This window comes from Pyrus communis, chromosome 12 (genome assembly GCF_963583255.1).
Source record: "Pyrus communis chromosome 12, drPyrComm1.1, whole genome shotgun sequence".
Taxonomy (NCBI): domain Eukaryota; kingdom Viridiplantae; phylum Streptophyta; class Magnoliopsida; order Rosales; family Rosaceae; genus Pyrus; species Pyrus communis.
This window is the reverse complement of record NC_084814.1, coordinates 1,575,512-1,646,908: the sequence shown is the minus strand read 5'-3', so window position 1 is coordinate 1,646,908 and position 71,397 is coordinate 1,575,512. Positions and strand designations below refer to the sequence as shown.

Below are 71,397 nucleotides of genomic sequence, written 5' to 3'. Positions count from 1 at the left end.
TACTCGAGACGTTGGTTTATGCTTTGAGAGAGATGACTCTGGTATTGGTCATTTTGCAGTTGGTTATGTTGATTCAGATTATGCAGGTGATCTAGATGGAAGGAAGTCTACTACAGGCTATGTGTTTACTATGGCTAAAGGGCCAGTTTGTTGGAGGTCCATTTTGCAGTCGTCTGTTGCTTTGTCTACTACAGAGGCTGAATATATGGCAGTTGCTGAAGCTATAAAGGAGGCCATTTGGATACATGGGCTGATTAGAGATTTGGGGGTTGATCAGAAGCAGGTGAAGGTGCATTGTGATAGTCAGAGTGCCATTTATTTGGCTAAGTATCAGGTTCATCATGCGAGGACCAAGCACATAGATGTGCGTTATCACTTTGTTCGTGAAGTTGTTGGTGAAGGAGAAATCATTCTCCAGAAGATTCCAACTAAAGACAACCCCGCTGATATGTTAACTAAGGTTGTTGGTGTAGCCAAGTTTGTTCATTGCTTGAACTTGGCTCACATTTTGCCTATATAAAGAAGGCGTTGAGCAGTAGTAGTTTTTGGAGCATTTGGCTCGGCATGAGTTGTTCTCTTGCTAGTGATTGGGAGTGATGTTGTGTGTTAATTGTGTTGTTTGGCTTATCATGGCGTTTTTTGGAACTTGGCCAAGGTGGAGATTGTTGAATAATTGGCCAAGTGGCCAAGTGGACAAATGTCCAAGAAAACTTTAGGTGATTAAACAATCCAAAGGTGGAAACACATTCCTTGTTTTGGGGAGGAAAATAAGGGAAAAGACCATTGCTTTTGAAAAAAAAAATAGATATAAGAGAGCTTAGTGTTCGGTTGTGAAAAAAAGAGAGAGAGGAATTCGGTTTTGGCAAAAACAAGCAGAAAAGAGAGTTTTTCTGATTTGCAAAGGCAGAGAGCAGAAGAGGGTGCTGCATCCCCCATTTGAAAAAGAGCTCCTCTCTTTGGTTAGTAATCATCCATCAAAGTAGTTGTTGTAATAGCTTTGAGCTAGATGTATAGAGAAGAAATTATTCTATATATTTCTTTCTCTATTTGTTTCTTTGGTGTGTGAGAACTCTTGGGTGTATTGGGTTAATTGGGTTGTGAGATTGCCAATACTTTGTAAACTCCCATTTGGTTGATAGTGGATTATTGGGTGAGCTCCTACTGCTCCGATGACGTACTCCAGTTACACTGACTGTGGAGGAACCTCGTTAAAATCTTTGTGTCTTTTATATTTTGTTCTTGCATTTCCATTTGATAAATTTCTTGTGGGCTAGCTTGAGTTGGTTCCAAAAGATTTTGGTGCTATCGTAGCACAACACCCTTTGACAGTGGTTTAGAGTTACCAAAATTAGTTTTGTAGTCCGGAAATTGTATACATATGCAATTGAATTATAAATAGAAAATTAGATTTCAAGAATAGGACTACCCTGGCTGAAACTAAGGAATACTGAAACAATTTGAACTAAGTTTGACGATCGGATTTGATATGTATTTGTGCGGTATTATTATTCAATTGGGCCAATAGATAGATAAGGCCTCTTTTAAGCAACCCGAATGGCTATCTAAAGTCATCTCTAATCGAATGGGCTATGTTTAGTCTCATTCAAAGTTATAGTAATGCAAGAAATTATTTTTAAATAAATAGTGCCATGTGCCCCCATTTTTTATTGCTTTTTAGAAATTATAGGCCTCTCTCTCTAGAATATGAGAGATATCTCTCAAATAGCAGAACCCCTCTCATTTCAGATTTCACTCGACCCTCTCTCCCATTTCTCTCATACCTCTCTCTCTTTAAGATTTAAAAAAAAAAAAAAAAAAAAAAAAAAAAAACCAAATAGCTCTCATTTCCCTATAATGAAGAACCCTAGCTGCTCCTCATCTACCATTTTAGCTCCAATGCTTGACCCTCCTCTCTCATTTCAATACACCCACTCATCTTTAGCTACTCACAATAGTCAATCTTCTCTACAAAAACCAAAACCAGCGAGTCTTACCATGGAAATGGTGGCACATTGAAGCTCCAATCTTCCCACAGAAGTAAGCATCGCCCCCTGCCATTGTTGAATATGTATCCATTTGATGATTAGAGACAGAAAAAGTAAGAAGACTAACACAAGCTTTTTTTTTTTTTTTTTTTTTTTTATTTTATATGTATGAGGGTGAGGAACCGCCTAGGCCGCCTAGAGCCCAGCCGATTTTTCCAACCGATTAGCAAGAAGTCACCTCGAATCACCACCATCCAGCGCCTAAGCCGTTTTCTAGAACACTACTATACAGTTCTTTAGATAGACAATGTAGATATGAAATACCTATGTGCCACTCAGAGAACGTATAGAGATGACACCGAAATCCCCACAACCGAAACCTAATCCTTGAACCATAAACTATGGACCATAACTATGCATTCCTAAACTATCCAAATAATGAGACAATTCAAGAATTAATTGGACCGTAGTCATGCTTTCACAACCACGCATGAAATCCAACTAATCCTCGAATAGGAAACTAAGTTTTACTACAAAAATACAGGTACGAAGTTAATTACAATTAACTCCGTACATCATAACATATTTGTACGTCATGTACAAATTTAACAACATAATATAAATATAATTTCACAACATAATATAAACATAACAACATAATTTAATTATTTTTATATTTTTTAAAATAAAACGAAGAAAATACCTTCCAAATCGTTCTCCACCAATCGCTAATCAGACACAATATCTCTATAAACAACGAATTTCATGGTGTTAGTATGAATTGACATTAATAATTTTACCCTAAACAAAAAAAGGCTTACCAGACACACCAAGATAGCTCGATCAACCTAGAGAAGAAGATGGAGGGAGTATTAGATGATGAAATTGAGAGAATATGGAAGTGACAGATGCCTAATTGAAGAAAAACGAAGGGGCATGAGGTGCAGAGGCGGATTCTGCAGTTTCTGCATTTGTAGCTGAAGTCACATTATAAAGATTACTTTTGCATTTGCGTGACGAATATAGTATTCATCACGCAAAGCACATTTGCGCAGTGAACCTATATATTTGTCGCACAAGTCTAAATATTTTTTTTTCCTTTATAATTAATTAATGTAAACAAGTTGTGCAATGAATACTCTATTGGTCACACAACATGCATATTTTTCTTCTTCTTTTTTCATTTTTTTTCGTTTCCTTTTTAACTAATGTAAATTTTTATTTTAATCTAAATAAAAAAACTCAAACCTAATTAAACATTACCAAAATAATTAATAAAATTAATTTATTAACCCAAATACATATTATAACTAATGTAAATATTAATAATCATCCATATAACATAAATTTATTAAATAAAGTTAAACATAACGTCAAATTTGATTAAAGAAAAAAAAACAGACAAACAAATAAACTTCAATCCTCCTCCTCCGGGGCATCAGCAGGGGCATCAAGAACTCCCCCACGCTCCATAGCCTACTCCACATCAAACTTCCACTACCGAAAATGCATATTGAAAAAGTCATCCAGATACTTCCATTGCTTCTCATCGGTTTCATCAACATCCCAATGTACTTGTATTTATACCAATAAAAATAAATTAGTAATTTAAAAAATGCTACTTTTTAACAAAAATAATTATACATTTTCTAATACAAACTTACCATTAAATCCCCCACCATGGATTTCTTCAACTCCTCAGGCACCATTTTCCGGTACCTCTCTATTCGCAACACAACTTTCCTCATTTCTTTTTCTACCCCAAAATTTTGAAAGAAACAGACTATTGAAAAAAAATAAAAAAAATTCAACCATATCAAATATAAGCCAACTAATTCAACAATAAATTTCTTTTTTACCTTTCCCTTTGCAAGAGCCTTCTCCCTCACAACTTTTCGTTGAATAAGGAACCGAATAGGCCATCGTCCTTGAAACAAAACCTTTGAAAACTAGGGTTTATATAGAACCCATAACACTTTGTGCGACGAACCCCTTGGTCGCGCAAAATGCATTATAAATGCACACTAAATGGGAGCAGTTAAGGGCATCTGACCGTCTTCAGTAAAACCTTGCATGACAAATATGTGGAAATATTCGTCACACAAACATTTGGTGGCAAAAAAAAATTTCTTGCTTTTTTTTTTTTTTGCATGACAAACACGTGCGCGACGAAAATTTTCATTGCATAAAGTTTTTGGTTTTTTTTTTTTTTTTTTTATCATGCCATTTTTGTGCGACCAATCTATGTTCTCGTCGCACAAGAACCACTGAGGCAATGAAATGTTTTTCGTCACACAAGCTATTTTTTTTTACTAGTGTGTCTTACTCCAACCAATAAACACTCAAAGAAACCATCGTATTATTGATTTTTTTTTGTCGAAATTCAATTATTGATTTTTTTTTTGTCGAAATTCAATTATTGATTTATCTCAAAGCTTCTTCACCACACAATATTACGTTCGCATGCCTTAACTATCACAAATTCACAACAATGATGATAACTTTGATAACGATCACCCTACCGAACTAAATACATTTTAATGTACGGGGACCAGGCGGAGATGGGTGGTCCAAAACATAAATGCTACTCCACTCACTCTCACAATATGTAGTCAAGCTTAGGCAGCTCTAGTGTATATTTAGTCTCTTAAAAGGGTTGACGATATGAGATGGCGGAATTGTGTAGCTCCCTCGCATTTCAGGTGAACCGGTCGGAGCCGCAACTCATAAAGCCGGCAAAGCCAACTCCTCACGAAACTAAGCGGCTGTCAGATGTAGACGACCAGCAAGGCACTAGGTTTCATTTTCCACTCATATTGTCTTACAGGAACAAAGAAAATCAGGGTGATCCCGTTACGGCGATTAGGGACGCACTAAGCAGGGCATTAGTGTATTACTACCCTGTAGCTGGTAGGCTGAGGGAAGGGCCAAACAAAAAGCTTATGGTAGATTGTAATGGAGAAGGTGTCTTGTTCATAGAAGCCGATGCTGATTTCACGCTTGAGGAACTCGGGGACACCATTCGACCTCCTTGTCCTCTCTTAGATGAACTCCTTTTTAACGTCCCAGGCTCTGATGGTATTCTTGGTTGCCCTATCTTGTTAGTTCAGGTAAGAACAACAACTTGAGTTAATATATAATTTAAATAATTTTATTAAACTTTTAACTTTTAATTCTTTTCCTAATTGACATTAACCTCTCTCTCTCTCTCTCGAATCCTAAACCATCAAAAACATGGTTTCCATATCCAACAGATCAATAATAGCTTAGTATAAGAATAAGAGAGATTCAACATTTTAACAAATGTCTCACAAATCCCATAAAAATTGATTTTATTCGTTTGAGGTTTAACCGGATCAGTTTATGTGACACGCACGGTGGTGCTATCCACACACCAATTTTTACCTCCCACACATCCCTTGTTAATTTTTATCCTTTGATCTTCAATTCATTCAATCATACGGCTGAAAATTGAGATGGGTGTGTCGGAGGTAAAAAAGAGCACTAGTGTGTGGATAGTGTGAGAATGTGAGGAAAGTGTTAAATCCATGTAAGGGCATATAAGAGTTTAGGCTACTCCCCATATTGCAATTGATTTTATAGTGGAACCCTAACTTTCTTCATGGTATCAAAGTAGGATGACCCACTGTGAAGCTCAACCACCGCACATGTTCCACGCCACCCTGTTTGTGTTGACCATATCTTACGCTTGAAGTGGTGTGTGAGAATGTGAGGACAGAGTCTCACATCAATGAGGGATCAAACCATGTAAGGGTTTATAAGTGGTTGGGTTACTCCCCATATTACCAATTGATTTTATGGTGGAACCCCAGCTTTCTTCAGATAGCACCACTCTATGTGATACTTCACAACCATATGTTTTTCTTTCCTTGACCGAGGTTGCCATTCTTGTTGGGAATTGATTTTCACACACCTTTTTTAGCCCTATTACACATCTTGTTTAATTATAGGCATTGATTTCGTTGAATTTGTTTAATCTGATGAACATAAATAAAGAAGGGAAGCTAAAAAAACGTATGTGAAAATTGCTTCATAGCCTTTGATTCCATTGAATTTGTTCAATACAATGGCCATAAATAAAGAGGAGTGTATGCGAAACTAAAAAAGGTGTGTGAAATCACTTCTTTTGTTGTAATGGTCTGCATTATTGGGAATCAAGAGGACAATCTATCGAATAAGCTAACGGTAGAAGTAACTAGGTTAACCTCTGTTAAAACAATAGAAAATAAAATGAAACTAATTAAATTTAGTGGTAGATGATGTGTCATATTTTAACTAATTAGATTGTTAAAATGATCTATAGATAAAATTAGTGTATATGTGCATAATAGCCAAATGTAGAAGCCTTTTTTTTTTCGGATGGAAAATAGCTAAATGTTGAGGTTCGAGATCCACCTCATAAATTATTTGTGTCTTATATTGGTTTTAGTTTTTGCTTCCTTTTTCAGTTTGTAATCGTAAAAGATCAGGTTTATAGTTTGGGTAAAGGTAATGCTAGGGAGACTAAAGTTGTAAACTAAATGACATAGAAATTAATGATTGGATTATTACTTAACGGTTGATAAACATATTTATTTCTATTTGTGACATATTATTTAGTTTGCAAATTTTGTTTACAAATTTAATCTCCTTAGCATGGGTAAAGTAGGAAGACTAAATTTTGGAAACTAAATGACATGGAAGTTGATGATTGAAGTATTACTTAAGTGTTGATTAATGTGCTTATTTTTATTGGTGACACATCATTTAATTCTCAAATTTAGTTTACAAATTTAGTCTATCTAGCATTGCTCTTATAGTTTTTGTTGTTTTCTTTTTTCGTTTTTTAGTTCAGGTCAGTCAACTTCTTTGTGAGGAAAATTTTAGCAAATAAATGAACATACAAATAGAAGTATGCTAATTTGCATTACGTGTTGGCAAACATATATAATCTATCTATCAAGCAAGTGTACGCAGTTTTTTTGTGTAGATAATCACGTATAAATGTAACGTGTTGTGAAGCACATATTCAATTTTTTTTTTCTTCTTTACATTCATATGTTCATCTTTTGTTTTGTTTGGTAAAATTTTTTTATGAACATTTTAGGATATAGCAAGTGGGTGCTCCTGTCAATTTAAATCAAGGGAAAGTCTAAAGATTAATTCAGAAAGTATTTGCTGCACTAAATAATGCAGGTGACTCGCCTGAAGTGTGGAGGCTTCATATTTGCATCGCGCGTAAACCACACAATGTTTGACGCCATGGGGTTGGCCCAATTCTTGAACGCAGTTGGAGAGATGGCTCAAGGCACACATTCACCCTCTATCCTGCCGGTGTGGGAACGAGAGCTCTTGGATGCCCGACATTCACCACGAATTACATGCACACATTATGAATATGAGCACATAAGCAATCCAGAAAGCTCATTTCTTTTAACCAAAGACGAGGGCTCGTTGGTCCAACGATCTTTCTATTTTGGTCCACAGGAGATAAAAGCAATTAGGGAAAAACTTCCGGCACACCTTTCCACTTCCTCCAGGTTTGAGCTGATAACAGCTTGTGTTTGGAAGTGTCGCACACTTTCACTGAGATTGAATCCAGAAGAGATTGTCCGCCTTTCATGCGCGGTCAATGCCCGTGGGAAGCACAACACTTTATGTCTTCCTTTGGGATACTATGGTAATGCATTTGCAATTCCAACTGTCGTTTCAAAGGTGGGACTTTTATGTGAAAATCCGTTGGGATATGCCGTGGAGTTGGTGAAGAAATTGAAATCTAAAATGAGTGAAGAGTACATGAAATCATTGGCAGATCTTTTCGTAATAAGAGGACGACCTCCACTTCCAATGCATGGAATGTCCTTATAGTTTCTGATAACACGCGTACTGGTTTTGGGGAGGTAAACTTCGGCTGGGGAAAGCCAATATTTGCCGGAATCGCCAAGTCTGTCAATCAAATTACCTTCTATGTTCAGGACAACAGCCTAAAAGAGGAATATGGAGTTGTAGTACCGATATGTTTGCCCTTCTCATGCATGGAGGCGTTTGAGAAAGAGTTCAAGGGGATGACTTTGGAACCTGTCCTGGAAGAAATAAATGGAGGCGTTTAAGGAGTCCAGGAGGATGACTTTAATCTTTGGAGCCTGTCCTGGAGGAAGTAATTAAATAAATAAGATGCAAAGGTTTATGTGTGATTTTCCTTTTATATGAGTGTAAAATTATCGTTGGTTGGAGATAAAGGTTGAGAGACCTGATGTTGGAAAGTTAGAACGAATTAAATTAATAAATAAATGACAATTCATTAAGTTATTTTGTTATTTAGAACCATTGATGATGCAAAATAATCTAGGAGAACAAAAGGAATCATGATATAATCATTAAGTGTTTTTTTTTTTTAACAAACGATATTATCTACATCATAGGGAATGGGGTGGGTTTAGCTTCATAATGAGTTAGTAATAATGTGGTTTAAATTCAACTTTGACAAGAATCGAACCTAAAACCTCTCACTTACAAGTGAATAGGAGTATCACTAGACCATAGTAGTATGCGGCAGTTATTTTGTTATATAAAGAAAATTAAACTAGTTAACTATGGTTAAACTATAAATATGTGGCTCGTTTTAGGAGGAGTGGTAATATTCACCACCTAAATAGAGTGATAAGCAAATTTAAGCTATATTTATTGAAGAATGAATTGTCAATCTATGAAATGTTTGGAAATAATGATCTCAAATTCACTTTGGTAAGAAGTTGAACTAAGAAGCACTCTCTTTGGTCGCATAATAATAGTTTGTTTTTGTAATACCCAAAACGGCATGACATTTAGTTATATTTTCTTCAATCGTACTGGTCTTAATATGGTTAAAATCTCTTATGGTTAAAAATGAAGCTTTCATAATACTCAAATTGCTCTTCTCCCAAATTAAATTGAAAATCCGAGAAAAAAAAACATGCAAGGTGGTTAGCAAATTCATTAATTTTCAAAATATATTTTTTAATAAAAACAGAAAAATCTAAAATTAAAACAATAAAAAAAAAAAAAAAAAAAAAAAACCAATTGTAATACGCATAGTAGATTTAAATGGTATTTTATTTATTTTCCTCCTTCCTTACAGTCAACGCAAATCCAAAAAAGGAAATAACCAAATTTAAGTTTAGGTTTATTTACTTCAACGCCCGTTGAAACTCGTACTCGCTCTTACTTTTCCCTATGAAACTCATTTTTTTATCACTTAACCCCCACGATTGGACTGCATCTCTCAATATGCCCCATTTTTGTCCATTCAGTCAAATAAAAGTTAGAAAAGTAGCATTTTTTACAATGAATTTTAAAAAGTAGATTTTTTGAGATGTGGGTGATGGGGGAGAAAGCACCATTAACTCTGCCATGGGGAAGGGAGAAAGAGGGGTAGGCCAAAGAAGAAGGAAGGTTGGGTTATGGGTGCTAACTATCATGATGACTATTCAGAGAAGCTGGTGTATATTGAATTAAGATTAGCGTGGCCTCGTGCTATGCGTTTTAGATACGTGATAGATATACAGGTGCATGTCTGTTAAACTTCACTGAGCGCTAATTACCTAAGAAGCTTAAATGTATGGATTGTTTACCACATGTCGAATTTTACAAAGTTTTGTATTGTAGTATGTAAATGGTTCTTAGACCTGAGGCATCATCAAATATCTTTCGCTTATAGATGTGAACTTGAACTCAACCTCAAAGCCCTCACTACCTCACAGGGCCTAATAGTGTGTTCTTGGGTTCATATGTAATTGTTCACATTCTCGCAAGGCTCGATAGTGTGCTTTTTAGGTTCATATGCAATTGTCCACCTTAACAAATATAATGTAATAATAATAATTAAGAAGGCATCTTTTAAATCTTCAACTTAGTCCTCATTTTTCATAGGGACGACCCTGAATCAAAGAATTCATCATACAAATAGAGATTTTTATAAAATAGATAATCCAAATAATTCAAGATTGAAGTTCATTAGCTAAAGAAGACCCTGGCGAATTCGCTTGGCCTGCTCCACAAATTCAAGCGATAGAGGTAAATTGCTTTGCAAACATTTCGATTGGTATATCAGGACTAAGAATTTGGTAAACATCTTAAGTGTTGAGCTTCCTTTCTCTAGAGAATGGTCCCTGCACTTGTTTTCTGGCTTGTTCTTATTATTGGATTGTTTCTTATCCGTCTTCTTCTAAACTGTCTCCAAGAACTTCCGTGACGTTGCTCAGTGTCTTCTAGGCTCGTTTGGCTTCATCCCAAAGTGTGTGCTTTTCTACGAAAACAAAGAACTTGTCAGGGTTAAGTGTTCAATCATGGTCAGCTATCCGAACAGGTGGTTCTCGGCTGGAAGTCCCTTCTGAAATGCTGCATTGACTACCATGTCATCACATCTGACAATCTTCGATTTCTTTGCCTTGAACCCCTTCACGTAGTAACGAAGAGTCGCATACGGTTCTTTCTTGATGTGGAATAAGTGGTCAGACTTTTTCTTGATTGACTGGTACGACCAATATTCCTTGATATAAACCAAGGAAAGTATGTAGAAGTTCTGGATTGATTTCGGCAACATAGTGTAGAACCAGTCTTGCACCTCGCTTTGTAGGATCATAGTGAAAATCTTGCAAACGCTTTGTTGTTCCCGTAGAGATTCATGATGTTGCAGTACTGTTTAATGTGCCTTTCCAAATCCTCATCTCCTTTGAAAAAGGTGAAATGAGGCAGCATGAACTTGCAAGGTGGTTCCGTATGCTCAATCTCGTATGTGAAAGGCAAGCTACTCATGTTGGTAACATCTTTGCGGAACGCCTCATCAGTGGTCTCAATGCACTGGAAATCATGCAGTTCTTAATTAAGAGCATGTCTACTTCTTTCTGGATCTACCTCTACTGAGGTAATGGTGCCTCCGTACGCCTCTAGTGATAGTCTGCAGGTATGTGCTACTTGTTCGTGCCACAACTGCAGTTCACATCATTCGTTCCTGTTTGGCGAACGGGCTATTCATGGTTGCGTTTGGTGTTGATTGCCAGTCAAACTTGAGATGGAACATTCTTTTGCTTATTCCCACCCTTATGATGCATTCAAAGGAATGAAGTGGGAGGAACTCTCTTCAAGTCGAGTCAAAAGTGAACACTGTGTGCAAAACTAGGTTGAATGTTAGTCAAAATGTGGACCTAACCGTGAATGTACGCATGCGCTAAGTCAGGAGTGAACGCTTCTTTGCATCCTAAGATAGGAAAAGATGTTGTCCAGAGGGTCGAGACAAGAATGTACACTACCTAAGCCCTCAGTTCATGGCTTGTTAAGTGGCTACTTACCAAGGAGTTGTTGGAAAAAAACATCATCGTTTGCCCTTGTCATGCTTCGGGACACCTTGACATGTGCTAAGTCTCAATGTGCTCTAAGAGTTTACTCACCATGGTTGTCTGCATTGCGATGATGTTTGTCAATTATGCGACTTATTAGCATGGTATGGATCACCATTCAAGATGGAAGAGCTCGGTTGGTATGTATCTCCATGAGTGAAATACGTATAATGGACATCGTGCACGAAATTTAAGCCTGGATGCATTAAAATTGTAGAAAAAACAGAGTAAAAAACCATCGGTTTAGTTGCCACTTCGATGGTCAAGTCGGCATGTCTAGGGACCTAGAGCCAGTTCAACTTAACCGATCTGAAGGTGCGGCCTGATCGCTAGAGATATAAGGGCGCATGTTGAGTCGTGGGTCAAGCCCCATGGACTGCTAGGTTGGGCATCATGCGATAGGCTTGCTGATTTTAGGCTTTGGAATGTTAAGCCCGCTGGGCTCTTGCTGTTGTTGCAGCTGTGTACACCTAGGCATCCTACCCTTGTCTCGATGGGGCCTGCACAAGCTTACTGTGTGCTTGTATGGCTGCGGGTTAGGCAGCAACGCCTGGTCTAGGCTGCTATGATGGCAGTCATGGCGGTCTTTAGTGGTGGCAGGGTTCTCCAGCTGCCGTGTTAAGCCGCACAGGGCCATGTTAGGGTATCCGTTCTTCAGTCCATTTCCAAGTACACCATATGTACCATTTGTCGTGGTTTCAGAATTTTCAGTCATGTTCACTTTTCTCTAGGGACTAAAAAAAAACTTTGTCAAAAAATCCAAAGACTGTAAGTGTGCAAGAAAATTAAAGAGGGGAAATTTGAGAAAATGATTATGAGAGCCTTCTACAAGAATTAAATTAGGCTTTCAATGAAAGCATCAATTTGTAGTAGCAAAAATATGTCGTTTCAGTCCACAAATTTGTACCTACAAAACAATTAAACACTTTTCTCAAAGACCAAAACCACGTTCTTAAGGTTTTTTTTTTTTTTTTTTTTTTTTTTTGAGAGGGTTGTGGTTTGGCCAATGGATCTCCAATGCTTTAGTTAGTTTCTCTGAAAGTTGCATAGGGCAACCACATGTGCAGGGTTTGTCATGTCATGTGTCAACATCTCATTGGCTAAGATGTGTCATTTACTGGATGGAGGAAATAATTATTTCGAAGAAATTATTGAATAAATAATATTTTAGAGTTATCGTGCAGAATCATTGATTGGATTTGATTGTGATTCCTTTTGGATTTGATTGTGATTCCTTACTTGATTTAGTTGATCTTCAAAGAGGAAGGTATAAAGATAAGGATTTGATTATTAATCTTATCTTCAATATTTTTGACCTTTCTCCTTGCCATGGCAACAGAGCTTCAAGAGATTATAGCCACCGGCAACTCAGGTCTTCAAGAATGCTAAACTACGCGTGGAATCTAATGAGGAAATCTTTGTCATTCGTAAATAAAAATTCTCATGTCAGTTCCAAAAAATTTCATAGTAATTTTTTTCTCCACAAAAGTCTCTCATTTGAGTAGTCTAAAATCAACAAAACAAATTAATTATGTTACATAATCGATAACCCACTGCTTCGACCTGTTCCTTTTTCTGCATTTTCAAATATATTGTATAGGTAGCTAGCTAGCTCTGTTCATTCTCTGTTTGTTGGAGAGCCAGACTGGAGGGTTTAAATTTGAGAATTAGAGTAGGGGTGAGTTCTGAAAATCGAAAAAAAGGGGATCGAACACTAAATCAAAATTGAAAAATTGAAAACTGAAAAAAACCGAACCCAAAAAAGGAAAACCGAACGAACCGAATTTTATTGGTTCGGTTTTGATGTTAGAGGTTTAGAAACCAAACCAAACCGAACCGAACTAAATCTCTTTACACTTAAAATGATGCCTTTTTATGCTTAGTATTTAAGCCTAAGCCTATAAGCTTGATCTTAGTATTCTTCTTAAATAATAAATAAAATAAAAACCAAATCTTAACTTTCTTCTTGAAAGCCTAGCTGGTATCTTCTTCTTAGTGCCAAACTTTTAACTCTTTAGCATTAATTGAATATGTTTTCTCATGCTTTGAACCTTTATATTTACAAGGACATGATAACCTTCTTTGCCATGAGATGGGATGTTTTATAGGGTTTAGTGGCACAGAGGAGATGACATCACAGATTCACAAATTGGCATCGTATGCTTTCATAACTCCAATCTTGTGTTCTCATGTGCACCAAATACCACCATGGTTCACCAAAAAATATTTACAAAAAATGCCACCATGTGGCTTTGAAATTTGTTGAAACTATTTAACTTCCTCTAATGTTTTTTTTACTAAAAGTCCCTATTTGATTGACCTATTGTTTGAATCCAAAATTACATCAGTCCGTTTAATTAAGGTCGTTGAATGAGTATAGCTCTCAACCATTGGATAGGAAAGTTAAGATAATTTTATTATTGTTAAATGATAATATTATGGTTTTTATCATAATAATTATCTTTTAATATGAATTATCTTGACATATTTTTAAATGGGATAGATAGGATGCGGATTATATCCCCAAACAAGCGGTACAGTTCAAATTGATTTGGGATGTATGGCTTGTGGTTGTGGTGGCAGATTGACAAGTAGTAAGAAATGAATTTAAAATAAATTTGAAATTCATTAAATAGGGATCAGGATACATGGATGGGTGATGGAATTATAATGAGATAAGAAAGTCTAGGTAGGCTAGGCTTTTGGTCATAGGATAAGCATGGATAGGCTTTTATTATCTTTGAAAAGTCAACCATATGAAGATAGGCTTTAGCCTATGCCACAAATTAGTTATTCTATGAGTTTGAGTTTCAATTGGTTTCTACGAAATTATCAGGCCGTGCCAAGCAAAAGTATGGATGTTATAAATATAGAATCGTAGGCAACATTTGAGGGACCCCTCCAATTCAACACATAAATTTCCCTGCGCAAAGCTTCTCAACAACCTTTGAGATTTTATCATCTTCCCCTTTCTTTTGTCAACACATCTTCAGTTTGGATAAACAGCACTGTGAGGGCAACAGGTCACATCTTCAGTTTGGATAAACAGCACTGGAGCCGTAGAATCAGCCGATCAAGGAGCACCTTCAGTTTGGATAAACAACACTGCTTTGAGACCGACTGGTTATGTATCCAAGTCTCGGTCGACAAGGACTTTCGAGTTCCTATTGGTAGTGGTCATCTCATCAGCTTTCTCGGCGAAATGAGGTGTTACAGATTACTAGGCTCGACACATTGAAATCCGAGTTGTTTTATGATTACAGTTTGGACTTTCAAGTTCCTGAAGATAGGCTTTAGCCTATGCCACAGATCAATCATTTTATGAGTTTGAGTTTCAATCGGTTTCTACGAAATTATCAGGCTATGCCAAGCAAAAGTATGGATGCTATAAATACAGAATTGCAAGCAACATTTGAAGGACCCCTCCAATTCAACATATAAATTGCCCTGAGCAAAGCTTCTCAACAACCTTTGAGATTTTATCCTCTTCCCCTTTCTTTCGTCAACACATCTTCAGTTTGGATAAACAGCACTGTGAGGGCAACAGGCGATATCTTCAGTTTGGATAAATAGCACTGGAGCCATAGAATCAATCGATCAAGGTGCACGCACCTTCAGTTTGGATAAACAGCACTGCTTTGAGACCGACTGGTTATTTATCCAAGTCTTGGTCGACAAGGACTTTCGAGTTCCTGTTGGTAATGGTCATCTCATCAGCCTTCTCGGCGAAGTGAGGTGTTACTGATTACTAGGCTTGACACATTGAAAGTCGAGTTGTTTTATGATTAGATAATCGCAAGTGAGTTTCAGAGTTCGACATTCTAACAGCCGAACCACATTTACTATCAAGACATATATCTCTTTCGGGTACTTGTGTCCATATAGCCTAGTGCCAATTCGGCATGCTTATACTCTTACGAATGTAATCGCCGTGACCGAACTAGGCGTCGACGATTCGCGAACTTCACAGAACTAGCAGCCTTGTCTTCAGGCTCTTAAACCCAAAGGTCGAGACGTGTTCCTTCCTTGGCCACAATTGCAGGATCAAGAAGTCAGCAACATGCTCAACGCAACATCAACACATTTTACTCCCTGGTCGAGCTCGGCCGTCGAGTTGGCACGCCCCGCACACAACCGAATGATGTAATTAGCTTATTAATTACTCGGTATGCGCACCACGTAGGCTTAGTAGTTTTCAAGGTCAACACATATACACAAGACTACCTCAGTGTATAGTGAAGACAAGATAAAAGTCATTGTTATGTTGCTATCAAGACTTAAGAGGAATGCTAAGATCAGTTGTTTAAGTGTGCAATATTAATAAAATAAGAAAAACCAAAACTGAACCGAAAAAAATCGAACAAAAGAAATTGAACTGAACCTAACAGAATTTTCGATCCGATTTTGGTTTTGGCAAAAAATCGAACTGAATGAAACCGAAATCACTTGTAAATTAGATAGTAAAAAAAGGGCAGGTTTGTAAATGTACAAGACAAAGTGGGTACTTTTTGTTAAATTTGAAAGTGTGAGGGTTTTGTTTTATTATTTAGACTTGCAAATATCGAGTGTTTTTCGCTAAATTACCCTATTCCTTCCTCCTCTGGCTTTTGCCTCTCTTTCCTTTTAGGGTTTGGTTTTCTTCAGGTTTCCTACTCCACCGGCAAGCCCTCTCCCAATCCAACCAGAATTCCTTCTCCTCTGGCCACAAAACCAATTGGGAATCCCACAAAATAGAGGATCCTCTCTCTTTGCCCCCAAAACCATCACAAAGTGTCGTCGTGTTACATCAACAATGAATATAATCTCATCGGCTTCCGTCGTCTCCGTCGTCGTCACCTTTGAGATTGAGAATCTTCGCGTCCTCGGTCCCGGCTTGAATCCTTTGGCTCCAAACTACTGCATGGCCAATCATTCTCGCTAAGTCTCTCTTTCTCTTTCTCTCGCCCTTTTCTTCCTAAATATTGTTCTTCCGGTACTTTTGTTTTTTTTTTCCTACTCTTTTCCGCTGTCATCTTTCCTACAATTCATGTAAATCTTGGGTTCTGGGATTTGAATTCTGGGGTGAGAGTTGTTGTTGTAGTTGCGTAAAAGTGGGCTTGGTTTTTCTTTGTTGGTATCAAATCGTGCGTTTTTGGGTTGTGGAAGAAATTGAAACCTTGCCCCTAGAGGTGGAGGTAATGGGTACGCTCAGGCGGAGCTTGTCGCGGCGGCGGTCGTTTAGGTCCGGTGTGGATATGGATGATAGAGGATGGACTATGCTGCACATTGGTTGTCGAAAGGGTGATCTTGGACAGGTAAATTCTTGGTCTCATTGTATTATTCATGTTGTAGTTGTTGAGAATGTTGCCAAATGCTTGGTTATAAAGATAGAATAGCATCCGGTGAAATCGATTAGGTTTGGATGGTGTAAAATCTGGTTAAAACTCGAAACTTTCATTAGCCCTGCAAATCGAGTTTAATGCGTTATTGAACAGAACCTGCCAAAACTAATCTTCTATACAATAGGGATGATAAAGTCCGGTGTCGCATAATTCTTTTCTGTTCTAAATTATTTGTCTGGATGATAAATTAGGTCTCAGAAAATTTGTGACAGTCAAGGATTTTTACATGCTTTGCAAATCTAATTGGACATGGACCTTAGCTGCATTACTTGTATGTTATTACTAATTAAAGATTTGTGTGTGCTATGATAGCTGGAGCGTGAACGTGTTCTGTTTTTAGACTGAGTACTTGTAATTTATTTGTGAAGGGTCCTTTAGGGTATTTCAAATGAGTTTCTGGATTTGAATTTTGAGTATAAATTGCATAATTGTCTTTAGATAACGACTCTAAATTGTCTTAGAGTTCTAGATTTCTACTTTAAATTGACTTCCAGTTTATGAAATTAATGGAACTGTAAATTGACTTTCAGATTGCTACTCTAAATCATGAAATTGATAAAATAACTTGTTAGAGACTTGTGTATTCAATGTTACTCCCTAGTCCCTGTAAAGTGCATCACCTCTTTGTTCAACCTTTCATCGTCTTACAGTGTTTTTATATATTGTTTTGGCTTTTACTTATATAACGAGTACAAAAGCTACTTGTTTTGTGTTATTGGGTTATTTTTCTGAAAAACCTTCTAAGCACGATTACTTAGGAGAGAAAGTACAGGTCTCTTTTGACTTTGTTGACAAAAGATATGACTCAATGGTAACTTTAAGTGGCTACAAGGAAATGAAATTAAAAATTAGCACCCTGGTCAAAAAGTACTGTCTATTTTTAAATTAATATCAAATACAAGCTTTGCGTTTTCTTGTACTTTTTGTTACATGTTGTGCCCCAACTATTTTGTTTCTTTAAAAAAATTAGTCACTAGTCATTTGAAATTTTTCTGTATTTTCTTTCTTTTGGAAGGTGAGGCGGCTTCTTGACGAGGGAATGGATGTGAATGCTGCTGCTTGGGGTCGCAAATCAAAAGGGGTTACCCCTCTCCACCTAGCTGCTGAGGGTGGCCATTTAGATGTTATGGATGAATTACTTGAGCGTGGAGCTAACATTGATGCCAGAACTAAGGGTGCTTGTGGCTGTAAGTAGCGTTTTACAGCATCACTCTCCCTTTCTTTTCCTCTTGATTTTATATATTTTAAAGTTTTTATGTTTTAGTTGAGTAGATGAAGAAATATAAATAGTTAAGATATTCCCTGATGTGTTCTGCTTCCTTTATTTGTTGAAACAGGGACTCCGCTTCACAGTGCAGCCAAAGAGAGGAGGAGGGAAGCAGTGAAATTTCTGGTAGAAAATGGAGCATTCTTGCCAGATGACATGTATGATTGTAGGTTTAACCCTCCACTCCATTACTGCCCTGGTCTTGAGTGGGCTTATGAGGAGATGAAGCGTCTTCAGCTAGAAAGTGCATCGTCAGGGGAGAGCTCGTGCAGCTCTGAAAGCTAAGTGTTGCTGCGGTATTGTCACAGTTGGTTCGGGGATTGGTCTTGTTATATCTATATAAATATATAGCGCGCACAGATAAATAAGATGCAGTATGCCTCTGTGTCACCATCGTGTGTTTGTTTGGTTGCTGCTGTCTTGCGTGAAGGATGTTCAGGTGCTTTGTTATGATGGTTCTTATAAAAGTTTGTGTCTTCGAACTTACTGTGGGTACTATGATGTTCGTCAGGGGAGTGCTCCGGTAGCTCTGGAAGCTAGTGATCGTTTGGACTTGTCGCATTCAGGTTGGGGATTGGTTTGCTTATATATATTATCTGTATATGCCGGTGCTGCTCATAGAACAATCTCATGGCTTCTGTGTCACCATTTTATGTATGTTTGGTTCCTTATGTTTTGTATCCGAGATGTTCGATTGTATTGTATGATTGGTACCTTAAACAATACTGTTGTATGATAATAATAATGATGCCAACTTGTACCTTTCTTCTTTCTTTGAAACTATGATGCGCGTATGTTTGTTTAACTTTGTGGACGAGGAAGTCAGATTTAGTTCTTCTGGTCTATAGACCTGGATATGACTTCATCAATGAGGCTGCCATGAGTGCAGGTTCATTTGAGTGTATGTTTGCTCACCTCAATGGGGCAATGATGCTCATTGCACACTGCCTTGTATATTATTGTTGGATGAGTTTAAATATCGAGATTTGTATGGTAAATGGATTAAATTGAACTCATCCAATGGTAATTATTGAGGTGGTCGAGCAAAAATATTTTCGGTTCATTTTGTGGATGGTTCTAGTTTGCGTCTGATTCAATTGGTCTAAATAAACGATAGAAATTTTATTAGGTTTGAACAAACGATTACATCATGGGCTAAAGTATCCCTCCCTCGAAACAAAAGAGGTCACTAAATGTGTTGCCTTGTTACAAACACGTGGAGCAAAAAAATTTCTATTGACCTCAATTGCATTTGCAAACACTGAATGTCAAATAACAAAACCTTCAAGCAAAGCGTCATGTTGAATTTTGAACCATTGATCATGCCCACAGGACATTTAGAATCTGATTCCACCTGAACCTCTAAAAAGCCTTTCTCTACGCAAACCAAATGAGCCGCCCTTATCGCTTCAGCCTCCGCAGTTATACTTGATTCGCAGGGGAAGTTACCAAGGGCACCAGCCCCCTTAAAGATGCCTGCAAAGTCCCTTGACACCCATCCAAAGCCACCTTTCCTAGTCGCCTTTCGCCAAGCTCCATCACAGTTCACCTTGCTTGCGCGAAAAGGTGGTCGCTGTCTCAACAGATAGGGCTAGACGCTTCAACCTGAATTGGACGCCGCACTTCATCCACCGAACCTCTTGCCTTGGTTTCATATCTTACTTCAGCCATGGTATTAGGAATAGGAAAATGATACACTTTTGTTTAACTCTCGCACATTTATGTTTAATTATGTTCGTTTTCATGCGCTTTATTCAATTTGACGACAGAAAATAAAGAGAAATGTGAGAAAAGCTAAAAAAAAGTGTGCAATCACATTCCTTAAGAATACCCATGAAGAATGTAGACAATACATAAAGCATGATAGTGCCCAACTAAAAACTAATCAAGAACTTAGCTCCTTCCTCCTAATCTGTAACGTCAAATTGTTATAGTAATCCAATATGTACATCTTCAAGAAAATGTTTCTGTTTTTAATGGTATTTCATGACTCATTAATGTAAACTAATTATCCTCTCTATGCAAACATCGAGTCAAGCGGTATGCTAAGTCAAACCAGAGTCCAGGCCCTCCAATATGCCTATGTGGGAGTTTGAAGTCAAATTGAGTATTCCAAACATTTGCTTGCTTTCTACTAAACCAACTCCATGAAGTTTATTATAGTTTTATCAACAAATGGTCTTTGAAATTGGGACTTTTCAGTTTGGTCATTGAAATTGAAAATCGCTTAAGTCTTCTCAAATACAACTCATAATTATTTTTTAGTGTGCCCAAAAAACGAGCACATACTCTATATGTCATTATATAAGTGGGAGGACACTTCAAAAAAAACCTTTCTCTTCTTATACAATTACATATGCGTACCATTCCGTTTTCCGAGAACATTAAAAATCCTCTTCATACTTATTGCTCCCCTTCCTCCCTTTTCACTTTTGAATTTACCATGATTATTTGTTGCTCTCCCACTACACCACAACGCACACGTCCTATACTCTTGGTCTTGGACCGCATTTATTTTACACATGAACAGATTCGTCGGCCTTTTGTTAGAGAGGTTTTTTTATGTATAAGACACATAGTTTGATACATCAAATATAATAATTTCAATTGTTAAAAATTTAAACAAAAAAATTTCTAACCAATTTTATTATGACATTTGATAAATTAAGTTACATTTCTGGCACACTAAAAATTAAATTTCTGAAGGACATCGGCCCAACAGCACCGCAACGGGGGCCTCTTCACACTTCTGAGCATCTCCATCCCATTAGTTAAATGATCACCTGAAAATAAAAGGACAGGAGAATTGTTCCAATTCTGTCGCCAAATCCTACATGAATTTGCTAACAACATCCATTACTCCTCCAAATTAAGTCATGAGGGTCCTTCACTTGAAAGCCCAACACAATATAGATAAACTGTGAGTGCTCCTTAGTTCTTGACTTGGACAGAAAGAAGACCTATCTTTTGTTGTTAACAAGGTCTGAAAGTAATAATTTGAAGTAAGAAAATAAGCATGTTTTCTAGACTCCAAAACTTCAAAATGAATAATATAAACATCCTTTATTTTCTAAGAACCGTGTGTGGTATGAAAGTTTTAATTTAATACTATAAAATTTTAGTATTAGTTAAATTGATGAGTTTATTCAACGTTCGTTAAGTCTTATATTCCATAAAAGCAGCTCTAAGATTCAGACTTTTCATTTGCTAGATAGGCTATGACCATTAAAAAGCATAAAATAGAATGATTAGTATTTCTAAGCTTAAAGAACTAAAACTCTCCTTATGCTAAAGTCCACCACAACCTTGTACTTGGCTCTACTGCTGTGTGTTGGACTGATAACTTATGTTAACCGACAGTTTATAAAACCCGTGCTATTCTGGACTTGAATCCAAAATGAAAATCCAGTCCATGATGCTATTTAATAGCATTAAACAATGACATGGGACTTGAATCCATTTTAATGATTCATAGTATATCCCATCCACCCTACCAAACGAGCTTTTCTTGATCGTTTCTTGATCAATTGGAGTGATAAAAGGCTTCCGTTGTTGCTCAAACACTAAAATTTTCAACCATGTTCTTGTTATATTATCAAATTGTTCATGACTTTGCCAAAGTATAATGTAGTACTGGAATCCAGTCATCATTCAAAGAAAGCAACTTTTTTAAATAATGGCACTATATTGACAGATTTCTTCATGTGACTCAAATACGAGTCGGTACATTAATTGTTATGCTATAAATGAAGAGAAATTTAACACGTAATATAACATTCTGTGTTTTGGATACGCTAAAAAAACTCTTCAACTCTGTTGAATTACAATCCATCCAAATCTGTTGAATTTTACATTTCTCTATTATTCTGAAAAGCATAGCTGGCTATAGTTGCATTGATATCTAAACATATCTGAACATCTCACACATGAACATTATCAAATTGTAAGGGCCAAAAATTGTATCCAGTGCTATTCCAATTGAGGAGTGATAATGAAACCTCAGTGCTATTCCAATTGAGTGATAATGAAACTATCTTAAGGTGAGATTTTTTGTCATTCACAGTTTCACGTTAATATCTAAGTTAATATTATAAATATTATGTTAAAAGCATGAAGTGATAGAAAAAAAAATGTATCTAGTGCTATTCCAATTGAGGAATGCTAATACGACTTTCTTAAAGTGAGCTTTTTCGTAGAATTTCTCCATGTTTTTTATACAATATTATAATATTAGCACAGATATTAATGTTAAACTGTAGATGACAAAAAATATATATAGATAATCTCATTTTGAGAAAATCTTCTTAGTATTTTTCATTCCAATTTCCAACCTTGTTTTTTCAAAAGTAGACAAATTCTAACTTTCAGTAATTAATTGAATAATTCAATTGATATATGTCTCTCCTTTTCCTCCAAAGGATATTTTTCTCACAAAATAACCTGACCACTCTATTATCACAATTAAATAAATAAAACAACAAAAAAAAAAGTTAAAAAAAAATGATAAACTTAGCATCTATTTGTATTATTATTTGTACAAAAATGTTAATCTTACCACATATTTGTACCATATCTAATAGAGACATGACTTACATATGTTGACGGACCCTAACTCTATTAGAGAGATGATTCAATGACAGTACAAAGGAAAAATTAGTTTCTGGTCCCTAGTTTCTAATGTTCATTGGCTAAGACCTTATTAGTTTTTAGATTTTAATTAAAATCCCTACATTAATATATTAATGAATTACACGTAAGTTACATAATTTTTATAAAAAAAGATTTAGTAATTGATTTAGAGTTTTAATACTCACACTTTTATTAAACCCCTAAATTAATTTTCAATTCAAACATTTCCCAAATAAAAAAATAAAATTAGACTAAGTTTGTACCCAATAAATTTTTATAAAAAATTTCAATTTTTTAATCTTATATGTATTCATTCTTAAATTTACCAATTTGTTAAAAATGTACCCTTTTTTAATTTAAAATGTACCCTTTTTCAATTTAAAATGTACCCATTTTTTATATAAAATTTCATTCAATCTTTTCTCTAATCCATTTTTTAAACTTATATGGATACATTCTATTTCATTGATTTGAGCAAAGGGCAGAGCCAAGTACAAGGCTCCCCAAGGCTATAGCATAGGGAGAGTTTGATTCTTCAAGCTTAAAAATATTAATTTTTGGGTTAGTTTATGATTTTTAATTGTCATATTCCACTTAACAAATGAATTTTTTTTTATTAATAAGGCTATTTTTAAGAATAATAAGAGTTAATAGATATTAAATAAACTCATCACTTTAACTGTAACATCCCACATCGCCCAGGGGAGTGGATCCTGTAAGCCTTATATATATATTCTCATCTCTACCCATGGGAGTGGATCTTGTAAGCTTTATATGTATATTCTCATCTCTACCTAGCACGAGGCCTTTTGGGAGCTCACTGGCTTCGGGTTCCATCGGAACTCCGAAGTTAAGCGAGTTCGCACGAGAGCAATCCCATGATGGGTGACCTATTGGGAAGTTCTCATGTGAGTTCCCAGAAACAAAACCATGAGGTCATCTCCAACCGAAGGGTCCAAAGGGAGAAAGGGCCGAAAATAGCCCGAAAACCGTCTCCAACCGAGAGCTAGGCCAGAGGGCTGTGGAATCTGAGAGGGCCCCACGAAATCGAAGAGGGCTGGAGGGCTGGCCAAAAAAATTAGTTTTCCTGTTGGTTATAACCGACAGGAATACATTTATATTAAAGCTAAAAATAATTTTGAATCCAACGGCTAGCTAACGTCAGCTAGTTAGCGCCAGTTACTATTGGATTCAATTTTTTTTTTTTAGGTTTTTTGGGCCTTTTTTTTTTTTTGAAAAAAAAAATTCTATTTTTTTTCCTATAAATACCTAAACCATTCCTCACAAAATTTTCACCATTCCTACAACATTTCAATTCTCATATTTTCCTTCCTCTTTCAAAAATCTATCCTTCAATTTTTTTAATAATTTTGAAATGGCCTCGTCTGTAATGAAAGGTAGGGCTTGGACCCGAAAAGAAGATGAAGCTCTTTGCAAGGCTTATAGATGGGTGTTGGAAGATAGTGTGAGGGGGAATTGTCAAACAAATGACGATGTTTGGACTCGTGTGTCCAAAAAATACTTAGAGTTCTATGAAGGCACCACTCCAGTGAATATTTAAAACCACGAGAGTTGTTCTTCAAGATGGAAGAAACATCTTCAGCCAAGTTTGAACAAATGGCATCAAGCATTGTTAGCAGCCGCAAGTAGAAATGAAAGTGGCGCTAATTACTATGACAAAGTAAGTGTTTTCACAATTTATTTTAAATATTTAATTATATTACATTTAATTTCATAAATTAATTTCCTTTAATTTTTTTCTAGGTACGCCAAGCGGAGGAATGGTATATGGAGAGCAGCTCGAAACCCTTTCAATTTCACAGTTGTTGGGAAATTTGTAAAGAGTGGTTGTTATTTGAAGATCCACCATAGAGAGCTCCTATGCTGGTGTTCGGAACTACATCCTCAGCTGCAGATATGGATGAAGATGGATCTCCAACCATTCAACAAACAAAGGTAGAAAATCCATTTCGGGTGAAGGTTCCATACCTAGGGCTATGGGACGAAACAAGGCACGAAGGTTGAAGGAAAAGGGCAAGGCAAATTATGATTATGCTGCTCAACATGAAGTGGCGGCCTCATTGCAATTATTGGAGGAGCAAAATGCCCTTGAGGCGGAAGAAAGGAAGTGTAGGCATGAAGAACGGGCCAAACAAATACAAGAAGAGATGGATGATAAGAATATGGAAGGGAACACTTCGAATTACACTCCAATGAGTAAGGCCTATTTTGATAGGAAAAAAAAAGAAGAAATTATGATCCAACGGCAGTTGTTTACCTTTGACTATACTTCTACGATGGCGGATGACGAAGATGATGTTGATTATGGATATTAAATTTAAGTTGTTGTAGTTTTTAAATTTAAGTTAATGTTGTTTTCGAATTTAATTTGTAGTTTTAAAATTTCATTTGTCGTTTTTAAATTTTAGTTGGAGTTTTTAAATATAAGTTGTAGTTTTTAAATTTAAGTTGTTGTTTTTAAATTTAAATAATTAATTATGTTTGGCCCTATGGCCCTCGGTTGGAGACAGAGGCAAATATGACATTGTACTGTTCATTAAAATGTTAATATCTTGGAGAATCCTGGAGGGCCAGAGGGCTAAAACGAGCCCTCTGGCCAACCATCGGTTGGAGATGGCCTGAGGGCGTGGTCGGGGCCTAAAGCGAACAATATCGTGCTACGGTGGAGTCGAGCCGGGGATGTGACATTAACCAATATTATATTCAATAGTAATAAATTAAAACTTTCATACCACAAATGGTTCCTTATTTTATTCACTTGAAAGCTTTGAAGGCTAGAAACCTGAAAACCTAGCATAAAATTCTTGCTTCAAATTACTACATTCAAGTTTTTACTATTATATAACTTTATGTAGGCAATATATGATTAAAATTTTGATTTCATAATAATAATTTTAGCCTAGCCCACTTATCGAATAATTTCTAGCTACACCATTGGATTTGAAAATGTATCCATGTCAAGTTTAATAAAAGAAATTTAATAATGTTATTAAGGTTAATATATATATATATATATATATATATATATATATATATATATATATATAGATTGTGCTTTTGAAAAATGGACCCATGCTTTGGTACAATAATTTTTTGCTTAGTTTTGATGAACGTACCCATGTACACACACACACACACACACACACACAATATATTGGAGAGTATAATTCATCTTTAATATTTTTAATCCCATAAAATATGGGTTTTATTTAAAATCTCATTAATATAAATAACTATAAATTTTATTCTTAATTTAAAAATATAATAACCTACGTAGAAATACATTATTACATTAATGTCAGGGACTTTGATCAAAAACTAAAAACCATCAAGGTTTTAGTCAAAGAACATTAGGAGTTAGGAACCGCATCTAAAGTGTCCCTAGTACAAATATGTAGTAAGTGCAACATTACACTTATTTCATCTCTCTGATAGATGTAGAGTCCACCAACACGTGTGGATTTCATCTTTATTAGAAAATGTTACAAATATATGTGGTAAAAACTACGTTTATTGTAAAAATAAGTAAATAAATAATCAATCCACATTACTCATTCTTAGAAAGATATGAGCCCCGAAGGCGTTTCCACAGCCCAAAGCCTCAACGTCACTGCCGACACGTCCACCACAAATATCTCACCACCACAAACAACGCAAACACATCCACCTCTAACAGCAATCTGATCAACTCCTCTCAGCCTCTCGGACTCGAAAATCTCTTCCCACACATCCTTGTTGGGATCGTATCTTCTCAAGGCACCATTGGCTTCGTCCACCACGTACATCACGTCCTCATCCATGGCTACCACCGGTCCTCTCCACCCAATAATCATCCCTTCCAACATGTCTTGCCACGTGTCCTTCTCCACATCATAGACAACTCCCTCTTTTGCAGCGTGTCTCTTAACATTGACCATGCAAAGCTTTCCTCTCCATCCCACAACGTCAATCACATCAGTTTTCGTGATTTCTCTGCATCTCAAGCTACATTTCTTAGTCAAATTGATAAACACTGTGAACCTAGGAGTTTCCAAGAAGCATCACTCCTCCCACAATGGAATCAAGCCATGATGGATGAGCTTCATGCATTGGAAGAAAACAACATCTAGAGCTTAGTTCAACTGCCACCAGGAAAAAGGGTTGTTAGAAGTCATTGGATTTACAAGATAAAATTTAAGTCTGATGGTTCTATCGAGAGACACAAGGCTAGACTTGTAGCTCGAGGCTTCACCTAAACTTTTGGGGTTATAAAGAAACATTTGCACATGTGGCCAAGATGAAATCAGTGAGAGTTTTACTCTCAGTGGCTATTAATTGTGGGTGGTCCCTCTATCAAATGGATGTGAAGAATGCATTTCTTCACGGAGAGTTACAAGAAGAAATGTATATGCAGCCTCCTCCAAGCTATATTGGCCTTAAAGGCAATGTCGTGTGTAAATTGCACAAGGCAATATATGGATTGAAACAATCCTCGAAAGCTTGGTATGCCAAGCTTAGTTCAGTACTAGAGAAAGCTAGATTTGTTCAAAGTAATGATGATTCCTCACTGTTTGTAAAAACTGGTACCAATGGGAAGTTGATGGTTCTCATCTACGTGGATGATCTCATCATCACAGGGGATAGTGCTGTTGAAATTGAGGCACTGAAACGTTCTCTACATCAAACATTTGCTATCAAAGATCTAGGGCGGCTCAAGTATTTTTTGGGCATTGAAATGGCAACTTCTTCAAAGGGGCTGCTTCTACATCAATGCAAATATTTACTGGATCTTCTTCAGGAAGCAAACATGCTTGACTGCAAACTTGCCATCACTCTCGTGGATTGTAAACTGAGACTCAACATAGAGGGAGAAGCCATGCATGATGTGAGTTATTATTAACGGTTGGTAGGGAAACTTATTTATCTCACTATCACACGCCCAAATATAACATATGCAGTGAGCTTGGCAAGTCAATTTATGCATTCTCCCACTGTTGATCACCTTCACATTGTTAAGAGAATCCTACGCTATCTCAAGGGTTCAATAGGGCAAGGAATCATTATGCGCAACAATAAGTCCGTTACCATTAGTGGCTACACGGATGCAGATTGGGCAGGGAATGCACTTGATAGAAAATCTACCACAGGGTATTGTACATTTATGGGTAGAAACCTTGTCACTTGGAAGAGTAAGAAGCGACAGGTCATTGCTCGCTCCAGCGCAAAGGTTGAATATCGAGCCATGGCAGCCACTGCCTGTGAACTTATTTGGCTTAAAGGGCTCCTTTCAGACTTAAGGTTTCCTACTCCGTCCCCGATGTCCTTTATGTGCAATAATCAAGTAGCCATGCACATTGCTGCCAACCCTATGTTTCATGAAAGAACCAAACATATTGAAGTGGACTGTCATTTTATTCAAGCTCAAGTTCAAACTTAAGTCATACGGACCATCTTCACACAAAGCCATGATCAACTGGCAGATCTCTTTACCAAGGCTCTGGCATCAACTCTATTTCATCTTTTTTTGGGCAAGCTTGGCTCAATTAACCTCCTTCATCCAGCTTGAGGGGAAGTGTTGAAGGAATGAAGTGTGTCCCAATGGGTTTAGGGTTAGCTACCATGGGTAGTATCTCTAGGGTAAGCTTAAGGCCATATTGTTGTAAATCAGCTTTTCCTTAATTTAAGGGAAGTGACTGATTAGTGTAAAGTAGATAAAGCTTTTCCTTGATCTAAGGAAGATGACTGATTGGGTTAAGTAGGTGAGCCCTAGTTGGCTGTGATAAACAGCCTTCTTTTCTTCCTTCTAGTTAGCTGCTTGCAACAACTAACTACTCGGACATCTCCTCACTCTCCTTTCTCATATATACCTTGTCACTTGTACATTTGAATATACGAAAATACATTGAATCTCAAAGCTAGAAAATCTACACCAACCAATTGAATTAACTTGGTACTTTTCCCTTTTGATTAAGTCCCACTTCTCCACTGAATGTGCAACATCCATAGAGAGGTGGGACCCGATCCCACTCGCCACGTAGACCACGTCACTTAGCACTCCTACCACACACCAACGGCGTGGCATGGTGAGTGGGGGACCGAAGGTCCAGTTTCTGGTAACTAGGTCGAAGACCAAAGGGCGAGGGAGAGTGGGGAGAAAGTTGTGGGTGGTGGCAGCGAGGAGGATTAGGTTGCCGGATGCGGAGACGGATTGGATGGGGAAGTTGCGGGATATGAAAGAGGGGTGGCGGAGGACGAGGTGGAGAGGTGGGTCGGGAGGGGTTGGGGGGAGGGGATGCCAGTCGGAGGAGATCGGGTCAAAGCTATAGAAATGAATGGAATTAGAGGAGGCGAAGGCTGAGGAGGAGAAGAGGGCGTAGAGAGAGAGAAAAGGAGGGAAGGAGGAGGAGTAGTTAAGGCGGGGCCATGAGGTGCAAACGGAGAACAAAACGGAAGGATGGACGAATGAGAGGCAGAGTAAGGCTATGCTGACCAAGCAGGAGGGGCTGATGTTGGTCGTCGTTTTGACTCTGTTTCGTGCGTTCTAAGGGAGATATGGAAGGCTCTCCCTCCGACATTGCCATAGGAAAAATTATGACGAATAACTTTGTCGAAATATGTATTATTCTTGTAGTGAAAGCAAAGAAAGTTATCCTTTTCGCCTTTAGAACCTTGTTTTGGTTTGTTTGTGTGAGAAGCGAAGATACATAAATAAAGAAACGAGTTGTCGAACTCAACTGACATCGTTCTGGCTCTGGTTGGCAGACAGACACAGGAGAAAGTGGGCAATCAAAATAATGTCAGCACCCGGTAACGTGATAATAATAAAAGACAAAAGCGGGTGAGAATATGACAATGCGCTACTTTTTGTGTGTTCGCCTGGTCCACCGAAAATAGCAAAAGCTTAAAAGGCATAATAGGTACCATATTATATTAATGGATCCCACTACGTCCGGCAAAATTATACACGATACGATAACCCTTTACAAAAATTACACGAAATAATTAAGTGTTAAGGTTGAAATTTAACATGTAACAGGTGAACACGTTAGTAGCCTGTTAATTTACACGGACACTCGAATCGCCCAACAAGTATCTATTTTCTACCTATTTGTTTCAACCCGTTAAGAGTATGGCTGATTTAGAAATTTTGCATGAGAAAGATTTGGTCCCTCAAGGATTGAAGAGGAAATCCTCCTCAAGATCCTTAGTGAGCTATTCACAAAAATTCATATTTATGTTTGGAACTGTTTATATTATAAATAAATAAATAAAATTAAAAAAAAAAAAAAAAAAAAAAAAAACTAAAATCATTTAGTTATCGAACTATATAAAAATATATCGACATATTTGGTAAAAGCATTACAAATAGTATATTCATTTGTTTCCGTTGAATGACTAAATAGCTTTAATTGATTTCTTGTTGAGTGATTTATCATATGAACAATATGCTCATAAACACAAAGTTTGTGAATAGGTCACAAATTATTTTGAGGAGAAACTCCTCCTCAACCTAAAGGAGCCAAGCTCTTCTCGTTTTACATACCTACAAAAAAACTAACATGAATTCACCACCCATCTTCTTTTCTCCCTTCCTCCCTAAGTTTCATCACTCATCACAACCATCGCACGCAATATTTGAATTGTACACGAAGTTAACATGAACCAAATTTGAAGTAAATAGAGTAGTACTCATACTCAACTAAAACAAAATTTGCTCATATGCAACGGCACATTACTTGCTCCCGAGAAAAGAACAGACACAAGAGTCAAGAGGGGACAGAAGAGGCAGCGGAACACTCGATCGAGAGGAAACCCCCAAAAAAAGGTTTATATCATTCGTAAGATAAATAAGTTAACGTGATGGAAAAAGTAAAAAATATATAATGATCATAACCAATAGAATGGATTTGGAATATTTGAACAAAAATTATTGAGAATTTAGAGAACAAAATATATGAAATTTTATAAAACTAATAAAAAGTTAGAGAGAACAAAGAGATTTATAAACCTTAATATTATTGTGGCTAGAATTTTCAGGATAAAATAAATGAAATTTCAAGAAGGAGAGGAGGAAAAACTCAAAGTTTATTATTCTTCGGTTGGACAATGTGAAAGAATATTTTCTTTGATAAAACTAAATCAAACTTTAGATTTTAATTTTTAGAGTTATTGATTATAAAATAAGATGTTAAATGTAGTTTTAAGATGGGTGTTATTGGAATTGAAAAGAAAAAGAAACCTCTTGTTTTAATTATTAGTGAATATAATATAAGAATTTTGTGTAAACTAAAACCAATATCATACTAAATTGACCAAAACAAAAAGTATAATATTAAATTATTTATAAAGGATGAATCATGAAAGGGTGAGGGTAGGCATACTAGGCTTATAGTGCCTCCGCCTCTGCAAAAAGGTAGATAAATATAAAATTATTGAAACATTTATTTGTAATGAAAAAATTGAACGAATATGATTTACATGATTTTTAAAATAAGATATAAAAAATAAATAGTTGGTCACTAAAAAAATATTATGGAATGAGTTCTACAAAAATATGTGTCAAAAGTATGTGGTCCGAAATCTTAACCCATAAATATATTTTTTCGTTGCTATAAAAGAACAAAGGAAAAACCTTGTATCGGTATTTCCATGCTACGTAACCGGATGAATGACATTTATGACGAATAATTTTGTTGAAAATTTGTTATTATTTCGGTTCTAAAAGCAAAGAAAGCACACTTTGGCTTTACAATTTTGTTTTGGTTTGTTTGTGTAAAGGATACATAGAGAAAGAAAGGACTTGTCAAACTCAATTGACCTAGTTCTTGTTCTGGTTATCGTGTTTGCTGGCGATGGCAGCGAGGACGACGACAACAGTGGCGCATCTACCAATGATGACGACGAGTGATCGTTCATACAGCGGGGTGTGGATACCCGATACATACTTTAAGGTTATTCGATGTTTTGAATAACATGGTGCACTCCGTTTTTACTAATTCAGAGTCTTTATCACGTTTGACTTGGGAAATCTTAAATTTACTTAGAAAAGTTATTAAAAGTGCTAATTACAGGTGCAAGCTTGACTAGCGTTGACAATGACAAGGCGCCTGTTGTGGAATCACGATCCGAATTTCTATGACTGGATCCATTGAAATGTTTGATAAAAAATGTTGATAAACTTACATGCCTTTGATTTTATTCTTTTGTGGAGTCACGAGATGCAAGTAGTTAGATGTCATGGAAGCAAAGGTATTTGTCAGAAAAAGGAACAAAATAGAGATCCCAACCTACAATAAATTCAAGATAGCCATCTGATATCATTGATGGTGTGTTTGTTTCCCTTCATTAGCCCTCATTGGACTGGACTAGATTAATAGTCAGTTCAGTCCCATGTTTGTTACTTCACAGGACTAGCTTTAGTGGGAGTAAGTCGGACTCGCCTTGACTAAGGACCGTGCTAGACGGTCTTAGCGAGAGACATCGCAAACCATGGGACTAGCTAATCCCTTTGATCGCTCTCTGCTCGCGTCCTCTACTCTCCTCTCTACTCGCGCTCTCTCCCTCTCCTTGTCCCCAACCCTGAATCATGAACAAAGATCTTGAATCGAACTTCAATCAGAGAACTCACGAGCTCCGTCGTCCGATTCACCTTCGCTCAGACCAAGCTCATATGTCGTGCCCTCAGACCCAGAAAACAGAGATATGAAGAACTTGGCCACAAGCTGCATCTTTGTCCTGTCCCACCTCATTCCCGCCGCTGAGGAATAAAAGCAGAGAAACGGACGACCACCACAGCCCACCCCATATATCCGAAAGAAACAATTCACATGGCATTGGCTCTGAACAGCATAATCCCCCACACCACAGCTTTAAGCCTAAGCACTTATGTGGCCTCTCCCAGAAAGTCCTCGAGCCCTCAATTCCAAAATAAATACAAAGTTTCAGCTCGCTCCGTTACCCGCAGCTCCAGCACCCGCTCCATGCCGTTTTCTTTGAGTCAAAACAAAATAAATACAAAGTTTCAAACTTTAAAAAATAAGAAGGAGGCCAGAGTAATTTGAGGTGGATCGAAAGAAAAAAGGAAGATGGGAGAAGACAGAGGTACAGAGAAAGGAGAGGTAAACAGTGGGCGGAGAAAAAGAGAGGTTTAGACAGAGAGAAGATGTCGAACAAAGAAAAAAGAGTTGAAAGAAGATGATTCTAGAAAGAAGGAAAAAGGTAAAATATTATAAAATATTAGTATTTGATTAAATTTAATAATAAACTATTAAAATATATAGATTATATAATATAATACTAAAGTCCTGCTTTTCAGTCCGACACTGCACCAAACGTTTCATTAAATCAGTCCAATTTAGTCTAGTGTAAGCCAGTCCAGCTTAGTTCCTGAAGCTAGTCCAATCCGAGATAGTCCGATGCAACAAACGCATCCTGAAGGGATAAGGATTCACTCTCCCCACTTTTTTTCCTTCCCTTTCCTATCCTCCTGTTTGAATGCTCAATATTTCAACTTTGTAGAAAAAGAAAAAAGTAGAAAGAGAAAGAAGTAAAACAAATCATGAGAGGAGAGGAGGGAGGGAAGAGAAAAAGGAAGGGGAGAGAACTCATTCCTCATTAAATTAAACTTTGTCCCTCGATTTGATTCGACGGGGACTCCGCCCCTCGTGTCGTCGGAAGTTGGAAGGCCGGGTTGGGAATTTATCATGGTAGGCTGGGAATTATCAAATTATGGATCAATTTTTTCCGAGCAATCGTGAATTTTGTCTTCTTGGTCTTCTTCATGGATTTCATCGTCTTCTACAACGTAATCAGGAATATGAAAAAGATCTGAATCAACGGTTCAAATGGTGATTTTAGAGGCTCCGGTTCAAAAGATCCAAAGAAGATATGAATCCCTTTTATTACTTTCAAATTTTATTTTGTGGCATTCTATTTAGGATTTGACTACTCATTGGAAATGCTCTTACAGGTTGGCTATAGTTACATAACTTGTATGACTCTATCAAAATTGGAAGGGCCAAAAATTGTATCCAGTGTTATGCCAATTTCCAAGCACTAGTTTTTTCAAAAGTAGACAATTCGCGCTTTCAGCGTTTAAGAGCAATTGAAACATCTCTCTCCTTTTCTCCACCAAAAGGATTTGTTGCCTCACAAACGTTAAAAAACAAAACAACAAAATAAAAAGTTAAAACTACATAAATAAATAATCAATCCGCGTTGCTCATTGATGGGCAAGATATCGATCGCCACGCTTCTAGCCGATATTCTGCCGTCTAAATTGCAGAAAAGATTCGGATTCGAGTGGACAGGGTGAAGCACATCCGTTAGTTTTTTTATTTATTTTTTGCAGAATATTAAATTGTCACGTAAGTCATCAAATTCACTTTTTTAAATTGGGTCATGAGAGTTCTTAACTTGAAAACTCAACACAGTATAGATCAATTGCGAGCGCTCTTCAGTGCTTGACTTGAGGAGGTGCGACCGTGCGAGCGAAGACAACGAGCGTGTTTTGGACTCATAGCTAATGTCAATCGACAAGTTATGAAACCTGTGCTACTCTGGACTTGAATCCGAAATAAAAAATCAGTCCATGATGCTATTTAATTGCATCAAACAATGGCATGGGACTTGAATCATTTTAATGATTCATAGCATGTCCCATCCGACTTACCAAACAGTTCCCTTCTTGATCAATTGGAGTAGTAAAAGACTTCCATTGTTGCTCCATCTTTTCAACATAGACAGAATATAGATCCCTTGCCACCATTAGTCCTCAACTCACTTGGATCTCCAAATTACTCGACGAAATTGGGTTTTGTTTTCCGTGCACTCCTGATCTCTTCGGCTTCTAATCCAATTTTTTTAATCCACTTAACGTACGAAAAGTTCCTTAATTTTGGTTATAATTAAGGGAATTGTTATTAACACTCCAAAAATCTCATTTGGCACTTCAAACATTTTATAATTAGAAAGAAAAATATACTTATGAAGAGTGTAAAATGAGATTTTTGAGTGCTAATAACAGTCTCCATGGCTAAATGGTTATTTCCAAGAAAGTTGCAGCTAATTATGTATGTAGTTAAGATTAGGGCTTACTATGTTTTACACCCTCAAAGCTTGGGATGAATTAAAAAATAGACCATGAGGTTTAATTTTAAGGAAAACTAACCAAAAAGGCTTAAAAATTTTATATTTTAACCAAAAACCACCTAATAACTTTTTTTAATGGTTAGAACAAAATCTAATATCAAACCAGCCCAACAAAATTAACCCAAAAAATGTAATTTATCAAACTTCCAATTTTGCCCTTAACGTCATGGCTTTCCCGTTTATTTGGTCCGTTTCGCGAGAGAGGAAAGGTATACAGATCTCAAATTTATTTATCTGTGATGTCTGTAATTTTCTCTGTGATGTCTATAGATCTTCTGCTCCGTCAAATCAACGAGCTCCCATTTTACTTGATTCTTTGGTTTTCCAACTGACTAGGTAATTTTCTCTTCCAACTAAATTAAGATTCAACTCCTCTCTGTCTTCCCTCTCCAATTCCAACACACGCATCAACAACCACCAACTCTGAAAAATGGCAGTGGAAACCTGATGCATGTGATGAACAGATGCAGATTGCGTCGATAGATATGCGACTTGATTTTCTATCTTTAGTTTGATTGATGAGAAAATTGAGATTAATTAAGATGGGAAATAAAAGCTTTCTCTATTTAGCATTCTTCAACTCCCAAGCCTTTTGACACTGCCTTTTACAAACCTTTTAAAATCCCTCGCAAGTTCGCAACCCTTTGAAATTATCTTCCACAACGTCACTGTTGAAAATAAAAACCACAAATTAATGCAAAATAAAAAATAAAAAAATAAATTTCTTTGTTCTTTTGTTAGATGAGAGAGAGAGAGTGAGAGACAGTGGCGGGTGCCAAATCCTATTTTCATCAAGTGCTATCTGGTTTTCTATGCATGTATAAATCTGTGTTTTGTTTCCTTAATTTTATTTTAGAACAGAGGATCAGATCGAACATGTGAGGTATAATACTATTATTTTATAGGTCTGCAGTTTACTAACAAGTTTATTTTTTTTTTCTTTCTTTCTTTTAGTTGAATTAAATATTACGTAATGGATTGATCTTGCTCAAAGTTTTGTCTAGCTTGGTAATTACAAATTTTAATTGTTCATGCAGGTACTACTTGTGCTAAAATCTTGACCAAGGCTATTTATACCGATTGTCTTATTTTTTTTTCACCTATATTTTTAATTTCATTCACCATAAAAAGTTAAAAAATTGAAATGTTATGTCTACACTCACTATTTTTTTATATGGTTATGTCTGAAACTGGACACGGGTACTATTTTTGAAACTAAACATGGATACTACACTATTTCTTAAACAAACTATTTCTGAAATTGAACACGGACACAAAACTATTTCTTAAACTGAATACTGACTATTTTTTAATACTAAATACGAGTACTATCACTATTTGTTAAACTGAACACTAACTATTTCTTAAATTGACCATTTATAAAACTAACACGGGTACTACACTTTTTATTAAATTCACTATTTATGAAACTGACACGAGTACTACACTATTTATTAAACTGACTGACTGACTATTTATGAAACTGATACAGGTACTACACTATTTATTAAACTGACTGACTATTTATAAAACTGACACATGTACTACACTATTTATTAAACTCATTATTTATGAAACTGACACGGATACTACACTATTTATTAAACTAACTAACTATTTATAAAACTGCCATGAGTACTACACTATTTATTAAACTGAATGACTATATATGAAACTGACACAAGTATTACACTATTATTAAATTGATTTACTATTTATGAAACTTAATACTGACTATTTCTTAAACTAACTAGTTATGAAACTAACACGGGTACTATGCTATTTATTAAACTCACTATTTATAAAACTGACACGGGGGGTACACTATTTATTAAATTGACTTACTATTTATGAAACTGATACAGGTACTACACTATTTATTAAACTGACTAACTATTTATGAAACTGACATATGTACTACACTATTTATTAAACTCACTATTTATGAAATTGACACGGGTACTACACTATTTATTAAACTGACTGACTATTAATAAAACTGACACGGGTACTACATTATTTATTAAACTGACTGACTATTTATGAAACTGACACAGGTACTACACTATTATTAAATTGACTAACTATTTATGAAACTGAATACTGACTATTTTTATAAATTGGAGTTCATGCATGTTTGTGTGCCCTTCTAATTAATAAAGGATAATGCTAAAGAAAATCAAATTTTAAACTAAATTTGCAAACGAAATGATAAGCACATTAATTAATGCTTAATTAATAATTCAATAATCAACATCTACATCATTTGATTTACAAAATTTGGTAAAAATTTGGTCTCTATGGTATTAACAAATAGAAAACAAGTGTGTTAATAATTGATTGGCACATATATAATTAAGCATGCATGGTAAGGAAGGAAGAAGGTCGACTCGGGGCTCGGAGTACCAATCAGTGACAACCAACAGTACTTAAATCAAAGATAAATATTAGTTGTTGCCTCTAAATTCAACTTCAACTTCAACTTCAAATTCAAGAAGTACATTAAAGAAGCTTAGTTAAAAGAATTTAGTTTTTTATTTTTCTTATTTTGTTTATATTATATTGTTATTTTGCTTATATTATATTGTTATTCAAAAGAAGATTGAGGGAGAGGGATGTGGAACAAGGCACACAGAGATGGTGTCAGTCTCACAGACACGCATCAGCCATGCATGGCACCTGCTAGTGCAGAGTTTAATAATTTATTAACTTTTCGATGAACAAATAAAAAGCCCAAATCCCATCTCTCTCTGCTGTACTTAATTGACTTTTACATCAATTGGGTTCTTGTTACTTGCATTTTTTTTTGAAGTGCCAAATAGAGAAACTGTCATCGGTTGGAAGAAAGCCAATACCACAATATCAATGCCTGGACCTTTCAAATCACAATGCGACAGTCAATCACATTTTAAGAATAACATTGACAAGGTTACTAATCCTCTTCTTTAGGGAAGGAAGTCTACGAGGATCACATAAAGCTTGGGGAGAACTTCCATTGAAAGCCCAAGGCGAACTTCCATTGCATGATGTGTCCACAGGCCGGAAGGTTTCAAATTCCCAGGGGGTCATTTAGGTAATCCTCAAAGCCAAAATCATCCAATCTTCCAGTCATAGCTTCCAAACCCAGCATTGAAGAAGGAATTGGTTCGGCAAGCTTCTAGAATCGAGAAGGGAATCCATCTTTAGTGGAAACGCACTTCCATAAGTGTACCCCAAGATTTTCGTATTTATCTGCTCTTGAGTTAACTTTGCCGATTCCAAAGCAGATTTGAGAGGGTGAGCGCCGACGAGGTCTCTCTTGACGCTGTGAAGTCTGAACCAAAGGGCGTTGTTTTGGATTCCTACGATTTGGTGCTTCGTTGTCTTCGGTGCCTCCCTTTTGCTTTCTCTGTTTCTTCCTTTCCTCCTTCATGTGTCTTTCAACTCGATTTGAATACCAAACACATTAATTTTTGTCTGGTGGATTAATGAGGTAGTGGCATACTTGTAAATAAAATGAAGTTTATTTGTAACAGAATTAGATGATAGAGTAGGTTCCGTTAGGGGCAAGGCCTTATTTCGTTTTGGGCTTTTGATTCAGCCCATGTATGTTCAATGTTTGTGAGGCTTGGTATAGATTAGTCTTGTCCTTATGATTAAATATAAAGCCTTTTGGTTAAAGAAAAGTACATGGTGGTTTTTAGTTAAATTAAACTTAGTCCAAACCATTTTCATTAAAACTCCCTTAATTTTATCATATTACACCATTAGATATTGAAATTATACAAAGTTGTGCATTCGATGTGATTGAATATATGATCATTCATTAAAGTGTATCCTTTTGTGTTCTAACGTGTAAGTAATATTTGAACTATATTGAAGAAAAAAAAAATTACTCATCAATTTAATGGAGGATTAGACATTCAAAGAGACAAAAAAAAAAATTAATTTATGCAATTTCAAAACCCCAAGGTGCAATGTGATAAAATTGGAACTTCATGACTCATTTGAAAACCACATTAAACCTAGAGGTTGAAAAATGTTGTTAACAGTTAAGATTACTTCCCGGAAGACATTCATACCAAGTCATTGTCCAAATCTCGATTTCTATGAGAAATGCTAATTAGGAGACTTTCTCAAAAGTGAGATTTTCTCAAAAGTGAGACTCTTCATGAACTCTCTATTATCTCACAGTTTAACATTAATTATCATGTCAACATTATAAAACATTGTACAAAAAACAGAAGGTAGCAGAGAGTCCATGAAAAGTCTCATTTTGAGAGAGTCTCCTTAACATTCTCCAATTTTTATTTCTCCGATTTACATTATGGATAATATGATTTTATTAGTTTGTTAATAGGTTGACTTTGTACTACGGTCTAATGGTATTCATCTTCACTTGTAAGTAAGAGGTCTTATGTTCGATTCTCATCAAAGATGAAGTTGAACCACATTATTCTACCAGACTCATTATGAGACTTAGCCCTCTCTCACACTCCCTTAGTGTAGATATTATCGTGTTAAAATAATAATAATAATAATAATAATAATAATAAAGGTTGACTTTTTCGATTACAATTAATAGGTTGACTTTGGTAACCAAATTTCCTATAAATACATTGTTAAGGTTAATATATATATATTTTTTTTTCCAAAAGAAATTTGGGGCCTCTCCTAGAGGTGTCAAGGATTGGGAGGAGTTGTATTGGATTGTTGAAGGAATGCTGTTTTGTTCTCTTGTATTAATAATTGCTCCATCATGCTCCAGAGACCAACTTTCGACTTTATGTTCTTACGAGGTGGAAATTAGATAGCCTCATGCTCACAACTCAATGATACAACTAATGGGTTCTATGTGAACAACCTAATTGAGTCTAAAAGTTTTGGTCTTGTCTACGGGTTTGTCTTCGGTAGTCAAACTTATCAACTAGTTCGACTTTTTTATAAAAAAAATTTACCGTACGATCATTTAGAGTCAATCTTTTATCGTTCATTTTTCGAGTATTGAAGAATATTTGTTTACAAAGGAGTACTCCCAGTGATAAAACTTACGTTTTTAAAGGTTTGCACAGCCTACTAAATCTTAGCTCAAATGCTTAATTTTTCGAGGATGTTCATGTTATGTTATCAAATTGTTTTATGATTTTGCCAAAGTATAATATAGTACTAGAATCCAATCATCATCCGAAGAAAGCAACTTCTTAAAATGATGACACTGTATTGAGAAAAAATTTCATGCACCTAAAACACAAGCCAATGTCCTTTCACTTGTGTTATAACACGTACCGGCCTAAGTTTTAGATATACTAAAATAATGAACAATATTTGGTTACTTAAGAATGAGTAGAAACTCATACTTAAAATTCTCTACGTTTCAATCATAGAGTTTTGTGATTATGATCAAAACCGTTCATATTATAAATTACTCTGTAAATATCATCTCTGCAACAAAAATGAATTAAAACTAAGATCGTTTAGTCCATCTATTATAGCACAACATTCATAGGATAGTTCATAGTGCTTTTGCTAATTCCATTCATCTATTTTTATATAGTTACATAACTAAACGACCTTTATTTTAATTAATATTATGCAGAGCCAATCTTTAAAGAGTAATTTATAATATAACCGGTTCTAGCCATAAACACAAAATTTTATGAATCGATGACGAACAATTTTTAATTATTCGATCTTTGCATAGCCAAGTATTATTCTTCAGAATTTTTGCATTACAATCCATCCAAATTTGTTGAATTCGTTACACTTCTCTTTTAAGGATTTGGATCCGGATCCAAATTGTGAAGATCCTAGAGATCCTTACATCTTAAATATTCATCGTATATCGTGTGGTCATAAATTATTTGATTTTGTTATTTAAAATCAAACATAAATAATACCCGACGAAAACTAATCGCACAATATACGATGAACGATTAAGATGCGAGAATCCTTAAGATTCCCACAAAGAGGATCCTCGTCCCTCTTTTAATACCATTATTCTGAAAAGCCACCTCACAAGTTGGCTAACATCTCCCACGTGACATTATCAAAATTGGAAGGGCCAGAAATAATGGCGAATCAACGAACTGTATCCAGTTCTATTCCAACCACTAGTTTTCAAAAGTAGACAAATTCTAACTTTCACCTTTTAAAGAACAATTAATTAATTAAGTAAATATTCAATTGGAACATATCTCTCCTTTCCTCAACCATGAAGATTCGTAGCCTCACAAAAGTTACAGAACAAAACAACGAAATAAAACGTAAAATAAATAAATAAAATAATCAATCCGCGTGGCTCATTCTGGGCAAGATATGGATCGCCACCGCCTCTAGTCCCGGAGGCGTTTCCACAGCCCAAAGCCTCGGCGTCGCCGCTAACACGTCAACCACAAATATCCCACCACCACAAACAACGCAAACTCTTCCGCCTCCGGCAGCGATCTGATCAGCTCCTCTCAACCCCTCGGACTCGAAAACGTCTTCCCACACATCCTTGATGGGATCGTATCTTCTCAGGGCACCCTTGGCCTCGTCCACCACGTACATCACGTCCTCATCCATGGCTGCCACCGGTCCTCTCCACCCTGCAATCATCCCTTCCGGCATGTCTTGCCACGTGTCCTTCTCCACATCGTAGACAGCTCCCTCTTTTGCAGTGTCTCCCTTAACATTGACCATGCAGAGCATTCCTCTCCATCCCACTGCGTCGATCGCATCTCTGCTGAATCTCCCATCTCGAAGCCCGCTCACTTTTTCCCAACCATTCGAATTAACTTGATACTTTTTCCATTTGCTTAAGTCCCACTTCTCAACTGAACGCGCAACATCGATCGAGAAGTGGGACCCGATCCCACTCGCCACATAGACAACGCCGCTCAGCGCTCCGACTGCACACCAGCGGCGTGGGGTGGTGAGTGGAGGACCGAAGGCCCAGTCTCTGGCAGCTGGGTCGAAGACCAGAGGGCGAGAGAGAGCGGGGAAAAAGTTGTGGGTAGTGGCGGCGAGGAGGATTAGGTTTCCGGACTCGGAGACGGATTGGATGGGTAGGTTGCGGGAGATGAAAGAGGGGTGGCTTCGGAAGAGGCGGAGAGGCGGGTCGGGAGGGGTTGAGGGGAGGGGATGCCAGTTGGAGGAGATCGGGTCAAAGTTGTAGAAATGAATGGAATTAGAGGAAGAGGAGGCGGAGGTGGAGGAGGAGGAGGAGGAGAAGAGGGCGTATAGAGAGAGAAAAGGAGGGAAGGAGGAGGAGTAGATAAGGCGGCGCCATGAGGTGCAAACGGAGAACAAAACCGAAGGGCGGACGAGGGAGAGGCATACTTGAGCTATATGGTCCGGCAGACCAGGCAGGAGGGGCTGATGTTGGTCGTCTTTTCGGCTCGGTTTTGTGCGTTTTGAGGGAGATCTGGAAGTCTCTGCCTCCGCCATTGCCATTTTTGTACCAAAAGGAAAGAAAGTTATCCTTTTTTTTTTGCCTTTTCCAAATTACAACTTCGTTCTAGTTTGTTTGCGTGAAGGATGCAAACAGAAAGAAAAGGCTTGTCAAACTTGACTGACCTAATTGTGGTCGGCAGTCACTCACAAGAGGAAGTGGGGAGTCATAATAGTGTCAGTACCCGATATGATAATAAAAGACAAAAGCGGATGAGAGTATGACAATACGCTACTTTTTGTGTGTGTTTACTTGGTCCACCCAAAAGCCAAAATAGCAAAACCCTAAAACGCCTAATTATTTGGATAACGGAGATCAAATTTCTAAACTAAATAATATACCATTTTATCTTAATAGGTCTAACTAGTAACTACATCTTCCAAAATTTAACAAGACACAATTACACAATACAAAATAACACGAAAAAATTAAGTGTTTAATTTGAAACTTAACAAGTGAACCCGTTAGTAGTCTATTAATTAACGGGTATGCTCGAATCACCCAACATGTATTTGTTTCAACACTTTAAGAGTCAGATTAATTTAGCAATTTTATTTGAGAAAGACTTGACCCTCAAGAAATGAGAAAGAAGTCCTTCTCAAGATACTATGATATCTATGATTCGAACGGTTCATATTATAAAATGTAGATAACATTTTACCCTATCAAGTTTGTGTTCAGTCGCAACCTTATACAATATTTTTATAACATTTCAATCTCATATATTTAGTTACTATTTCATTTCAATTTCATACAACCATTAGAAAATCTGTTAAGTCAGTCGTTAAATGGTGACGTGGCAAGGGTGAAACCTACAATTTGCTGATTTAGAGTTCAAATTTGTGCCATGTGGTAAAAAAATTAAAAAATGCCCCAATTTGCAGTTTATGCAAATAGAATGAAGTACAAAAACAAAAACAAAAAAAAAAAAAAAAAAAAAAAAAAAAAAAAAATCAGCTTTTTTGGTGTGAGGAGTTCAATGACGTTGTTTCTATGGATAGCTCCTCATCTTAGACGCGCATTGATTAGACGTCTCTACAACCCAAACAGCATCCATAGCACCATAATTTCCGATTAAATAACTTATGCATCTGGAATCAAGAACACTCCGATCGATATTTCCAATTTCAATTTAATGATCACAATTTTTTGGGCGAAATCATCGATATGGATGGAAGATATACCTTCATCCCCTATTTATGTCAGACGTAAAAATTCTGACCATACATGCGGGTTGCGGCCAAGAGGGCAGCTCTCGCATCCATTTTCTATAAACTTATCGTAGGTTTTGACGATCCGGCAATGGAGGCAAGCCCTAACCTCGTGGACGAAACTCATCGAAATCTAGCCAATCCCGACTGTGCGTTTATCATCTTCTTCACTGCACTTTAACACTTATGATTCTTTGTTTTAATTATTGCGTATCAAAACGTGGATCCCCGAATGTATAGTGTCCAATTGCAATACAACATCCTACTCTTGTCACATATGAGAGTGGAGATACAGCCTCAATATCGTTTTATTAACAAAAAGTGGAATTAAAAGGGAGAGCGCACCGTCCATCCCATTCTTCTCCCAAAATACCCGAATACAAGTGGATTGCCTTTGTGAGTGAAGTACTATCTTATCAATCAATTGCATTCCGGTTTAAATCAACCGCTTCCTTTAGTGTTGCTTATAATCATAACAAAGCTTTTGTGACTAAAACTTTAGAAACAAAAGTTTAACAAGATGGCCAAGGAATGTGTTTTTGTAGGCTACAGCTTAATACTCGTCTTTATGGTCGTCTTCCTACTATTATGTCTCTTTGTACATTTGGGTGTGTCTGTTATCCATATCTAGAGGCTTATACCGCTAACAAATTGGCATCCCGTTCCAAAGAACGTGTTTTTGTAAACTACAGCTTGCAGTACCAAGGCTACAGGCCTCGGCCCCACGGTCTCCTCTTCTGGTCAACGCTCTGAGCCCATTTTGCAGCAACCAACATTGGAGCATGTTGTTGCTGCTCCTCCGGTCCCTAGCCACACCATGGTGACCAGATCACAAACTGGGCACTCTCGGCCCAAAATTCGAACCGATAGAACAGTACGCTACCCTTTACCTCATGCTCTTACTGTTGCTCTCATTGCTCCTACAAAGCCTACTTGTCATACGCTGGCTGTTCGTATTCCTGTGGCGTGTTGCTATGACGGAGGAATTCAATACCTTACTTAAAAATCAGACCTGGACACTTGTGTCACCTTCTCCTCATCAAAATGTTGTTGGTTGTAAATGGGTCTTCGAGATCAAACGCCTTGCCGATGATTCCATTGAACGGTACAAAGCCCATCTAGTGGTCAAGGGCTTTCATCAGCAGCAGTGGGTTGATTATGATGAGACCTTTAGAAACCTGCTACAATCCGTATAGTTGTAGCCTAGCTGTCACTCATGGTTGGTCCCTTCATCAGTTGGATGTCAAAAATGCCTTTTTGCAAGGCTTTCTGCTTGAGGATGTCTATATGGTGCAGCCACCCGGTTTTGTTAATCCAAAAATGCCACACCATGTCTGCAAACTTCACAAAGCTATTTACGGTCTCATGCAGGTGCCTGGTTTCAACAATTCAATTCCTTTGTTATTCGTCAAGGGTTTGTTCATGGTCAAGCTGATCCTTCCTTGTTCATTTTTCATCGGTCTGCTTGTACCTTGCTGTTATTGCTTTATGTTGATGTTATAGTTTTGACTGGTGATAATAAGGATCCTCTTTTTCGGTTCATTGCTCTGTTGGCCAAGGTATTTGATATAAAGGATCTTGGGCCGCCCCACCACTATTTTCTTGGCCTTGAGGTGCTCCCACATGCTCCTTATGGCCTTCATTTATCTAAGACCAAATATCTAGTTGATATTCCCAAGTGGACTAACATCGTTGATTGCAATCCGTGCTCCACACGCATTGCTAGCTGTGCCCAGCTTTCCAATGAGGGTGACTCCCTGCTCACTGACCCCATAGAGTTTCCTCAATTGGTTGGTTGACTTGGTTCCCATCATTATCTCACTTTGACACGCCCTGACATTGATTTTGCGGTTAATCATGTTGCTCAGTTCATGGCTAATCATTGTGCATTACATCTCATTACTGCTAAGCGTATTCATCGTATAGTAAGGGCATTCTTGAACTTCGGATTCAGTTTCGGTCTGGCCCTCCACTGTTACGAGGGTTCTTTGATGATGATTGGGCTAGATGTCTTGATGCGCATCATTCTACATCTGGGTACTTAATTTTTCATGGTCCTAATCTTATAACTTGAAGCTCGTCGAAACAACCGACACTTTCGCGTTCGAGTGCGGAATCAGAATACATGGCTCTTGCTCATGCTTGTGCGGAATCGATTTGGTTGTCTTATGTTCTTCGCAAACTTCATAGTTAGGCTCCTGGACCTATTCTTCTCTTTTGTGATAACTTAAGCACTACTTCCATGGCTACCAATCCGATTTTTCATGCTCGCACTAAACATATTGAGTTAGATTATCATTATGTTCGTGAGCGTGTTCAGTTAGACACTCACAAGGTCCAATTCATATCGTATGTGGATCAACCCGCTGATGTCATTACCAAAGGTCTCTCAAAGGCTCGCTTCTATCTTCTCAGTTCCGAACTTGTCTTTCAGAGACCGCCAAGTTTGAGGGGGATGTTTCCCTTTAGGAATTATTTTTCCATCCCTATTTCCATCTACATATTATGCACTCAAATGAGCTCCTTACCCAGATAGTATCTAGGTCGTGGGCAACAAAGTTAGTTAGAACTGATCGTATCATGATTCTTCATCACTACGTTTTACTTCCATCTACACGCAGAAATATTCCTCCATGATCTGACAAGAGCTCCTTCCTCAGCTCGTCAAGCTTCAACTCCAAAATAGAGGAAGTTCGACTGTTTTTCACTGAATTTATACCAGCTACTTTCCTTCATCCGCTAGTCATTTCAAGCTTGGAGTATAATGTTGCGAAATTGATGGTACTTGTGCAGCAAAATATAAAGTAAATAAGCTACAATATTTACGAGATTCGGCAAGTATGTCTACACCCTAATTGTTTCTCATATTTTCTGAATAAAGTATTCATCAATTTACACCTGAACTTGTAAGGATTGACCAATTTCTGCCTCAACTTTAATTTTAACCAATTTATCCCTTCAACTCTCATAATAAATCAATTTGCACTTTACTGTTAATCTTTTTAATTTCTCATCTATTCCATTAAGTAGATATCTGCATGACAGCTTTAAAGGACAAAAAAATCATCTTTCCTACACCTATCTTCTTCCTTTTCTTTGGACTTTCTCTTCTTTCTTCTTTTCTCCAAGCCGAGCCCGTGCTGGTTCTACCGGTGCTCCACCGGCACGATTTTCCCGGCCAACACCAAAAGAAACACCAACCTCTACTTGACATCAAAAGCTCTGATATTTGGGTTGAACCCCATCAAGGAAATGCAGTGAGCGTGGCCTCAAAAACGAAACCCCGGGAAAGCCCATCGCCACTTCTGCGAGCTCTTAAGTTTCGAAATCGTGCAATGGAACAGCTTTCATTGACTCCGCCATGGCGAACCTACATCGCACGGGGCGTAAACCGAGTCGAACACCAAAATTGGGCTTCTGGGTTTTGAAGGGAGGTTCGATGAGAACTTGAGCCACTGGTTCGAACCGGAGAAGTAGAGCGCAGTGAGCTCAGTGAGGACCATGACTCGGGTTTGGGAGTCAACGAGGACAGAGCTGAGGGAGGACTCGGAACTGGCGAGTCAGAGGGTTGCAGACGACGAGTGACTTGGTTGACTCGGGCGGGTCGGGCGAGTCGCCCCAGAGGTAGACGAGGCCGAGGGAGGAGGCGACAGGGTGTGGGGAGCGGAAGGGGAGGAAATCGAGGGGGAATCTGAGCCATTGGTTGAGGTCAGGGTCGAAGCCGTGGAGGCAGGATGGGGAGGACAGGTGCCGGTGGTGGGGAGGGCGGAGGTGACGAAGCTCCTGACTGACTGACTCGCTCTCCTAACTCAGAGCTAGGTGAGTGAGTGAGTGACCGAGTCACTGAGTGAAAGACTGTTTGGGCAGCTGCCCTAAATCCAAAAGCCCTAAACTTTATCGGTTCTTTGTGTTTCAGGTTTGCTGGGCAGCTGTAAACTGCAAAAGCAGCATATCAAATGGACTGGGCTGCAAACAGCGGAGAAGGGGGGTGTTGGCGGCAGTCACGGGTTCGGTTTGGAGAAAAGGAAGAAGAGAAAGGTCGAATAGAAGGAAAAAGATATATGGGAAATTTGGAAAAATAGCCAAAATTTAGATCCCATATAAAATTATAGTCATTTTTTTAATTTTATTATAATTAGAACCAAAAGTTGATATAAAAATACTAATATACTCTTTTAACAATGAGGGAAGCAATTACGCCCACCATGGCAAAGATTAGAGCTGTAACCACAAAACTCGTTTTGGTGTTATCTGATTCCAACACTTTTTCTTCAAATCAACTTTGCAAACAATTGATCTACAAAAAGCACAATCCTTTTTCTATAAATCTTGTTACAAATCAGAGCCAAATTTGATTTTAACGTGTACTTAAATCCAATTTGATCTTCAACGAAGAGAGATGCAAGAGAGAAAGAAAGAGGGAGAGCTTACTGCTTAGTGGTTACCTTAAATAAATGATATGATTGTCTTCAAAAAAACAAATTGTAATGTTGCGTGATTGTAATGTTGCGTGAGGCTCCAACCTTTGGGTTTTGCTAGGATGGGAAGAAGATGACAAAGATTGGGATTTTAGAAAAACTTAGAAAAGTAAATGTTAATATCATATGGAAAAATAACCAAGAGCTTAATAAAACTTCTCATGAAAAATTGGCTGAGCTTTTGAGCTTTTTGAGAGGGCTAGAATTGTCTAGGTTGCTGACGTGAAGCTTTGAATTTCTTTGGATTTGTTTTGTAAAAAGTTTTAATCATAAGGGTGTATTAGTACTTTTATATTAGATTTTGGTTATAATTATCATAAATTTAAATAGGTGGCTATAATTCCATATGAAGTTCTAATTTTGGTTATTTTTCCAAATTTCCCAAGATAGAAGACGTAGGAAATGACTTTTTTGCCCTTTAAAGGCAGTCATGTGAATACCGTTAACGAAAGAATAGATGGAAAATTAAAAAAATTAACAGTATGGTGCAAATTGACTAATTATGAGAGTTGAGGAAGGAAATTGGTCAATCCTTACAAGTTTAGGAGGTAAATTGATGAAAACTCTATCTGAATTAACAGGAATACAAAGATAATTCTCACTATTTTTTCTCTCTATCTTTCTAGGCTTGGTATAGCTTACATGAATTTCTCTATTTTGTGTTGTGTTCTTCAATGATACAAATATATTTCTTTATACAAAGGTTTTCGTTCTTTCTTGGTCATACTTAGTTGCTCGTGCCTCTCAATCTAACAAATCTACAAAGCCACTTTTTTTGAAAATTTTGTAAAACATGTTCATACTTAGTTTCTCACATTTACGATGGGCATTCACACATTACAACATATAAAACTTTCTTTCCTAAAGGTTACCATGGGTTTTGGTAGTTTTACCAATGAATATTACTGAGTTGGGAGATCCAAAGTCAACGGAATAAGCAATCATTGGTGAAACGACGATTCTTCAATATTCAATGAAACTTAAAAAAGTAATAATAATTTGATTCTTTCTACAGCATTTCATGCTTGTAAACATGTCTAGTTATCCTATCAACATTAACAAAATTACATGAATCTCCTCATACTCCTAGACAAATTACATCTTCTCAATAATATCCATACAAATTCTCAATAATATCCATACAAATGCTTTGACTCACACTTCACACACACTTGCTTAGAACTCAAGACAAGAAGAAAGCAATATCTCAGCCTCTCTACATATCCGTTGTTTGTTAGTTTCTAGCCTGTAGGTTTTGTCTTTGACGAACAAAGGATAAACGGGCAGCCAACCAAACAAGTGATTAAGTAGTAGCTGGAGTCTGGAGTGGGAGGAGGACTAATTTCCTGCATCCCTGGTACGCCACCACCGGCCTTCTGATCATCTTCATGGCTAGCTCTTGGTCTCAGTGTCCGCCTTTCGAGTTTGCGAGCAAGTACTATCACGTGGCCGGAGATGGAGGTGGCTGTGTGAGGCAAAGCAGCTTCTTTGGAGGCAAACCAGTGCTTAATCAGGGCGTAGGGTATTCTGTTATTCTTGGCTTTGGAGCCTTCTTTGCTGTCTTCACATCTTTCTTGGTTTGTTTTCTTTACCTTATTATTCCCATCTTTTTTGGATGAGTATAAATTTGTCATTGTTACCCTTTTAATCCATTTACTCTAATTAATTACTCTAATAAATTGTCGCATCTCAATAAATTGTCCCATCTAACTGCTATACTGCACAGTTCTTAGATTAATATAGTAATCCCGTTTTGAAGCACCCCAAATATGAGCTTAATTGGAGCACGAATATTTGCATTTCTGGTGTTAATTAGTGCAAGAACTTTTACCATTCTTATTTTCTTATAAATTTGGCAAATTGGCAATGACTGCAATCTGAAGAGGTGTAGAAAGGCGATTTAAAGAATTTGAAAGTCGATGAAAGTGCAAGTAAATGCTTGATATATTTCCAGATGTGTTGCTCCAATGCTGACACTAGTTTATTGTCGTTCTGTTCAAGGGGAAGAATGAGAAAGGAATATATATTTATATTTTGTAAGGAACTAGATAACTAGACTCTTAATTGCTTGTGTAATGCTATTTAGTAACCTTGCAGTCTATTGATTCATACAATTGTTTGCATCAACAATTGCTGATTGTATGTTTATCTTTCGGTCAGGTATGGCTGGAGAAGCGATATGTTGGTTCCAAGCACACATCTGAATGGTTCAACACTGCAGGAAGAAGTGTTAAAACAGGACTCATTGCCAGTGTGATTGTCTCCCAGGTACAGTACAGTCCCTAACTAGAATCAGATGCAACCGTTCACAAATTCTTCGGGGAAAATTCTGTATTTAGAGGCAACTTTGATGAACTCGTTGCTCTCCTTTGCGAAAACTTGTACAGTGGACTTGGGCTGCTACAATCTTGCAAAGTTCAAATGTTGCTTGGGAGTATGGAGTAAGTGGACCTTTCTGGTATGCTAGCGGCGCTACTATTCAGGCATGTCGAAGCTGTTTCCTTTCTGTCAATTGCTTGCTACAGTACTTATAGTCTAATTATATCACGGAAAACTAAGGCATGCCAGATTAACAATTTAACGTTTCTAAACATAGGTACTCTTGTTTGGTATAATAGCCATAGAGATCAAGAGAAAGGCCCCTCATGCTCACACTGTATGTGAAATCGTGAAAGCTCGGTATGTGTATAGTTCGATAAACTAAATTATATGATTCATTGAGTTCCATCCTTTACTATGATTGGTTTCCTAAACCTCATAGTTTACTAATATATTGAATAATGTTCCTCTTCTTCAGCTGGGGCACAGCGGCACACATTGTCTTCCTCAGTTTCTGCTTTTTGACAAATATTATTGTAACTGCAATGCTGCTGCTCGGAGGTTCTGCTGTCGTAAATGCACTTACAGGAGTAAACATTTATGCTGCTAGCTTCCTTATCCCTCTTGGAGTAATCGCCTACACATTAGCTGGAGGACTAAAAGCGACGTTCTTGGCAAGCTACATACATTCTGTTATAGGTAGTCACTTAAATTTCTTTCATATTTTCCCTTGATGTTATTTATTATGTTTTCGTCTTTTCATGTCAGCCTAAGATACGTTTTGTTCTTCGTGTATTTGGTTTCAGTTCATGTGGTGCTAGTCATATTTGTATACCTTGTGTATACGGCAAGCAGTGAGCTTGGTAGCCCAAGCATCGTGTACAACCGCCTTGTAGAGGTAGCGAGTAAATCAAGGATTTGTCAGGAGCCAGTTTCTCATCACGGCCAGTCTTGTGGTCCTGCGAGTGGGAATTACAAAGGGTCGTACCTAACTATGTTGAGCTCCGGAGGACTAGTCTTTGGGATTATCAACATCGTCGGAGGCTTTGGCACTATTTCTGTTGATAATGTAAGATGATCAACAGATTAGAATTGTAACTTATTAGCGGACATTTTTATATGTTTCGATTCAGAACTTTATTTGTCATATTTGACAAATTAACATTGAAAACTTCAGGGATACTGGGTAAGCGCCATAGCTGCACGGCCTTCGTCAACTCATAAGGGCTACTTGTTAGGTGGGCTTGTCTGGTTTGCAGTCCCATTTTCTTTGGCGACATCATTGGGACTGGGAGCACTGGCCCTTGATCTACCACTAACCGAAAGTGAAGCAAGTCGGGGACTTGTTCCTCCTGCCACCGCTATAGCTTTGATGGGAAAAGGAGGATCTGTTCTTCTTCTTACTATGCTTTTCATGTAAGTTCTTGCCTATATGTTTTGGTGCAAAACAACATATAACGTGCTTTTCGATCATTCAACTTTGTTATATATTGAGCAGGGCAGTGACTTCTGCTGGTTCGTCAGAGCTTATAGCAGTATCCTCATTATGCACGTATGATATCTACCGCGCATACATAGATCCAAATGCAGATGGAAAGAAAATCCTCAAGGTATCAAGGGGCGTGATCCTTGCTTTTGGTTGTTTTATGGGGCTGCTGGCAGTGATACTAAACAAAGCTGGAGTTTCATTGGGTTGGATGTATCTGGCACTGGGAGTGCTCATCGGTTCAGCAGTTATTCCCATCGCGTTTATGCTTCTATGGAGAAAGGCAAACGCGATTGGTGCAATCCTAGGAGCAACTGTTGGCTGTGTTCTTGGGATCATCACATGGCTATCGGTCACGAAAATTGAGTATGGTCGCATAAATCTGGACACAACAGGTCGAAATGCACCAATGCTTGCAGGAAACCTCGTCTCTATACTTAGTGGTGGAGCCATACATGCTATCTGCAGCTTCTTGTCACCACAAAACTACGACTGGGGTACCACTAAGAAGATCACCGTGGTTGAGAAGGCAACGAGTGATCTTCCGGCAGAAGAGTACAAGGAAGAAAAATTACTGAGAGCAAAGGCATGGATAGTGAAATGGGGTGTTGGCTTTACTGTTGTGATCGTTTTACTGTGGCCTCTTCTCTCTCTTCCAGCAGGTAAATCCAGCAACTTAGCGAACTTAAACGTTGGTAGGAAGATGAACCTTTCTTGTTGCTTATCTCATGTTTGGTGTGTGAATGCAATGCAGGTGATTTCAGTATAGGGTACTTCACATTCTGGGCGGTCATTGCAATAGCATGGGGCACAATCGGTTCAGTTGCAATCATCGCTTTACCGGTAATAGAAAGCTGGGAAACGATCCAGAGCGTAATTCTGGGAATGTTTACAAATGACAGGCTCATGGAGAAGGTTGAAGAAATGAATCTGAAGCTGCACACAATCATGTTGGCCATACCGGAATCTGAGAAGATTTACTTGCTTGAGAAGGAGAAGGCTAAAAAGAAAGAAGCATTGGAGCAAGGAAGCCACTCACTTTCTGCTGCGGGACAACCATGAGAAACTGAGAATTGGGTTGCACACCCCTCTTAATCATGGCCCTTAATTTTCTTTGATTTGTTTCAATCGAATGGCTCAGAAAAGAGAGGGTTGTGCAGGAGGTGAAAAAGGGTGTACAAATATCATTTCCTGACGTGTAATCAAACGCTACTCAAAGAATTGTATAATGTCTCTGTGTTCACAACATATTTGCATTTGATAGGATGATTCAAGTATAACTTATTATACGTAGAATCTTTTTACACGTAAAAAGAAAGAGAAGAAAGGCAGCCCAATTCAATAGGTAACTGGTCGAGGATAACGGATTTGGATCCTCTCCTGAGCTAATGGAGAGGATCCTCCTCAATCATCGTGGACCGTTGGATTTTTATCCAACGGCTACAATCATTATAACTTTAAAGGGACCTTCCTGTTTGTAACCGTTGGATAAAAATCCAACATCCCACAATGATTGATGAGGAGGATCCTCTCCATTAGCTCAAGAGAGGATTCAAATCCAAGGATAATAGCTACTCACTCTTTCTTTAACAGAGTGTAGGACACAGCTAAAAGCCACCTACCAAGAATTACAATCACGGTCAACACCACATGACCGATCTACCGTTGTTCCAGCTCAACGATAAGATCGAGGTATTCCTCGACAATTGTAAATGAAAGATATTAAGTTCGATTATGGTTGATGAAGAGTTCAAATATACCTCTTTATACAAAGGTTTTCGTTCTTTCTTGGTCATACTTAGTTGCTTGTGCCTCTCAATCTAACAAACCTACAAAGCCACTTTTTTTGAAAATTTTGTAAAAAATGTTCATACTTAGTTGCTCACATTTATGATGGGCATTCACACATTACAACATATAAAACTTTCCTTCCTAAAGGTTACCATGGGTTTTGGTAGTTTTACCAATGAATATTACTGAGTTAGGAGATCCAATGTCAACGGAATGAGCAATCATTGGTGGAACGACAATTCTTTCAATATTCAATGAAACTTAAAAAAATAATAATAATTTGATTCTTTCTATAGCATTTCATGCTTGTAAACATGTCTAGCTATCCTATCAACATTAACAAAATTACATGAATCTCCTCATACTCCTAGACAAATTACATCTTCTCAATAATATCCATACAGATTCTTGGAACAGTTGTGAATTGTGATTGGGAAAAACCATAACGCCATCGGACAGACAGCTTCCTTGTTTGACTCGCACTTCACACACACTTGCTTAGAACTCAGGACAAGAAGAACGCAATATCTCAGCCTCTCTACATATCCGACGTTTGTTAGTTTCTAGCCTGTAGGTTTTGTCTTTGACGAACAAAGGACAAACGGGCAGCCAACCAAACAAGTGATTGAGTAGTAGCTGGAGTCTGGAGTGGGAGGAGGACTAGTTTCCTGCATCCCTGGTACGCCACCACCGGCCTTCTGATCATCTTCATGGCTAGCTCTTGGTCTCAGTGTCCGCCTTTCGAGTTTTCGAGCAAGTACTATCACGTGGCCGGAGACGGAGGTGGCTGTGTGAGGCAAAGCAGCTTCTTTGGAGGCAAACCAGTGCTTAATCAGGGCGTGGGGTATTCTGTTATTCTTGGCTTTGGAGCCTTCTTTGCTGTCTTCACATCCTTCTTGGTTTGTTTTCTTTACCTTATTATTCCCATCTTTTTGGGATGAGTATAAATTTGTCATTGGTTACCCTTTTTATCCATTTACTCTAATAAATTGTCGCATCTCAATATGTTTACCACAATATTTCTCCACCTTTTAGGCGGGCTAATTGCTATACTGCACAGTTCTAAGATTAATCTAGTAATCCCGTTTTGAAGCACCCCAAATATGAGCTTAATTAGAGCACGAATATTTGCATTTCTGGTGTTAATTAGTGCAACAACTTTTACCTTTCTTGTTTACTTATAAATTTGGCAAATTGGCAATGACTACAATTTGAAGAGATGTACAAAGGCGATTGAAAGAATTTGAAAGTCGATGAAAGTACCCGTGATCTATATTTGTTATCACAGTTCCAGATTGCAAGTAAATGCTTGATATATTTCCAGATGTGTTGCTCCAATGCTGACACTAGTTTATTGTCGTTCTGTTCAAGGGGAAGAAGGACAAAGCAATATATATTTGTATTTTGTAAGGAACTAGATAATTAGACGGTTAATTGCTTAATTGTTTACATCAACAATTGCTGATTGTATGTTTATCTTTCGGTCAGGTATGGCTGGAGAAGCGATATGTTGGTTCCAAGCACACATCTGAATGGTTCAACACTGCAGGAAGAAGTGTTAAAACAGGACTCATTGCCAGTGTGATTGTCTCCCAGGTACAGTACAGTCCCTAACTAGAATCAGATGCAAGCTTTCACAAATTCTTCGGGGAAAATTCTGTATTTAGAGGCAACTTTGATGAACTCGTTGCTCTCCTTTGCGAAAACTTGTACAGTGGACTTGGGCTGCTACAATCTTGCAAAGTTCAAATGTTGCTTGGGAGTATGGAGTAAGTGGACCTTTCTGGTATGCTAGCGGCGCTACTATTCAGGCATGTCGAAGCTGTTTCCTTTCTGTCAATTGCTTGCTACAGTACTTATAGTCTAATTATATCACGGAAAACTAAGGCATGCCAGATTAACAATTTAACGTTTCTAAACATAGGTACTCTTGTTTGGTATAATAGCCATAGAGATCAAGAGAAAGGCCCCTCATGCTCACACTGTATGTGAAATCGTGAAAGCTCGGTATGTGTATAGTTCGATAAACTAAATTATATGATTCATTGAGTTCCATCCTTTACTATGATTGGTTTCCTAAACCTCATAGTTTACTAATATATAGAATAATGTTCCTCTTCTTCAGCTGGGGCACAGCGGCGCACATTGTCTTCCTCAGTTTCTGCTTTTTGACAAATATTATTGTAACTGCAATGCTGCTGCTCGGAGGTTCTGCTGTCGTAAATGCACTTACAGGAGTAAACATTTATGCTGCTAGCTTCCTTATCCCTCTTGGAGTAATCGTCTACACATTAGCTGGAGGACTAAAAGCGACATTCTTGGCAAGCTACATACATTCTGTTATAGGTAGTCACTTGAATTTCTTTCACATTTTCCCTTGATATTATTTATTATGTTTTCATCTTTTCATGTCAGCCTAAGATACGTTTTGTTCTTCGTGTATTTGGTTTCAGTTCATGTGGTACTAGTCATATTTGTATACCTTGTGTATACAGCCAGCAGTGAGCTTGGTAGCCCAAGCATCGTGTACAACCGCCTTGTAGAGGTAGCGAGTAAATCAAGAATTTGTCAGGAGCCAGTTTCTCATCACGGCCAGTCTTGTGGTCCTGCGAGTGGGAATTACAAAGGGTCGTACCTAACAATGTTGAGCTCCGGAGGACTAGTCTTTGGGATTATCAACATCGTCGGAAACTTTGGCACTGTTTTTGTTGATAATGTAAGATGATCAACAGATTAGAATTGTAACTTATTAGGGGACATCTTTTATATGTTTCAATTCAGAACTTTATTTGTCATATTTGACAAATTAACATTGAAAACTTCAGGGATACTGGGTAAGCGCCATAGCTGCACGGCCTTCGTCAACTCATAAGGGCTACTTGTTAGGTGGGCTTGTCTGGTTTGCAGTCCCATTTTCTTTGGCGACATCATTGGGACTGGGAGCACTGGCCCTTGATCTACCACTAACCGAAAGTGAAGCAAGTCGGGGGCTTGTTCCTCCTGCCACCGCTATAGCTTTGATGGGAAAAGGAGGATCTGTTCTTCTTCTTACTATGCTTTTCATGTAAGTTCTTGCCTATATGTTTTGGTGCAAAACAACATATAACGTGCTTTTCGATCATTCAACTTCGTTATATATTGAGCAGGGCAGTGACTTCTGCTGGTTCGTCAGAGCTTATAGCAGTATCCTCATTATGCACGTATGATATCTACCGCACATACATAGATCCAAATGCAGATGGAAAGAAAATCCTCAAGGTATCAAGGGGCGTGATCCTTGCTTTTGGTTGTTTTATGGGGCTGCTGGCAGTGATACTAAACAAAGCTGGAGTTTCATTGGGTTGGATGTATCTGGCAATGGGAGTGCTCATCGGTTCAGCAGTTATTCCCATCGCATTCATGCTTCTATGGAGAAAGGCAAACGCGATTGGTGCAATCCTAGGAGCAACTGTTGGCTGTGTTCTTGGGATCATCACATGGCTATCGGTCACGAAAATTGAGTATGGTCGCATAAATCTGGACACAACTGGTCGAAATGCACCAATGCTTGCAGGAAACCTCGTCTCTATACTTAGTGGTGGAGCCATACATGCTATCTGCAGCTTCTTGTCACCACAAAACTACGACTGGGGTACCACTAAGAAGATCACCGTGGTTGAGAAGGCAACGAGTGATCTTCCGGCAGAAGAGTACAAGGAAGAAAAATTACTGAGAGCAAAGGCATGGATAGTGAAATGGGGTGTTGGCTTTACTGTTGTGATCGTTTTACTGTGGCCTCTTCTCTCTCTTCCGGCAGGTAAATCCAGCAACTTAGCGAACTTAAACGTCGGTAGGAAGATGAACCTTTCTTGTTGCTTATCTCATGTTTGGTGTGTGAACGCAATGCAGGTGATTTCAGTATAGGGTACTTCACATTCTGGGCGGTCATTGCAATAGCATGGGGCACAATCGGTTCAGTTGCAATCATCGCTTTACCGGTAATAGAAAGCTGGGAAACGATCCAGAGCATAATTCTGGGAATGTTTACAAATGACAGGCTCATGGAGAAGGTTGAAGAAATGAATCTGAAGCTGCACACAATCATGTTGGCCATACCGGAATCGGAGAAGATTTACTTGCTTGAGAAGGAGAAGGCTAAAAAGAAAGAAGCATTGGAGCAAGGAAGCCACTCACTTTCTGCTGCGGGACAACCATGAGAAACTGAGAATTGGGTTGCACACCCCTCTTAATCATGGCCCTTAATTTTCTTTGATTTGTTTCAATCGAATGGCTCAGAAAAGAGAGGGTTGTGCAGGAGGTGAAAAAGGGTGTACAAATATCATTTCCTGACGTGTAATCAAACGCTACTCAAAGAATTGTATAATGTCTCTGTGTTCTCAACATATTTGCATTTGATAGGATGATTCAAGTATAACTTAATATACGTAGATTCTTTTTACACGTAAAAAGAACGAGAAGAAAGGCAGCCCAACTCAACCGGGAACTGGTCGAGGATAACATTTACTCACTCTTTCTTTAACAGAGTGTAGGACACAGCTAAAAGCCACCTACCAGGAATTACAGTCACGGTCAACACCACATGACCGATCTACCGTTGTTCCAGCTCAACGATAAGATCGTGGTATTTCTTGACACTTGTAAATGAAAGATATTAAGTTCGATTCTGATTGATGAAGGGTTCAAACCAAATTATTATATCAAATCTGTTGTGTGGCTTACTATGATCCCCAACCTCTTTAATGTAAATATATATCGTTGAAAAAATGCATCTTAGATCCGAAATTCCAATTCTTCCTATCGAATACAGAGTTTAATGGAGAAAAATGTTGATACTGGGGTCTTTGACTCCAAGTGCCCTATACACCTCTTAGTGTTAAAATATCGTACAAAGGTCACAAGCCAAAAAGAAATATTCACAGAACGTTACCCTTTTCGATGAGATGGTACAAAACGTTTCGACATTAGTGACGAAAAGATTACAGTGCTAGCATATCTAGTTATAATATTTACAGCTCGAATACAATTGAGCAAGTTGTATTTAACCATACGCATAATTTATCCCTCTGAAGAGGATGTACCTGAACAAGAAAATGTCAAGTTGCCGTCCAGTTTCCGGTTTCTTCAAAAACAGAGCTTAAGGGTAGACAGATCTTGACCTGTATGGCAGCTTCTGAGAAAGTAAAACCTGCCTCAAAAAGAATTGCAGGCATAAGGTTTTGAGTTCGAAGCAGGGGTAATTTGCGTTAACTTGGTCGAATTAGGGCGTGAAGTAGAAAATGATTCTTAAATCGACCACCAGTTTCTGGCAACAAATACGACGATGACCCACCAAAACATCAACTGTATGATGTAGATTTCATGGTGCTCTATTTAACATCATCTTTCCTTGCAGATGAATTGGTTACTGTCCGGTCTTTAATGGCTTCCCTTTCAAGCTTCTTTTTTTCGGCCTCAGCAAGTCTTTCATTTTCCTCTCGTGACTTCTTGAACATCTTGACAAAAACGAACAAGACCTGTGTCACTGCAAGGCCAAGAAACGTTATATACAATACATCAAAATGTTATTTGATTCTACATGAAAATTAAATAGTTAAAACATAAATCAACAATAAAAATCAAAAAAAGAATTATAACCGGTATATCTGTAATTTGCTTCGCCTTGAATATTTAAGTTTGTACAAGGAAAAGAAAAACTAAAGAGGTGAACAAAAATTTACGGAAATTGAAATACTTATAAGGTCTTCCACATGGTTTATGTGAGTTTGATTCACATATATAGAAATCAAACTCACGAGACCCGTATATTACACTCAACAATTGAACTCCACACATTAGAATTTACCACCCCAGCATGTGAGTTTGATTCCAATTTATGGGCATCACTCAAAATTTTCGGCCCACTATGAAGGTTAAGCTTTGATATCAGAAAGGACAAAAACATATGAAGTACGGATAATCGTAGATAAAGATTCAAGAGAACAGTTTCTAGATGTTTAAGAGAATAAGTGACAGAACCATAGCAGTAAAATTGGGAGCAAGATAATAATTGAAAAGCTAGCTGAAACCAAGAAACATAAAAATAAGATGTGAAGTAACTAAATTAGTCTGTGAAGACTCCAATCATACAAATGGGAAACTTTTTCAACTTTGGTCTCACTCTTTCATTACCGTCTCATTGGCTACCTCCCACATAATTGGCATTTATATTCAATCTAGAGAAATAAACACATGGAAGCAAACGAATACAGTTTCTTGTTGTACCAAACTCATTTTCTAGCCTTCTATAATTATCTAATTATTTTGTAAACTATGACTGCAGAAAGACTAGGTTCATACAAATGGAAGATAAGTCTTTAATAGGTTGGACATGCCAAATTACGATAGAAAAAAAAAATGAGGGGGCGGTTTTCAAGAACTTGATCTCTAGTCACTCTGGTCTCAACGGGCTTTCAGCTTTTCCAAATAATAGGTTAAGAAAAGTGAGACGAATTCCCATAAGTTGAGGTGGGCCAATAATGACCTCTTTGTCCACGATTCAAGATTCAAGAATGCACATAAGTTTTTATTTCTAATTCTTTCATTCAAAAATCGTTGTCCATAAGATTTGAACACATGGCCTCCTCTAACAAAATGGACACTGGTGTATTCATGAGGTAAAGAAAGTAGCAGACCTTGTTCAAAAGGACACCGAGCTGGATCCTCCCCGAAGTATTGAGACAAAGAATCTGCATTTCTTCCCTGCAAGAAGAAGAATTAAGCCATTAGACCTGTAAGCTACGCAGTACAAGCTACAAAGATATCTACCAACAAGATAAAAACTGTGATAAGGACTGCACTCACCACTTCAGAGTACAAGGAGATTAACGACCTTACGTCAGCTTCAGCAGTATCAAGAAAATTCTTCAGCACCTGCAAAGGAGGAAGTTTTTTTTTTTTTTATGTAAATGCAGAACCACATCTTAATCATCACCCATGTTTCTTCATCTGCAAAATATACTACTTAAAAAATATATCTCTTCAAAGCAGTCGTGAATGAAAAAGCATGGGCATAAAGAAATTCATTATGTTTGCTAATAGTACTTTGTAGAACATGCATTTTCAAGCACCAGAAAGAGGTCTTAAAGGAAAATCAACAACATCCCTCCTACGCATAAGGATAATGCTCGGGCCCAAACCAGTTAGGACCTCTACATCACTACTGTGTGCTCAGATTATAACATCTACCAACAGAACATCTTTTGTAGATTGTGAAACATTTTGTCTCACGACATTCTTTTTTCACTTCAAAGTTTCAAACACAAAAATATGATATAACTGAAACATTTAAGAAGTGTGACTAGTTTTCAAGAGGAAATTGCAAACAGCAATTAATTAATTAATTAATGTTATCCTTATAAGTGGAAAGTAGTATATATCGTTTAGTTAAGGAACCAAATATCATCATTATTTCTCACTTTTTGGAAACCAGCAGAGATTGCTCCATCGTTTTCTGAAGCAGCAAGTTCTTGCTCAACCTTTTCCAGACCTTTACTCACAGCTTGCATTTCTTCAGCCAAAGCTTTCAATTGAATCTGGTTATTTGACATTATGATCAAATTGAATGAGCTCTGAATTGGTTACAAACAGAAGTTACAGTAACATCAGAAAGAACCAATTCTAGCAACATAATCAGCTTACCTTAGAAGCAGCTTCTAAATGAATCAGATCTTTATCAAAATCCAGCAACTCGGGCATTTTCTCAGCAAGGAGCTAATGGAGAAAAAAGTTGATTTAAGACTACATAAATATCCTAAAACTAACACCAACTACAGAATGTGAAAGATATAGCAAGACATTTGTGCAGATGGATATTAACATCAACAACTTTGACAATGTTGTAGATGGAACAAACTTAAGAAACAATGAATAACACTGCACGAGTTGATGTTTAAGGAAAGACCACAAAAGAGTTCGGGTGAAATTTTAGTATCTATCCATATAACACCCTTTTATTTATATGTGAGGATCTCATAAAAGAAGTAACAGTCAGTCCTAGCATTATTGTCCTTTCTTTTTCTTTTTAGTTTTTAAGAGTAGGGTTTAAATTTCAGATATTATACCTTACACAAATAATGCATTAAAGTCATTTTATTGTTTCTTGCACGGGTATCAGACAATTTAAGAAGGCTGTCCAATTTGAATCCTACAGCAGATCCTGCAAAATAAAAAACAAATTGTAGGCTAAAAAACATAATGGTAATAATATTAATACCAAGAAATAAAACGGAAAAATAAATCATAGCATTAGACAGTGGTACCTCGAGCAGTGCCTTGATTCAAGGCATTTCCCAAAGTAAGGATTGTCTGCATTATCTGTCGCAATTTCACAGATTCCTTCACCTGTACATACAAGTGGCTTTAGATGAGCGTAAAAATATGCTCATACACTAGTTTAATAACCATTAATTATCATGATACCTCATTAGCAGCACCATTGATTGTAGTCAGATTAGATCTTAAATCATTCACCTGATCAAATTCAAGCACCAAAATGCTGTTAAGCTTGTACCACGAAAAATCAAATAAAGAAAACAAGCTAGAACTTACCTGACTAGAGAAGGTAATTTTGAAAGCAAATACTCGCAACTTGGACTCTACTCGTGGAACCTTCATTAGCTCCACGAAAAACTGAAGATAAACACACTGTTAGTAGGAAATCCAAGAGAGCACACATACATCTAAGATGACGGCATCAGAAAGAACCTGTTCACACTTCCCTAGCATTTCCTTGTTGCCTGCATAGTTCTGGGAGTCAAAAAAAGCAAAATCAGCACTCTTAAAGAATTAACCCTCTAAACTAGACAACTTCTGGAAAAACAAAAAGTATATAATTTGGGCATAACTCTTGATTCTTCTTCGAAACAAAATTTAATCAATTAATCTTGTATGCATTACTAATTAGGACAGCAAGAAGAAAAAAAACTATCTGCCATGAGACTGCAATCCTTTTTTTTTTCTATTTTTTTTTTTAATTTCTATTATTATTTTTTCTGAGAAAAGAAAATTCTATTTAACAGCTAAAATAGCGATATGAAACTTAGTGAACTAGAAGTCCACAAACGAAATGATTCAACCCTCAAAATAAACTCTAAAAAATATCCTACAGCAGGTCCCCAATCGAAAAAATCACAGAAAATGAAAGACACCGGAGCCCATTATCCAGAACACCAAGTTACTGCATACTTTCAAGAGAAGGGAAAAATTATTAGTTCATTTAAAATATGAACAAAGCATGATAAGGATCGAGTTACATGGAGCAAGAATAACAGCAAGATCTATCAAAAAGACATGCACGTGACCAACATGTGGAAGCATGCATTTTTGTGAAGAAGAGTGGAAAGGAAGAGTGACTTACCTTCAAAGTTTCCATTTCTTCTTTGGTAGGACAAAATTTAATGAGATTCTCAACCTGATCAATGTCAAGAACAGAAGAATCCAGAGCTAGAACTGCATTCTGGAAGCACACATATCTAGTTTCAGCACCATACTCCAATAAACAAATAGCATTTATGTACTAACCACTACCAAAATTGCCAAAGTTTACTTTTTTTCATTTTATCCTTTTTTAGAAGATAATAACGAAAGAAAACAGAGGGCGAGCTTTGGCGCAATGGAAAGGTTGCTCCTTTGTAAGGTCATCGGTTCAAGTCGTGGAAACAGGCTCTTTGCAAAGCAAGGGTAAGGCTGCATCAATAGATGTCTCCCCCCCCCCAAAAAAAAAAAAAACCCACAAAACCGTTGCAAAGTGGGAAGCTTTGTTGCTTGGGGTTGCCCTTTTTTTAGTAATGAAAGAAGAAAACAAGTAAAAGCTACATAATATTTGAGGAAGGATATCCAGCTTATTTAGCATAACAGAATGCCCTACTACTTTCATACAAGGTCATACAGTGTCTGGCAGATCTACTCAACATTGTTATGGTGATAATAAAGGACGAAGTGGGGCTGGTCATACTGGTGACTGTTGTCCCAGGAGGTGTTTGTGAAGTCTGACTCTGCAAAGACTCTGGTTAAAGATGGTAAAGCACGGACCATGCACGTTGATATTCCATCCAAGAATGATATTTCTAGCCTCACTTTTACGATGCACTTGCTAATCGGGTATGCAAAACTAGTTTAAACAACAATACATGTGCCTTCTGGTTATGTAAGACGCATGACAATTGATTGTCTTACAATCTACAATATAGCAATTGTGGCTTGATTCTACAGTTACAGGTCCAGAATTCTATCATCAATCCAATTATAAAATGTCATATTACATCAGAACAACAGAATGGTTTCCACACCTGAATGAGAGAAATGTCACGAGACATGAGGACATCAATGCTAAAGCATTAAAAGCATTGATGTGCTCAAGAGTAAACAAAAAGACTAGACCTAGAGAGTTTATTTGTCTATCCACATTCCCCCAAGGCATGCAAAAGGAGGCCCACAAAACCAGAGGGAAACAGATTTTTCTGGTGATATGTATGAAATGTACATGAGTAGGAGGAAGAACTTACAATCATATCTGGCAAGGGGATCTTTACTTTTGAAAGCATAATTTCACAGTTATACGCTCGTCGCAAGTCAATCTGATAAATAGAGAGAAACATAGCAATAAATTTAGTTTCATATATCTCCATGGAGCATAAAGCATAAGTTTACTCAAAATCTGCACAAAGTTGGTCTCATACATCTCTATTGAAAGCATTGGTCTGCTCAAGAGTAAACAAAAGAGAGAGACAAAGCAACAAACTTAGTCTCATACATCTTTATGTCAAGAGAAACCATAAAGCATAAGGACCCTATGGAGCATTATATTCATCTTTTCTCAAAGTTTACACAAGTTTCAGCTTTGCAAACTTATAATTGTTGAATTGGGAATCATAATTTGAAGAACTCTTATCTTTTACTAGGTTTTTCAAATCGACAAACGAGAACAAGTAACACTTGATCTTAGCTTAGGTTATCAACTCCCATTGCTTAGGCAAGTTTTAGTATGCAAATAAATGCCTACAGCACTCCATCCTCCCACTACTTCGGTGCTTACATATGATTGAAAAATTGGCATACAGAACATGTGCGTTCAAATGAAAAACTAGAAGATCCGGTTTCCCTATCCTCCTATAACTTGGTGCTTTTACCAAGTACATATATATCACTGAAACAAATTATAATCATGAATCAATTTATCAATTTACCACGTACATATATATCACTGAAACAAAATATAATTATGAATGCCAATGACAAAGCATTGAACACGGTAACATTCTAAAGGAGACCATAACCTACTACATGGACAAAGAAAGAAAGCTAACCAGTTGCACTTTCTCAGGTTTGGTAATGTTAGAACCACGTCGACCAGCAGTCTTACTGCCATGCACATCTGAAGCAGCGGCTGCTGAGAACAGACTTTCAAGTTCTGATATATCTATTTCAGGAGCCCTGAGAAGAACTTCCATAATGTTACATCAGAAGACAAAACGGAGAATACAAATTGGGCAAAAATAGAGAAAGAAAGCCACGAGGAGGAAAAACATACACATAAGCAAAAACCAACACAAGTCAAATTAGCACCACATGTGAAATAAAACGAAAAATACTGTAACACTTTACAATGACTCCACTTAATTCATCACAATTAATATCATGTTCCTGCAAAACCATTCATTTAACTAAAGTGACTTTTCTTAGAGCTAGTGTTCTTTTTCATTCAGTGAAAGTTAATCGTCTAGAACAATTTCTATAAGAATGCACCTTGGCTGATTGCCTTGTTTCTGAAAATCCTCCCATAAACTCTCTTTCATTGCTCGATTAACTTTCACCCAGTGTAAGGGCTTTAAGGAAGTTTTCTTTGGGGCAATAGAAGTAGCACGGCCTTTTCCAACAATCCCCAGCCCAGAAGATGCTTTGCCCCTTCCAACTGATGGTGGCGGTGGTGGTGGTGCACTAGAGCCTTTTGCTCCAGGTGGTGGAGGCATAGATGCTGTTGCACCGCGACTTGGTGGCGTTGGTGCTGGTGGTGGAGGAGGTGGGGTTGGCCTTGTAGGTCCTGAAGGAGGTGGAGGTGGGGGTGGTGGCCTAGTATAATTACCAACACTACCACTCATAGGAGGAGGAGGCGGAGGTGGGGGTGCTCCAACCCCAGAACTACAAATGGACGGTGGAGGAGGAGGAGGTGGGGGCGGTGCCCTACTCTTAGTACCAAGGCTACCACTCATAGGAGGAGGTGGTGGAGCTGGCGGTGCTCCAAAAACAGAACTAGAAGTGGATGGTGGAGGAGGAGGAGGTGGAGGTGGTGTCCTATTATTAGTACTAAGGCTACCACTCATAGGAGGAGGTGGTGGAGCTGGAGGTGCTCTAAAAACAGAACTCGAAGTGGACAATGGAGGAGGAGGTGGCCGAGGTGCCACTATTGGTTGTAGATTGTTACTTACAGGAGGAGGGGGAGGCGGTGGTGGCGGTAGCTTGTTAGTTGTACTTCCCAAAAACGGAGGAGGTGGAGGTGGTGGTGGTGGTGGTGGTGGTGGCGGCGGCAAAGACTGCTGACTAGACTTAAAGGGAGGAGTCGGTGGGGTCGGCGGTGGCACTGTAGAAGAAGTTGGTGGAGGTGGGGGAGGAGGTGGCAGTGGGCTGTTGCTAAAGACAGAATGAGATGGAACAAGGGGTGGTGGTGGTGGTGGTGGTGGTGGTGGCGGCGGCGGCGGTGGTGGACCTCTAGTAGTAGTCAAATGTATGCGGTTCACAGAATCTTTACTGGATATGCTAAGGGGTGGAAGTGGTGGGGATGGTGAAGACCCTCTACTAACACCAATAAAAGGAAGTGGTGGTGGTGGTGGCGGCGGCGGCGGAGGTGATGGTAGAGTGTGAAAAGCAGGACGTAATGGTTCTGTTGTTAGGGATTTTGGTGCCAATGATTCAGGGAATGAACAAGGTGGAGGTCCTTTACTTGTATCTAATGCATGCTGATGAAGAGAATCCAGGACAGGTCCAAATGACTCTTGATCAGGAGGCTCTGAAGTATAGTTCACATCAGGTGGGCCATCATTCTCATATGATAAGGGGACAGAATCAAAACTGTCCAGCATCAATGCTTTTGTTGAATCTGCCGAAGCCTTGGAAACAGTGTCAAATGCTTCATCAGCACTGTCTGCAGTGCTAGATGCATTATTTTCTTCTTCAGAGTCAGCAGGTGATGAATATAAACTCATTTTGTTTTGAAACCTTGACAATTCTTTCGCATCACTTAGGACAGAGAGCTGTTTAAGAAACCACAAGGCCGCATCATCATTGCTATCAATCCACTCAACTCCATTGAAAAGTTCTTGAACCCTAGAAAAAGTATCATGGGGCAATCCACCTTTCTCCTCACCATTCAAAGTTGTAGTTGGAGCTCTAGGAGGAGAAATGCTCTCAAACTCCCCAAACAATACCTGAATAGATGAGTTCATTTATGGTCAGATGGAAGGATAACTGATATGAGTATACATACATAAAAATAAGGAGTAGTGTTTTCTTGCCATTCTAAGTATCTAGACCATTGATTAGGATGATTGTTGCTATAATGTGTCTTCCAGATTCACAGTCTGGCAAAAAGCATTTGTCTAGCAAATATGACTACAAGTCTAGCACCCTCAAGTCAGACCAAAGCATCAGCCACTACTTGTAACTTAGAGAGAAAACTAAAATCAAGTGCACTTAGTTTCTTGACAAACCTAACGTCTCAGGCACGTTTAATCTTATTTCTAATAAGCTAAAACAAAGGACTCAATAATGGTCACCTCAGCTCGGAAGCCTTTTGGATAGCGCTCCTTTGCATCCCATAGAATGTCCAAGTTATCAGAATTCAGCATCAGTATGTTGGAACGAATAAATGCAGTGTTGAACATAATACGGAACATCATAACTTCCCTCTCTGGATCCAAATCCAAGTGGACACACTCCAATACAACATCTCCTTGCACTAAACACTGAATGTCAATTTTGATGACATCACAGTCTGCCTGCAAAGAAGGAACACTCATAACAGAAGTAGTTGATAAAACTTATAAGGAGTATTGACTAATGCAAAAATGTAGAGTAACAAAAATCAAGTGGGATTATGCTGAGAACAGTAGTTACAGTACAAATCTTACTTGACGGTAGTTCCGAAGTGTCTTCTTCCTAGGCATGGAGAATATCATCTGGGTTGAAAGCCCACCCTTACTAAGGAGATTCCGACCAAAAATTCTGATAACTGGAGTGCAGCCTTTTTGGGTATCAAAGTTTGGAATGGCTCTAAGTATAACACAGTCCAAAGAAAGTGCCCGCTCAGGAGGTGGCCACTCTGGAGCTATATTTCTCCTTGCCACGTACTGAAGGTACCGCAGCTGAGATGGGAGAGGATTTAAAGGCGACAAAAGCTGCAATAAACCTTTAGGAGCTTCTCGATGTACAATTTCAAGTGTCTTGCGTTCCCCACTATGCAGTTTTCTGAAAATGAGAAAGCTAGCTAAAAGGAAAGCCAAGAGTGGCCAACCTCCCCTCTCACAATGGAGAAGAATAACATTTTGTTGCTTGTCATTCAAGAGCCAACTCTCACAAACACGAAGAAAATGTTGAATAAGAGATAATGGGAGGAGTGGACAACCCTCATACTGTCGCGGATAATCCATAACTGTAACATCATATTCGCATAATATCTCAGCAAATTGGCTACGTTTCTCACCCTCCCGAAAGTTGAATGCAAGGAAGGACGAGTCGGGGAATTCTTCATGTAACTCAGTAATGATTTCGTGTAGATATATTTGGTACATTTCATCAGGCAAGACTTCAGTGGAAAAACAGGAATCAAATACTGCACATATTTTCATGAAAAGAAAAATACCGAATTCAGCCAAGTCACACACAATGACATAGAAAGAATAGCAAAACAAGATTAAAGAACGAAAAAAGAATGTTACCGTATACTCTCTCTACGAATTCGAGCAACCCATCTGGGGGTCTTTTGTAAAAGAATCTACTCAGAAGTGACATTTTCCTCTTATTTTCTTTAATTTTCCCAACAGAAATGCATGTGTGAGTTTGCCAATAGGCTGAACCTGAAAAACCAAAATTATACAGAAAAAAAGGCACTAATCACTGATATATTAAAACAAAACACAACAAATATATCAAATCACCGATTGGTAACAGGAAAATTGATTGAATTGAGTTAAAAAATTGGAAACTTTCCGCATTAACTCAAGAAATTCCATCAGTCAAGCTAATATAACCCTAATTACAGAAGCCCTTTGCCCGAAAATTCATCATTTTCTCAACAACCAAACAGGGAGTGAACTTTACGCGGTATCGGTGCAAACCCAGATAAAAAGCAAGACGTCGGAACCAACGAGCTAACCTGAGATAACAAAAGCGCGAACCGGAGAGCGGCGATTCGGGCGGTGGAAGTCGAACCAGTTCCCCCCACTTAATGGCTGCTTGAATAATGAGAGTTCAGGCGCATGAGACCTTCAATTTCAATTTTGAATTCCTTTTTCTCGCCAAAGTTTCAAACTTTAAAAAGCAGGTGGTTTTTTGCATACCTCATAATTTCCCCCAACGGGGACCCAAAAAAATCAGAAATTAAATTTAAGGCTAAAGTACAAAAAAAAACTACCTCAACTATTGATGTCACGACACTTTTATACCTTATCTTACGAATTTATGCTAATATTATATCTTCTGTTAGCTTGATGTTAATTTCTCAATTAAATGTCATGGCTTGATTCAAAGTCCACTTTCTATTAAAAAAATTTAATAAAAAATTATTTAATATTTTTTAAATATTAAAACAAAAGTTTAAAAAAAAAATAAAAAAAAAAACCCTCACTTCGTCCATCCCCCCCCCCTTCTCTCTCTTCTCCCCCATCTTCATCTCGCTTAATCTTCAACCAAAAAAAAACAAAAATTGAAAACCCATCAACCCAAACGCAACCCAGAAAGAAGAACCCCCTCTCTCTCTTTTCCCCCATCTTCATCTTCCTGCTTAATCTTCAACCAAAAAAATAAATAAATAAATAATTTGAAAACCCATTAACCCCCCCTCCCCACTCAAAGAAGAAGAAAGAAAAAAAAACACGCAACCCAGAAAGAAGAACAGGAAGAAAAAGAAGGAAAAAAGAAAAAAAAAACAAACCAAACGCCATTCGTCTCCCCCCCCCCCCCAAAAAAAAAACCCAACCCCCTGCAACCCAGAAAGAAGAAGGAAGGAAAAAAAAATAAAAAATAAAAACAAAAACCAAACCTAGTTCCTCACCCCCCCCCCCCCCAAAAACCCAACCCCCTACCAACCCCAAATCCACCACTCCCATCCCACCCCATCATGAAGGTTTCCCAATTCCACCTCAACGGGATCTGGTTTTTTTTTTTTTAGTTGCAAGTAGTGGGTGCAAGGGTGGGTGCGGTTTTAGGGAAGACGGGAAGGGGGAAGAACGGAAGAGGGGTCGGGGAAAATCGCGAGTTGGGGGGGAGATAAATTGGTTTTTTTTTTTTTTTTCTTCTTCTTTTTTCTGGGTTGCAGGAAGGGTGCTGGAAGGGGGAAGAAGATGAAGATGGGGGGATAAGAGAAAGAAGGGGGTGGGGAAAAGGGACGTGAGGCTTTTTTTATTTATTTATTTATTTATATTTTATTTATTTTTACTTTTCTTTATTATTTTAATATTTAAAAATTATTAAATGATTTTTTTAGTTTTTAATAATATTTTATTAATTTTTTAATAAAAAATGGGTTCCGGATCAAGCCACATCAGCATTTAACTAAGAAATTCATGCCAAGCTAACGGAAGGTATAACATTGGCACAAATTCATAAGATGAGGTATGACATTATCAATTTTAAAAGATGAGGTATGAAAGTGTCGTGACACCAATAGTTGAGGTAGTTTTTTGTACTTTACGCTAAATTTTATTTATGATATTTTCCTTATGTAATTTTTGCATCAAGACACGTAAAGTGTGTTTGTTTGGACATACTGTCCTTCACTCGACTAGACTGGACTAAGTTTTAGTCTAGTCTTGTGTTTGTTCCCTACCCGAACTAAGTTTAATGGGATTAGTAGGGACTAGCCTCGACTAGGTCCTTCACTAACAGGTCTTAGTAAGACCCCCCGATTCGGAGAGGACAGTTAAACCGCCCTCTAATCCCGTCATCTCCTTTCTCTTTCGCACCTTCGCACATCAACCACAGCAACTGTAGCTTGCTTCCTCGTCCCTTTCGCACCTTCGCCTTTTCCCTTCTCCTTCCTTGTCGCATCACCTCGTAGTCGTCCAACATATAAACAATCGACGATGGACCTATATCGCTAGCGATGGTCTTCGTTTGGTGTTTTTTGCTGCGTCATGAAATCAGAGTCCTTGCAGCATAAGAAAAAGAAGACAAACAAGCGTGCGTTGGATTTGGGTGCCCTAGCTTTCTAATTTCTAATTTCATTTGGATTTTCTAGTCTTTCATGTCGATCCCTGTTGAATTGTAGTTGGGTAGAGATGCTTAACGGACTCAGAGGTGTTTGAACTCTAAATACCTTTTCTACATAATATTGATTTCTTAATTTTCATTTGCTAGGTTAGTGGATTGGATTGTCATCTTAGTTTGTGTAATTTAGATTTGCTTCATTTGAAATTTACAACTCTAATTGGGGTTGGATTTTAGAAATATCTTCCGTTTCCGTTTTTTTCGTGTTGAATTTCAATGAATTGCCTTCATATTCGTTTCTTTGATATTTGAAGGTTTTATTTTCCTGATATGATGCTGATATGAATCTTTGAAGCATAAAAGTTTGTGTGAATTCATTGATTTTGATGTTGAAATAAATCTTTCAAGGATTTTTTTTTTTATAACATACTTATGCTGGTTTTTTGGTAAGAGCCAATTCA

The 71,397-nt window shown here is 37.7% G+C and overlaps 5 protein-coding genes and 2 pseudogenes across 5 annotated transcripts; 4 read left to right on the top strand and 3 right to left on the bottom strand.

The window, feature by feature from the left end:
* Positions 1–4,545: 4,545 nt before the first annotated feature.
* On the top strand, positions 4,546–8,254 carry LOC137711399 (alcohol acyl transferase 1 allele RGb-like; annotated as a pseudogene).
* A 7,479-nt stretch (positions 8,255–15,733) lies between these two features.
* On the top strand, positions 15,734–18,772 carry LOC137710722 (phytochrome-interacting ankyrin-repeat protein 2-like). Its single transcript, XM_068449829.1, has 3 exons — positions 15,734–16,653; positions 17,756–17,927; positions 18,078–18,772. The coding sequence occupies exons 1-3, from the start codon at positions 16,537–16,539 to the stop codon at positions 18,290–18,292; spliced, it is 504 nt and encodes a 167-aa protein (XP_068305930.1). The 5' UTR covers positions 15,734–16,536; the 3' UTR covers positions 18,293–18,772.
* Positions 18,773–26,214: 7,442 nt separating this feature from the next.
* Positions 26,215–29,217, bottom strand: LOC137711263 (F-box/kelch-repeat protein SKIP25-like; annotated as a pseudogene).
* An 11,694-nt stretch (positions 29,218–40,911) lies between these two features.
* LOC137711628 (F-box/kelch-repeat protein SKIP25-like) lies at positions 40,912–42,355 on the bottom strand. Its single transcript, XM_068450883.1, has one exon. The coding sequence runs from the start codon at positions 42,197–42,199 to the stop codon at positions 41,051–41,053; it is 1,149 nt and encodes a 382-aa protein (XP_068306984.1). The 5' UTR covers positions 42,200–42,355; the 3' UTR covers positions 40,912–41,050.
* Positions 42,356–49,068: 6,713 nt separating this feature from the next.
* Positions 49,069–52,980, top strand: LOC137710935 (urea-proton symporter DUR3-like). The gene is made up of 9 exons (XM_068450102.1): positions 49,069–49,463; positions 50,047–50,154; positions 50,274–50,369; positions 50,483–50,565; positions 50,684–50,904; positions 51,012–51,274; positions 51,383–51,621; positions 51,704–52,353; positions 52,446–52,980. The coding sequence occupies exons 1-9, from the start codon at positions 49,275–49,277 to the stop codon at positions 52,751–52,753; spliced, it is 2,157 nt and encodes a 718-aa protein (XP_068306203.1). The 5' UTR covers positions 49,069–49,274; the 3' UTR covers positions 52,754–52,980.
* A 941-nt stretch (positions 52,981–53,921) lies between these two features.
* Positions 53,922–57,885, top strand: LOC137710795 (urea-proton symporter DUR3-like). Its single transcript, XM_068449925.1, has 9 exons — positions 53,922–54,381; positions 54,971–55,078; positions 55,198–55,293; positions 55,407–55,489; positions 55,608–55,828; positions 55,936–56,198; positions 56,308–56,546; positions 56,629–57,278; positions 57,371–57,885. The coding sequence occupies exons 1-9, from the start codon at positions 54,193–54,195 to the stop codon at positions 57,676–57,678; spliced, it is 2,157 nt and encodes a 718-aa protein (XP_068306026.1). The 5' UTR covers positions 53,922–54,192; the 3' UTR covers positions 57,679–57,885.
* A 494-nt stretch (positions 57,886–58,379) lies between these two features.
* LOC137711211 (formin-like protein 14) lies at positions 58,380–69,060 on the bottom strand. The gene is made up of 18 exons (XM_068450428.1): positions 68,886–69,060; positions 68,449–68,586; positions 67,642–68,342; positions 67,288–67,509; positions 65,264–66,939; positions 64,825–64,951; positions 64,024–64,095; positions 62,877–62,975; positions 62,225–62,266; positions 62,069–62,149; positions 61,940–61,990; positions 61,780–61,861; positions 61,582–61,676; positions 61,160–61,231; positions 60,937–61,053; positions 60,323–60,391; positions 60,154–60,220; positions 58,380–59,003 (listed from the first exon to the last, which is right to left on the bottom strand). Exons 2-18 carry the CDS (start codon positions 68,519–68,521, stop codon positions 58,849–58,851), a joined length of 3,801 nt encoding a protein of 1,266 aa, XP_068306529.1. The 5' UTR covers positions 68,522–68,586; positions 68,886–69,060; the 3' UTR covers positions 58,380–58,848.
* Between the last annotated feature and the right edge of the window lie 2,337 nt (positions 69,061–71,397).

Bases quoted from the DNA above. Each gene is read 5' to 3' on its own strand.
- LOC137711628 (XM_068450883.1), bottom strand. From the start codon at position 42,199: ATGGCAATGGCGGAGGCAGAGACTTCCAGATCTCCCTCAAAACGCACA.
- LOC137710935 (XM_068450102.1), top strand. From the start codon at position 49,275: ATGGCTAGCTCTTGGTCTCAGTGTCCGCCTTTCGAGTTTGCGAGCAAG. The intron at 49,464-50,046 runs GTTTGTTTTCTT...TCTTTCGGTCAG, and splicing joins CTGTCTTCACATCTTTCTTG to GTATGGCTGGAGAAGCGATA. The intron at 50,155-50,273 runs GTACAGTACAGT...AAACTTGTACAG, and splicing joins CCAGTGTGATTGTCTCCCAG to TGGACTTGGGCTGCTACAAT.
- LOC137710722 (XM_068449829.1), top strand. From the start codon at position 16,537: ATGGGTACGCTCAGGCGGAGCTTGTCGCGGCGGCGGTCGTTTAGGTCC. The intron at 16,654-17,755 runs GTAAATTCTTGG...TTCTTTTGGAAG, and splicing joins GAAAGGGTGATCTTGGACAG to GTGAGGCGGCTTCTTGACGA. The intron at 17,928-18,077 runs GTAAGTAGCGTT...TTGTTGAAACAG, and splicing joins AACTAAGGGTGCTTGTGGCT to GGACTCCGCTTCACAGTGCA.
- LOC137711211 (XM_068450428.1), bottom strand. From the start codon at position 68,521: ATGTCACTTCTGAGTAGATTCTTTTACAAAAGACCCCCAGATGGGTTG. The intron at 61,054-61,159 runs GTAAGCTGATTA...TCAAATAACCAG, and splicing joins ATTTAGAAGCTGCTTCTAAG to ATTCAATTGAAAGCTTTGGC. The intron at 60,221-60,322 runs GTGAGTGCAGTC...TTCTTCTTGCAG, and splicing joins TCTCCTTGTACTCTGAAGTG to GGAAGAAATGCAGATTCTTT.
- LOC137710795 (XM_068449925.1), top strand. From the start codon at position 54,193: ATGGCTAGCTCTTGGTCTCAGTGTCCGCCTTTCGAGTTTTCGAGCAAG. The intron at 55,079-55,197 runs GTACAGTACAGT...AAACTTGTACAG, and splicing joins CCAGTGTGATTGTCTCCCAG to TGGACTTGGGCTGCTACAAT. The intron at 56,547-56,628 runs GTAAGTTCTTGC...TATATTGAGCAG, and splicing joins CTTCTTACTATGCTTTTCAT to GGCAGTGACTTCTGCTGGTT.